General features: G+C 40.7%; 10 protein-coding genes and 1 long non-coding RNA gene across 11 annotated transcripts; 5 read left to right on the top strand and 6 right to left on the bottom strand.

Annotated features, from left to right (window-relative positions):
• Positions 1 to 19858: 19858 nt before the first annotated feature.
• On the top strand, positions 19859 to 20886 carry LOC311269053 (olfactory receptor 52K1-like; the record flags this gene model as incomplete). The annotated part of the gene is made up of 1 exon (XM_084373032.1): positions 19859 to 20886. Exon 1 carries the CDS (start codon positions 19903 to 19905, stop codon positions 20884 to 20886), a length of 984 nt encoding a protein of 327 aa, XP_084229158.1. The 5' UTR covers positions 19859 to 19902.
• Positions 20887 to 23025: 2139 nt separating this feature from the next.
• LOC311269052 (olfactory receptor 52K1-like) lies at positions 23026 to 24009 on the top strand (the record flags this gene model as incomplete). The annotated part of the gene is made up of 1 exon (XM_084373031.1): positions 23026 to 24009. The coding sequence occupies one exon, from the start codon at positions 23026 to 23028 to the stop codon at positions 24007 to 24009; it is 984 nt and encodes a 327-aa protein (XP_084229157.1).
• Positions 24010 to 26846: 2837 nt separating this feature from the next.
• On the top strand, positions 26847 to 27830 carry LOC311269051 (olfactory receptor 6C4-like; the record flags this gene model as incomplete). The annotated part of the gene is made up of 1 exon (XM_084373030.1): positions 26847 to 27830. The coding sequence occupies one exon, from the start codon at positions 26847 to 26849 to the stop codon at positions 27828 to 27830; it is 984 nt and encodes a 327-aa protein (XP_084229156.1).
• A 2261-nt stretch (positions 27831 to 30091) lies between these two features.
• On the top strand, positions 30092 to 31063 carry LOC311269050 (olfactory receptor 6C4-like; the record flags this gene model as incomplete). The annotated part of the gene is made up of 1 exon (XM_084373029.1): positions 30092 to 31063. One exon carries the CDS (start codon positions 30092 to 30094, stop codon positions 31061 to 31063), a length of 972 nt encoding a protein of 323 aa, XP_084229155.1.
• Positions 31064 to 36419: 5356 nt separating this feature from the next.
• Positions 36420 to 39395, bottom strand: LOC311270033 (olfactory receptor 2AT4-like). Its single transcript, XM_084374654.1, has 2 exons — positions 38204 to 39395; positions 36420 to 38071 (listed from the first exon to the last, which is right to left on the bottom strand). The coding sequence occupies exon 2, from the start codon at positions 38020 to 38022 to the stop codon at positions 37033 to 37035; it is 990 nt and encodes a 329-aa protein (XP_084230780.1). The 5' UTR covers positions 38023 to 38071; positions 38204 to 39395; the 3' UTR covers positions 36420 to 37032.
• A 3877-nt stretch (positions 39396 to 43272) lies between these two features.
• On the bottom strand, positions 43273 to 44307 carry LOC311269404 (olfactory receptor 1M1-like). The gene has a single exon (XM_084373539.1). The coding sequence runs from the start codon at positions 44292 to 44294 to the stop codon at positions 43299 to 43301; it is 996 nt and encodes a 331-aa protein (XP_084229665.1). The 5' UTR covers positions 44295 to 44307; the 3' UTR covers positions 43273 to 43298.
• Positions 44308 to 47539: 3232 nt separating this feature from the next.
• Positions 47540 to 49094, bottom strand: LOC311270032 (olfactory receptor 2AT4-like). Its single transcript, XM_084374653.1, has one exon. The coding sequence runs from the start codon at positions 48745 to 48747 to the stop codon at positions 47647 to 47649; it is 1101 nt and encodes a 366-aa protein (XP_084230779.1). The 5' UTR covers positions 48748 to 49094; the 3' UTR covers positions 47540 to 47646.
• A 4004-nt stretch (positions 49095 to 53098) lies between these two features.
• LOC311269097 (olfactory receptor 51E2-like) lies at positions 53099 to 54156 on the bottom strand (the record flags this gene model as incomplete). The annotated part of the gene is made up of 1 exon (XM_084373079.1): positions 53099 to 54156. One exon carries the CDS (start codon positions 54154 to 54156, stop codon positions 53194 to 53196), a length of 963 nt encoding a protein of 320 aa, XP_084229205.1. The 3' UTR covers positions 53099 to 53193.
• Positions 54157 to 56587: 2431 nt separating this feature from the next.
• On the top strand, positions 56588 to 60946 carry LOC311270034. Its single transcript, XR_014624174.1, has 3 exons — positions 56588 to 56663; positions 56853 to 57076; positions 60513 to 60946. It is a non-coding gene; the product is annotated as an uncharacterized lncRNA (long non-coding RNA).
• LOC311269221 (olfactory receptor 2AT4-like) lies at positions 58720 to 59750 on the bottom strand (the record flags this gene model as incomplete). The annotated part of the gene is made up of 1 exon (XM_084373253.1): positions 58720 to 59750. The coding sequence occupies one exon, from the start codon at positions 59748 to 59750 to the stop codon at positions 58788 to 58790; it is 963 nt and encodes a 320-aa protein (XP_084229379.1). The 3' UTR covers positions 58720 to 58787.
• A 3254-nt stretch (positions 60947 to 64200) lies between the features above and the next one.
• On the bottom strand, positions 64201 to 65277 carry LOC311269190 (olfactory receptor 51E2-like). Its single transcript, XM_084373221.1, has one exon. It carries the CDS (start codon positions 65207 to 65209, stop codon positions 64247 to 64249), a length of 963 nt encoding a protein of 320 aa, XP_084229347.1. The 5' UTR covers positions 65210 to 65277; the 3' UTR covers positions 64201 to 64246.
• Between the last annotated feature and the right edge of the window lie 5526 nt (positions 65278 to 70803).

The following is a 70803-nucleotide window of genomic DNA, read 5'->3' as shown; positions in this document are numbered from 1 at the left end:
CAGGGCAGAAGTTGTCTGAGGGCAGGTGACTCCTCCTGGTTTCAGGGCAGACGTCGTATTTTTCTGTTTTAAGGCAACGTAGTTGGACAAAAGGGAGTCAACTGTCTCCTCTGGTCTCAGGGCAGAAGTTGTTTTGTAGGATTTTCCTCATGGCTGTTTAGTCTCATCTGGTCCCAGGGCAGAGACCATTGTTTCCCACAATTTTGTCTGAGGGCAGGTGAATCCCTTCTGGTCTCAGGGCAGAAGTCGTTTTTTTTTTTTTTTTAAGGCAGCGTAGTTGGACAAAAGGGAGTCAACTGTCTTCTCTGGTCTCAGGGCAGAAGTTGTCTGAGGGCAGGTGTATCTCTCCTGGTCTCAGTGCAGATGTCGTATTTTTCTGTTTTAAGGCAACGTAGTTAGACAAAAGGGAGTCAACTGTCTCTTCTGGTCTCAGGGCAGAAGTTGTTTTGTAGGATTTTCCTCATGGCTGTTGAGTCTCATCTGGTCCCAGGGCAGAGACCATTGTTTCCCACAAATTTGTCTGAGGGCAGGTGAATCTCTCCTGGTCTCAGGGCAGAAGTTGTATTTTGCCGTTCTCAGCGCAATGTAGTTGGACAAAAGGGAGTCAACCTGTCTCCTCTGGTCTCAGGGCAGAAGTTGTTTTGTAGGATTTTCCTCATGGCTTTTTAGTCTCATCTGGTCCCAGGGCAAAGACCATTGTTGCCCACAATTTTGTCTGAGGGCAGGTGAATCTCTCCTGGTCTCGGGGCAGAATTTGTTTTTTTCTGTTCTCAGGGCAACGTAGTTGGACAAAAGGGAGTCAACTGTCTCCTCTGGTCTCAGGGCAGAAGTTGTCTGAGGGCAGGTGACTCCTCATGGTCTCAGGGCAGAAGTCGTATTTTTCTGTTTTAAGGCAACGTAGTTGGACAAAAGGGAGTCAACTGTCTCCTCTGGTCTCAGGGCAGAAGTTGTCTGTGGGCAGGTGACTCCTCCTGGTCTCAGGGCAGAAGTCGTATTTTTCTGTTTTAAGGCAACGTAGTTGGACAAAAGGGAGTCAACTGTCTCCTCTGGTCCCAGGGCAGAAGTTGTTTTGTAGGATTTTCCTCATGGCTGTTTAGTCTCATCTGGTCCCATGGCAGAGACCATTGTTTCCCACAATTTTTTCTGACGGCAGGTGAATCCCTCCTGGTCTCAGGGCAGAAGTCGTATTTTTCTGTTTTAAGGCAACATAGTTGGACAAAAGGGAGTCAACTGTCTCCTCTGGTCCCAGGGCCGAAGTTGTTTTGTAGGATTTTCCTCATGGCTGTTTAGTCTCATCTGGTCCCAGGGCAGAGACCATTGTTTCCCACAATTTTTTCTGACGGCAGGTGAATCCCTCCTGGTCTCAGGGCAGAAGTCGTATTTTTCTGTTTTAAGGCAACGCAGTTGGACAAAAGGGAGTCAACTGTCTCCTCTGGTCTCAGGGCAGAAGTTGTCTGAGGGCAGGTGACTCCTCCTGGTCTCAGGGCAGAAGTCGTATTTTTCTGTTTTAAGGCAACGTAGTTGGACAAAAGGGAGTCAACTGTCTCCTCTGGTCTCAGGGCAGAATTTGTCTGAGGGCAGGTGACTCCTCCTGGTCTCAGGGCAGAAGTCGTATTTTTCTGTTTTAAGGCAACGTAGTTGGACAAAAGGGAGTCAACTGTCTCTTCTGGTCTCAGGGCAGAAGTTGTTTTGTAGGATTTTCCTCATGGCTGTTTAGTCTCATCTGGTCCCAGGGCAGAGACCATTGCTTACCACAATTTTGTCTGAGGGCAGGTGAATCCCTTCTGGTCTCAGGGCAGAAGTCGTATTTTTTTTTTTTTTTAGGGCAGCGTAGTTGGACAAAAGGGAGTCAACTGTCTCCTCTGGTCTCAGGGCAGAAGTTGTCTGAGGGCAGGTGAATCTCTCCTGGTCTCAGTGCAGAAGTCGTATTTTTCTGTTTTAAGGCAACGTAGTTGGACAAAAGGGAGTCAACTGTCTCTTCTGGTCTCAGGGCAGAAGTTGTTTTGTAGGATTTTCCTCATGGCTGTTAAGTCTCATCTGGTCCCAGGGCAGAGACCATTGTTTCCCACAATTTTGTCTGAGGGCAGGTGAATCTCTCCTGGTCTCAGGGCAGAAGTTGTATTTTGCCGTTCTCAGCGCAATGTAGTTGGACAAAAGGGAGTCAACCTGTCTCCTCTGGTCTCAGGGCAGAAGTTGTTTTGTAGGATTTTCCTCATGGCTTTTTAGTCTCATCTGGTCCCAGGGCAAAGACCATTGATGCCCACAATTTTGTCTGAGGGCAGGTGAATCTCTCCTGGTCTCGGGGCAGAAGTTGTGTTTTTCTGTTCTCAGGGCAACATAGTTGGACAAAAGGGAGTCAACTGTCTCCTCTGGTCTCAGGGCAGAAGTTGTCTGAGGGCAGGTGACTCCTCCTGGTATCAGGGCAGACGTCGTATTTTTCTGTTTTAAGGCAACGTAGTTGGACAAAAGGGAGTCAACTGTCTCCTCTGGTCTCAGGGCAGAAGTTGTTTTGTAGGATTTTCCTCATAGCTGTTTAGTCTCATCTGGTCCCAGGGCAGAGACCATTGTTTCCCACAATTTTGTCTGAGGGCAGGTGAATCTCTCCTGGTCTCAGGGCAGAAGTTGTATTTTGCCGTTCTCAGCGCAATGTAGTTGGACAAAAGGGAGTCAACCTGTCTCCTCTGGTCTCAGGGCAGAAGTTGTTTTGTAGGATTTTCCTCATGGCTTTTTAGTCTCATCTGGTCCCAGGGCAAAGACCATTGATGCCCACAATTTTGTCTGAGGGCAGGTGAATCCCTTCTGGTCTCAGGGCAGAAGTCGTATTTTTTTTTTTTAAGGCAGCGTAGTTGGACAAAAGGGAGTCAACTGTCTTCTCTGGTCTCAGGGCAGAAGTTGTCTGAGGGCAGGTGAATCTCTCCTGGTCTCAGTGCAGAAGTCGTATTTTTCTGTTTTAAGGCAACGTAGTTGGACAAAAGGGAGTCAACTGTCTCTTCTGGTCTCAGGGCAGAAGTTGTTTTGTAGGATTTTCCTCATGGCTGTTAAGTCTCATCTGGTCCCAGGGCAGAGACCATTGTTTCCCACAATTTTGTCTGAGGGCAGGTGAATCCCTCCTGGTCTCAGGGCAGAAGTCGTATTTATTTTTTTTAAGGCAGCGTAGTTGGACAAAAGGGAGTCAACTGTCTCCTCTGGTCTCAGGGCAGAAGTTGTCTGAGGGCAGGTGACTCCTCCTGGTCTCAGGGCAGAAGTCTGTTTTTCTGTTTTAAGGCAACGTAGTTGGACAAAAGGGAGTCAACTGTCTCCTCTGGTCTCAGGGCAGAAGTTGTCTGAGGGCAGGTCACTCCTCCTGGTCTCAGGGCAGAAGTCGTATTTTTCTGTTTTAAGGCAACGTAGTTGGACAAAAGGGAGTCAACTGTCTCCTCTGGTCTCAGGGCAGAAGTTGTCTGAGGGCAGGTGACTCCTCCTGGTTTCAGGGCAGACGTCGTATTTTTCTGTTTTAAGGCAACGTAGTTGGACAAAAGGGAGTCAACTGTCTCCTCTGGTCTCAGGGCAGAAGTTGTTTTGTAGGATTTTCCTCATGGCTGTTTAGTCTCATCTGGTCCCAGGGCAGAGACCATTGTTTCCCACAATTTTGTCTGAGGGCAGGTGAATCCCTTCTGGTCTCAGGGCAGAAGTCGTTTTTTTTTTTTTTTTAAGGCAGCGTAGTTGGACAAAAGGGAGTCAACTGTCTTCTCTGGTCTCAGGGCAGAAGTTGTCTGAGGGCAGGTGTATCTCTCCTGGTCTCAGTGCAGATGTCGTATTTTTCTGTTTTAAGGCAACGTAGTTAGACAAAAGGGAGTCAACTGTCTCTTCTGGTCTCAGGGCAGAAGTTGTTTTGTAGGATTTTCCTCATGGCTGTTGAGTCTCATCTGGTCCCAGGGCAGAGACCATTGTTTCCCACAATTTTGTCTGAGGGCAGGTTAATCTCTCCTGGTCTCAGGGCAGAAGTTGTATTTTGCCGTTCTCAGCGCAATGTAGTTGGACAAAAGGGAGTCAACCTGTCTCCTCTGGTCTCAGGGCAGAAGTTGTTTTGTAGGATTTTCCTCATGGCTTTTTAGTCTCATCTGGTCCCAGGGCAAAGACCATTGTTGCCCACAATTTTGTCTGAGGGCAGGTGAATCTCTCCTGGTCTCGGGGCAGAATTTGTTTTTTTCTGTTCTCAGGGCAACGTAGTTGGACAAAAGGGAGTCAACTGTCTCCTCTGGTCTCAGGGCAGAAGTTGTCTGAGGGCAGGTGACTCCTCATGGTCTCAGGGCAGAAGTCGTATTTTTCTGTTTTAAGGCAACGTAGTTGGACAAAAGGGAGTCAACTGTCTCCTCTGGTCTCAGGGCAGAAGTTGTCTGTGGGCAGGTGACTCCTCCTGGTCTCAGGGCAGAAGTCGTATTTTTCTGTTTTAAGGCAACGTAGTTGGACAAAAGGGAGTCAACTGTCTCCTCTGGTCCCAGGGCAGAAGTTGTTTTGTAGGATTTTCCTCATGGCTGTTTAGTCTCATCTGGTCCCATGGCAGAGACCATTGTTTCCCACAATTTTTTCTGACGGCAGGTGAATCCCTCCTGGTCTCAGGGCAGAAGTTGTATTTTTCTGTTTTAAGGCAACATAGTTGGACAAAAGGGAGTCAACTGTCTCCTCTGGTCCCAGGGCCGAAGTTGTTTTGTAGGATTTTCCTCATGGCTGTTTAGTCTCATCTGGTCCCAGGGCAGAGACCATTGTTTCCCACAATTTTTTCTGACGGCAGGTGAATCCCTCCTGGTCTCAGGGCAGAAGTCGTATTTTTCTGTTTTAAGGCAACGCAGTTGGACAAAAGGGAGTCAACTGTCTCCTCTGGTCTCAGGGCAGAAGTTGTCTGAGGGCAGGTGACTCCTCCTGGTCTCAGGGCAGAAGTCGTATTTTTCTGTTTTAAGGCAACGTAGTTGGACAAAAGGGAGTCAACTGTCTCCTCTGGTCTCAGGGCAGAATTTGTCTGAGGGCAGGTGACTCCTCCTGGTCTCAGGGCAGAAGTCGTATTTTTCTGTTTTAAGGCAACGTAGTTGGACAAAAGGGAGTCAACTGTCTCTCCTGGTCTCAGGGCAGAAGTTGTTTTGTAGGATTTTCCTCATGGCTGTTTAGTCTCATCTGGTCCCAGGGCAGAGACCATTGCTTACCACAATTTTGTCTGAGGGCAGGTGAATCCCTTCTGGTCTCAGGGCAGAAGTCGTATTTTTTTTTTTTTTTAGGGCAGCGTAGTTGGACAAAAGGGTGTCAACTGTCTTCTCTGGTCTCAGGACAGAAGTTGTCTGAGGGCAGGTGAATCTCTCCTGGTCTCAGTGCAGAAGTCGTATTTTTCTGTTTTAAGGCAACGTAGTTGGACAAAAGGGAGTCAACTGTCTCTTCTGGTCTCAGGGCAGAAGTTGTTTTGTAGGATTTTCCTCATGGCTGTTAAGTCTCATCTGGTCCCAGGGCAGAGACCATTGTTTCCCACAATTTTGTCTGAGGGCAGGTGAATCCCTCCTGGTCTCAGGGCAGAAGTCGTATTTATTTTTTTTAAGGCAGCGTAGTTGGACAAAAGGGAGTCAACTGTCTCCTCTGGTCTCAGGGCAGAAGTTGTTTTGTAGGATTTTCCTCATGGCTGTTTAGTCTCATCTGGTCCCAGGGCAGAGACCATTGTTTCCCACAATTTTGTCTGAGGGCAGGTGAATCCCTCCTGGTCTCAGGGCAGAAGTCGTATTTTTCTGTTTTAAGGCAACATAGTTGGACAAAAGGGAGTCAACTGTCTCCTCTGGTCTCAGGGCAGAAGTTGTCTCAGTGCAGGTGACTCCTCCTGGTCTCAGGGCAGAAGTTGTATTTTTCTGTTTTAAGGCAACGTAGTTGGACAAAAGGGAGTCAACTGTCTCCTCTGGTCCCAGGGCAGAAGTTGTTTTGTAGGATTTTCCTCATGGCTGTTTAGTCTCATCTGGTCCCAGGGCAGAGACCATTGTTTCCCACAATTTTTTCTGACGGCAGGTGAATCCCTCCTGGTCTCAGGGCAGAAGTCGTATTTTTCTGTTTTAAGGCAACACAGTTGGACAAAAGGGAGTCAACTGTCTCCTCTGGTCTCAGGGCAGAAGTTGTCTGAGGGCAGGTGACTCCTCCTGGTCTCAGGGCAGAAGTCGTATTTTTCTGTTTTAAGGCAACGTAGTTGGACAAAAGGGAGTCAACTGTCTCCTCTGGTCTCAGGGCAGAATTTGTCTGAGGGCAGGTGACTCCTCCTGGTCTCAGGGCAGAAGTCGTATTTTTCTGTTTTAAGGCAACGTAGTTGGACAAAAGGGAGTCAACTGTCTCTTCTGGTCTCAGGGCAGAAGTTGTTTTGTAGGATTTTCCTCATGGCTGTTTAGTCTCATCTTGTTCCAGGGCAGAGAATATTGCTTCCCACAATTTTGTCTGAGGGCAGGTGAATCCCTTCTGGTCTCAGGGCAGAAGTCGTATTTTTTTTTTTTTAAGGCAGCGTAGTTGGACAAAAGGGAGTCAACTGTCTTCTCTGGTCTCAGGGCAGAAGTTGTCTGAGGGCAGGTGAATCTCTCCTGGTCTCAGTGCAGAAGTCGTATTTTTCTGTTTTAAGGCAACGTAGTTGGACAAAAGGGAGTCAACTGTCTCTTCTGGTCTCAGGGCAGAAGTTGTTTTGTAGGATTTTCCTCATGGCTGTTAAGTCTCATCTGGTCCCAGGGCAGAGACCATTGTTTCCCACAATTTTGTCTGAGGGCAGGTGAATCCCTCCTGGTCTCAGGGCAGAAGTCGTATTTTTTTTTTTTAAGGCAGCGTAGTTGGACAAAAGGGAGTCAACTGTCTCCTCTGGTCTCAGGGCAGAAGTTGTCTGAGGGCAGGTGACTCCTCCTGGTCTCAGGGCAGAAGTCGTATTTTTCTGTTTTAAGGCAACGTAGTTGGACAAAAGGGAGTCAAGTGTCTCCTCTGGTCTCAGGGCAGAAGTTGTCTGTGGGCAGGTGACTCCTCCTGGTCTCAGGGCAGAAGTCGTATTTTTCTGTTTTAAGGCAACGTAGTTGGACAAAAGGGAGTCAACTGTCTCCTCTGGTCCCAGGGCAGAAGTTGTTTTGTAGGATTTTCCTCATGGCTGTTTAGTCTCATCTGGTCCCAGGGCAGAGACCATTGTTTCCCACAATTTTTTCTGACGGCAGGTGAATCCCTCCTGGTCTCAGGGCAGAAGTCGTATTTTTCTGTTTTAAGGCAACGTAGTTGGACAATAGGGAGTCAACTGTCTATTCTGGTCTCAGGGCAGAAGTTGTTTTGTAGGATTTTCCTCATGGCTGTTTAGTCTCATCTGGTCCCAGGGCAGAGACCATTGCTTACCACAATTTTGTCTGAGGGCAGGTGAATCCCTTCTGGTCTCAGGGCAGAAGTCGTATTTTTTTTTTTTTAAGGCAGCGTAGTTGGACAAAAGGGAGTCAACTGTCTTCTCTGGTCTCAGGGCAGAAGTTGTCTGAGGGCAGGTGAATCTCTCCTGGTCTCAGTGCAGAAGTCGTATTTTTCTGTTTTAAGGCAACGTAGTTGGACAAAAGGGGGTCAACTGTCTCTTCTGGTCTCAGGGCAGAAGTTGTTTTGTAGGATTTTCCTCATGGCTGTTAAGTCTCATCTGGTCCCAGGGCAGAGACCATTGTTTCCCACAATTTTGTCTGAGGGCAGGTGAATCCCTCCTGGTCTCAGGGCAGAAGTCGTATTTATTTTTTTTAAGGCAGCGTAGTTGGACAAAAGGGAGTCAACTGTCTCCTCTGGTCTCAGGGCAGAAGTCGTATTTTTCTGTTTTAAGGCAACGTAGTTGGACAAAAGGGAGTCAACTGTCTCCTCTGGTCTCAGGGCAGAAGTTGTCTGAGGGCAGGTGACTCCTCCTGGTCTCAGGGCAGAAGTCGTATTTTTCTGTTTTAAGGCAACGTAGTTGGACAAAAGGGAGTCAACTGTCTCCTCTGGTCTCAGGGCAGAAGTTGTCTGAGGGCAGGTGACTCCTCCTGGTTTCAGGGCAGACGTCGTATTTTTCTGTTTTAAGGCAACGTAGTTGGACAAAAGGGAGTCAACTGTCTCCTCTGGTCTCAGGGCAGAAGTTGTATTGTAGGATTTTCCTCATGGCTGTTTAGTCTCATCTGGTCCCAGGGCAGAGACCATTGTTTCCCACAATTTTGTCTGAGGGCAGGTGAATCCCTTCTGGTCTCAGGGCAGAAGTCGTATTTTTTTTTTTTTAAGGCAGCGTAGTTGGACAAAAGGGAGTCAACTGTCTTCTCTGGTCTCAGGGCAGAAGTTGTCTGAGGGCAGGTGTATCTCTCCTGGTCTCAGTGCAGAAGTCGTATTTTTCTGTTTTAAGGCAACGTAGTTGGACAAAAGGGAGTCAACTGTCTCTTCTGGTCTCAGGGCAGAAGTTGTTTTGTAGGATTTTCCTCATTGCTGTTGAGTCTCATCTGGTCCCAGGGCAGAGACCATTGTTGCCCACAATTTTGTCTGAGGGCAGGTGAATCTCTCCTGGTCTCGGGGCAGAAGTTGTATTTTTCTGTTCTCAGGGCAACGTAGTTGGACAAAAGGGAGTCAACTGTCTCCTCTGGTCTCAGGGCAGAAGTTGTCTGAGGGCAGGTGACTCCTCATGGTCTCAGGGCAGAAGTCGTATTTTTCTGTTTTAAGGCAACGTAGTTGGACAAAAGGGAGTCAAGTGTCTCCTCTGGTCTCAGGGCAGAAGTTGTGTGTGGGCAGGTGACTCCTCCTGGTCTCAGGGCAGAAGTCGTATTTTTCTGTTTTAAGGCAACGTAGTTGGACAAAAGGGAGTCAACTGTCTCCTCTGGTCCCAGGGCAGAAGTTGTTTTGTAGGATTTTCCTCATGGCTGTTTAGTCTCATCTGGTCCCAGGGCAGAGACCATTGTTTCCCACAATTTTTTCTGACGGCAGGTGAATCCCTCCTGGTCTCAGGGCAGAAGTCGTATTTTTCTGTTTTAAGGCAACACAGTTGGACAAAAGGGAGTCAACTGTCTCCTCTGGTCTCAGGGCAGAAGTTGTCTGAGGGCAGGTGACTCCTCCTGGTCTCAGGGCAGAAGTCGTGTTTTTCTGTTTTAAGGCAACGTAGTTGGACAAAAGGGAGTCAACTGTCTCTTCTGGTCTCAGGGCAGAAGTTGTTTTGTAGGATTTTCCTCATGGCTGTTAAGTCTCATCTGGTCCCAGGGCAGAGACCATTGTTTCCCACAATTTTGTCTGAGGGCAGGTGAATCCCTCCTGGTCTCAGGGCAGAAGTCGTATTTATTTTTTTTAAGGCAGCGTAGTTGGACAAAAGGGAGTCAACTGTCTCCTCTGGTCTCAGGGCAGAAGTTGTCTGAGGGCAGGTGACTCCTCCTGGTCTCAGGGCAGAAGTCGTATTTTTCTGTTTTAAGGCAACGTAGTTGGACAAAAGGGAGTCAACTGTCTCCTCTGGTCTCAGGGCAGAAGTTGTCTGAGGGCAGGTGACTCCTCCTGGTCTCAGGGCAGAAGTCGTATTTTTCTGTTTTAAGGCAACGTAGTTGGACAAAAGGGAGTCAACTGTCTCCTCTGGTCTCAGGGCAGAAGTTGTCTGAGGGCAGGTGACTCCTCCTGGTTTCAGGGCAGACGTCGTATTTTTCTGTTTTAAGGCAACGTAGTTGGACAAAAGGGAGTCAACTGTCTCCTCTGGTCTCAGGGCAGAAGTTGTATTGTAGGATTTTCCTCATGGCTGTTTAGTCTCATCTGGTCCCAGGGCAGAGACCATTGTTTCCCACAATTTTGTCTGAGGGCAGGTGAATCCCTTCTGGTCTCAGGGCAGAAGTCGTATTTTTTTTTTTTTAAGGCAGCGTAGTTGGACAAAAGGGAGTCAACTGTCTTCTCTGGTCTCAGGGCAGAAGTTGTCTGAGGGCAGGTGTATCTCTCCTGGTCTCAGTGCAGAAGTCGTATTTTTCTGTTTTAAGGCAACGTAGTTGGACAAAAGGGAGTCAACTGTCTCTTCTGGTCTCAGGGCAGAAGTTGTTTTGTAGGATTTTCCTCATTGCTGTTGAGTCTCATCTGGTCCCAGGGCAGAGACCATTGTTGCCCACAATTTTGTCTGAGGGCAGGTGAATCTCTCCTGGTCTCGGGGCAGAAGTTGTATTTTTCTGTTCTCAGGGCAACGTAATTGGACAAAAGGGAGTCAACTGTCTCTTCTGGTCTCAGGGCAGAAGTTGTTTTGTAGGATTTTCCTCATGGCTGTTAAGTCTCATCTGGTCCCAGGGCAGAGACCATTGTTTCCCACAATTTTGTCTGAGGGCAGGTGAATCCCTCCTGGTCTCAGGGCAGAAGTCGTATTTATTTTTTTTAAGGCAGCGTAGTTGGACAAAAGGGAGTCAACTGTCTCCTCTGGTCTCAGGGCAGAAGTTGTCTGAGGGCAGGTGACTCCTCCTGGTCTCAGGGCAGAAGTCGTATTTTTCTGTTTTAAGGCAACGTAGTTGGACAAAAGGGAGTCAACTGTCTCCTCTGGTCTCAGGGCAGAAGTTGTCTGAGGGCAGGTGACTCCTCCTGGTTTCAGGGCAGACGTCGTATTTTTCTGTTTTAAGGCAACGTAGTTGGACAAAAGGGAGTCAACTGTCTCCTCTGGTCTCAGGGCAGAAGTTGTATTGTAGGATTTTCCTCATGGCTGTTTAGTCTCATCTGGTCCCAGGGCAGAGACCATTGTTTCCCACAATTTTGTCTGAGGGCAGGTGAATCCCTTCTGGTCTCAGGGCAGAAGTCGTATTTTTTTTTTTTTAAGGCAGCGTAGTTGGACAAAAGGGAGTCAACTGTCTTCTCTGGTCTCAGGGCAGAAGTTGTCTGAGGGCAGGTGTATCTCTCCTGGTCTCAGTGCAGAAGTCGTATTTTTCTGTTTTAAGGCAACGTAGTTGGACAAAAGGGAGTCAACTGTCTCTTCTGGTCTCAGGGCAGAAGTTGTTTTGTAGGATTTTCCTCATGGCTGTTGAGTCTCATCTGGTCCCAGGGCAGAGACCATTGTTGCCCACAATTTTTTCTGACGGCAGGTGAATCCCTCCTGGTCTCAGGGCAGAAGTCGTATTTTTCTGTTTTAAGGCAACACAGTTGGACAAAAGGGAGTCAACTGTCTCCTCTGGTCTCAGGGCAGAAGTTGTCTGAGGGCAGGTGACTCCTCCTGGTCTCAGGGCAGAAGTCGTATTTTTCTGTTTTAAGGCAACGTAGTTGGACAAAAGGGAGTCAACTGTCTCTTCTGGTCTCAGGGCAGAAGTCGTATTTATTTTTTTTAAGGCAGCGTAGTTGGACAAAAGGGAGTCAACTGTCTCCTCTGGTCTCAGGGCAGAATTTGTCTGAGGGCAGGTGACTCCTTCTGGTCTCAGGGCAGAAGTCGTATTTTTCTGTTTTAAGGCAACGTAGTTGGACAAAAGGGAGTCAACTGTCTCTTCTGGTCTCAGGGCAGAAGTTGTTTTGTAGGATTTTCCTCATGGCTGTTTAGTCTCATCTGGTCCCAGGGCAGAGACCATTGCTTACCACAATTTTGTCTGAGGGCAGGTGAATCTCAACTGGTCTCAGGGCAGAAGTTGTATTTTGCCGTTCTCAGCGCAATGTAGTTGGACAAAAGGGAGTCAACCTGTCTCCTCTGGTCTCAGGGCAGAAGTTGTTTTGTAGGATTTTCCTCATGGCTTTTTAGTCTCATCTGGTCCCAGGGCAAAGACCATTGTTGCCCACAATTTTGTCTGAGGGCAGGTGAATCCCTCCTGGTCACGGGGCAGAAGTTGTATTTTTCTGTTCTCAGGGCAACATAGTTGGACAAAAGGGAGTCAACTGTCTCCTCTGGTCTCAGGGCAGAAGTTGTCTGAGGGCAGGTGACTCCTCCTGGTCTCAGGGCAGAAGTTGTATTTTTCTGTTTTAAGGCAACGTAGTTGGACAAAAGGGAGTCAACTGTCTCCTCTGGTCTCAGGGTAGAAGTTGTCTGAGGGCAGGTGATTCCTCATGGTCTCAGGGCAGAAGTCGTATTTTTCTGTTTTAAGGCAACGTAGTTGGACAAAAGGGAGTCAACTGTCTCCTCTGGTCTCAGGGCAGAAGTTGTCTGTGGGCAGGTGACTCCTCCTGGTCTCAGGGCAGAAGTCGTATTTTTCTGTTTTAAGGCAACGTAGTTGGACAAAAGGGAGTCAACTGTCTCCTCTGGTCCCAGGGCAGAAGTTGTTTTGTAGGATTTTCCTCATGGCTGTTTAGTCTCATCTGGTCCCATGGCAGAGACCATTGTTTCCCACAATTTTTTCTGACGGCAGGTGAATCCCTCCTGGTCTCAGGGCAGAAGTCGTATTTTTCTGTTTTAAGGCAACATAGTTGGACAAAAGGGAGTCAACTGTCTCCTCTGGTCTCAGGGCAGAAGTTGTCTCAGGGCAGGTGACTCCTCCTGGTCTCAGGGCAGAAGTTGTATTTTTCTGTTTTAAGGCAACGTAGTTGGACAAAAGGGAGTCAACTGTCTCCTCTGGTCCCAGGGCAGAAGTTGTTTTGTAGGATTTTCCTCATGGCTGTTTAGTCTCATCTGGTCCCAGGGCAGAGACCATTGTTTCCTACAATTTTTTCTGACGGCAGGTGAATCCCTCCTGGTCTCAGGGCAGAAGTCGTATTTTTCTGTTTTAAGGCAACACAGTTGGACAAAAGGGAGTCAACTGTCTCCTCTGGTCTCAGGGCAGAAGTTGTCTGAGGGCAGGTGACTCCTCCTGGTCTCAGGGCAGAAGTCGTATTTTTCTGCTTTAAGGCAACGTAGTTGGACAAAAGGGAGTCAACTGTCTCCTCTGGTCTCAGGGCAGAATTTGTCTGAGGGCAGGTGACTCCTGCTGGTCTCAGGGCAGAAGTCGTATTTTTCTGTTTTAAGGCAACGTAGTTGGACAAAAGGGAGTCAACTGTGTCCTCTGGTCTCAGGGCAGAAGTTGTTTTGTAGGATTTTCCTCATGGCTGTTTAGTCTCATCTGGCCCCAGGGCAGAGACCATTGTTTCACACAATTTTGTCTGACGGCAGGTGAATCCCTCCTGGTCTCAGGGCAGAAGTCGTATTTTTCTGTTTTAAGGCAACACAGTTGGACAAAAGGGAGTCAACTGTCTCCTCTGGTCTCAGGGCAGAAGTTGTCTGAGGGCAGGTGACTCCTCCTGGTCTCAGGGCAGAAGTCGTATTTTTCTGTTTTAAGGCAACGTAGTTGGACAAAAGGGAGTCAACTGTCTCCTCTGGTCTCAGGGCAGAATTTGTCTGAGGGCAGGTGACTCCTCCTGGTCTCAGGGCAGAAGTCGTATTTTTCTGTTTTAAGGCAACGTAGTTGGACAAAAGGGAGTCAACTGTGTCCTCTGGTCTCAGGGCAGAAGTTGTTTTGTAGGATTTTCCTCATGGCTGTTTAGTCTCATCTGGCCCCAGGGCAGAGACCATTGTTTCACACAATTTTGTCTGACGGCAGGTGAATCCCTCCTGGTCTCAGGGCAGAAGTCGTATTTTTATGTTTTAAGGCAACGTAGTTGGACAAAAGGGAGTCAACTGTCTCCTCTGGTCTCAGGGCAGAAGTTGTCTGAGGGCAGGTGACTCCTCCTGGTCTCAGGGCAGAAGTCGTATTTTTCTGTTCTCAGGGCAATGTAGTTGGACAGAAGGGAGTCAACTGTCTCCTCTGGTCTCAGGGCAGAAGTTGTTTTGTAGGATTTTCCTCATGGTTGTAAGTCTCATCTGGTCCCAGGGCAGAGACCATTGTTTCCCACAATTTTGTCCGAGGGTAGGTGAATCAAATCAAATCAAATCAAATCAAATTTTATTTGTATAGCCCAAATTCACAAATCACAGTTTGCCTCAGAGGGCTTTACAATCTGTACAGAGACGACACCCTCTGTCCTTCGACCCTCGATTCGAGTGAGGAAAAACTTGCCCCAAAAAAAGGCCCTTTTAACAGGGAAAAAATGCGGAAGAAACCTCAGGGAGAGCCACAGAGGAGGGATCCCTCTCCCAGGACGGACAGACGTGCAATAGATGTCGCATGTACAGAGCAGATCAACGAGATCACAATGTATTCAATTATAAGCGATGGTTGACAGGAGTGAAAGTACACAAAGATGTATTACAGCGATAATGATGAAATGCACATGGAAATGTGATTACTAGTGATAACAGTAGTAATGATCAATGGCAAGGATGGTATGTAGCAATGCAGTACGATAATAGTAGTGGAACGTATGTAACAGAGATGTGACTAATATTAGCGACAGTAGTGGTGGGTGTCAGGCAGGGTCATGGCAGTAGGTGCATCCACGATCAGGCAGGGCCATAGCAGTAGGCGCATCCACGATCAGGCAGGGCCATAGCAGTGGGCGCATCCACGATCAGGCAGGGCCATAGCAGTGGGCGCATCCACGATCCACGACCCGGGCGCGGCCAGGATCCAAGGGAGCCTGTAGGACTAGAAAGCACAAGGACTCCGGGGAAGAAGCAAGTCAGTGACATGCAGAGATGGGGCATGTATACAGGCATAATGTATACAGATGGAGAGGAGAGGAGAGGAGAGGGGAGGAGAGAGAAGCTCAGTGTGTCATTGTCCCCCGGACTAGGCCTATAGCAGCATAACTAAGAGCTGGTCTAAGACAGGCCTGGGCCTGTCCTGGACCAGCCCTAACTATAAGCTCTATCGAAGAGGAAGGTCTTAAGTCTACTCTTAAAGGTAGAGAGGGTGTCCGCCTCCCGGACCAAAACAGGAAGATGGTTCCACAGAAGAGGAGCTTGATAACTGAAGGCTCTGGCTCCCATTCTACTTTTGGAGACTTTAGGAACTACAAGTAATCCTGCGTTCTGGGAGCGTAATGCTCTAGTTGGGTGATAGGGTAATATGAGCTCCTGGAGATATGATGGTGCCTGACCATTAACAGCTTTGTAAGTGAGGAGAAGGATTTTAAACTCTATTCTTGATTTTACAGGGAGCCAGTGCAGAGAGGCCAGTACAGGAGTAATATGATCTCTTTTCTTAGTTCCTGTCAGTACACGTGCTGCAGCATTCTGGACCAGCTGGAGACTCTTTAGAGACTTGTTAGGGCAGCCTGATAATAGAGAATTACAATAGTCCAGTCTGGAAGTAACAAATGCATGGACTAGATTTTCTGCGTCTTTTTGAGACAGGATGGGCCTGATTTTTGCAATGTTACGTAGATGAAAAAATGCAGACCTTGAAATTTGTTTTATGTGGGAGTTGAAGGACATATCTTGATCAAAGATAACTCCCAGATTCCTGACGGTGGTGCTGGAGGCCAAGTTAATGCCATCCAAACTCGCTATATCATTAGATAATGCATCTCTAAGGTGTTTAGGACCAAGTACTATAACTTCGGTTTTATCTGAGTTTAACAGCAGAAAATTGCAGGTCATCCAGGTCTTAATGTCCTTGAGACATGCATGGAGTTTAGTAAGCTGATTAGTTTCATTTGGCTTTATTGATAGGTATAACTGTGTATCATCTGCATAACAATGAAAGTTTATGGAGTGTTTCCGAATTATATTTCCTAGAGGGAGCATATATAAGGTGAATAGTATGGGTCCAAGCACGGAGCCTTGAGGAACACCATGACTAACCTTGGTATACAGGGATGACTCATCATTAACATGTACAAACTGAAATCGATCCGATAAATAGGACTTAAACCAGTTTAATGCGGGTCCTTTAATGCCAATTAAGTGTTCCAGTCTCTGTAGCAGAATATGATGATCAATGGTATCAAATGCAGCACTAAGATCTAGTAAGACCAGGACAGAGACAAGTCCTTTGTCAGAAGCGATTAGGAGGTCATTTGTAACTTTCACCAGTGCCGTCTCTGTGCTATGATGTGCTCTAAAACCTGATTGAAAATCCTCATATAAACTATTTTTATGAAGAAAGTCACATAGCTGGTTGGCGACTGCTTTCTCAAGGATCTTGGAGAGGAAAGGGAGGTTGGATATAGGTCTATAGTTGGCTAAAGTTTCTGGATCAAGATTAGGCTTTTTAAGGAGCGGTCTAATTACAGCTAGTTTAAAGGATTGTGGTACGTATCCTGTTAATAGAGACAGGTTGATCATTTCTAGTAAAGATGTGCTAATTAAAGGTAAAGTTTCTTTCAGCAACCTAGTTGGGATGGGGTCTAGGAGACAAGTTGTTGGTCTAGATGAAGAAACCATCGAAGTTAGTTGGTGGAGGTCGATGGGAGAGAAGCAGTCTAAATATAAGTCAGAATTTACAACTGTTTCTGAGGTTCCTGTGTTTAAAGATACAATAGTGCCAGTTGAGGGCAAGCGATGATGGATTTTGTCTCTAATAGTTAAAATTTTATCATTGAAGAAGCTCATGAAGTCATTACTACTGAGCGTTGTAGGAATACATGGTTCAGTAGAGCTGTGACTTTCTGTCAGCCTGGCTACAGAGCTGAAAAGAAACCTGGTGTTGTTTTTGTTTTCCTCTATTAATGACGAGTAATAGCTTGCTCTGGCATTGCGGAGGGCCTTCCTATATGTTTTAAGGCTATCTTTCCAGGCTAAGCGGGATTCTTCCAAGTTGGTGGAACGCCATTTCCTTTCAAATTTCCGTGATGTTTGCTTCAATTTGCGGGTATCCGAGTTATACCAGGGTGCTAACCTCCTGTGCTTTATAGGTTTCCTTTTCAGGGGGGCAATAGAGTCCAGTGTTGTTCGCAATGAGCCTGCAGTGCTATCAACAAGATGATCGATTTGTGAGGAACTGAGGTTAGTGGAGGAGTCCTCTATTATATTGAGACATGGCATTGAGTTTAGTGCCAGCGGTATAATTTCCTTAAATTTAGCTACAGCACTATCAGATAGACATCTAGTGAAGGAGTTTTTGCCTAATGGTGTGTAGTCCAGTAATAGAACTTCAAAAGTTATTAAGTGATGGTCTGATAAAAGAGGATTCTGTGGAGAAACTGTTAGATTTTCAATCTCGATACCATAAGCTAGAACAAGGTCAAGGGTGTGGTCAAAACAGTGAGTTGGTTTATGTACACACTGAGAGAAGCCAATAGATTCTAATAATGAGATAAATGCAGTACTAAGGCTATCATTAACGACATCCACATGAATATTAAAATCACCTACAATAATTACTTTATCTGATTTGAGGACTAGACTTGATAAAAACTCAGAGAATTCAGATAAAAATTCTGAGTAAGGACCAGGTGCTCGATACACTACAACAAATAGAACTGGCTGTAAAGTTTTCCACGTTGGATGTGAAAGACTCAGAACAAGGCTTTCAAATGAGTTATAATTTAATTTAGGTTTAGGAATGATTGACAGACTTAAGTCATAAATAGCTGCAACACCACCTCCTCGGCCGGAGCCTCGAGGAATGTGAGTATTAATGTGACTGGATGGAGTGGATTCATTCAGGCTGACATATTCTTCAGGATGCAGCCAAGTTTCAGTAAGACAGAATAAATCAATATTACAGTCTGAAATTAAGTCATTTACTAGTACAGCTTTCGATGACAGGGATCTGATATTTAGGAGTCCACATTTAATTCTCTTGTCTTGTTTTGAGATTGCAGAGTTGCTGTTAATTTTTATTAGATTTTCATGCACAACTCCTCTTCTGTGGACTTTTGATTTGATTAATTTAATTAATTTAGGTGGTCGGGGGGCAGACACAGTCTCAATGAAGTTTTGGGTGTGCAACTGATCTAATGGAAGCTCAGAGAAGCGTGTAAGACTGCAGCTCTGCCTCCTGGTCTCAACTCTGGGTTGTCAGGCTGGTTGTTGGCTAATGAAATGGGTTAAATTTCTAGAGATGAGAGCCGCTCCGTCCAAAGTGGGATGGATGCCGTCTCTCCTAATGAGACCAGGTTTTCCCCAGAAAGTCCGCCAATTATCAACAAAGCCCACATCGTTTGCTGGACACCACCTCGACAGCCAGCGGTTGAATGATGACATGCGGCTGAACATGTCATCACTGGTTAGGTTTGGCAGGGGCCCAGAGAAAACTACGGAGTCCGACATTGTTTTGGCATAGTTACACACCGACTCAATATTAATCTTAGTGACTTCCGACTGGCGTCGCCGGCAGTCATTACCGCCGACATGTATTATGATCTTACTATATTTACGTTTAGCTTTAGCCAGCAGTTTCAAATTTGATTCGATGTCGCCCGCTCTGGCCCCTGGGATGCATTTCACTATGGTCGCTGGTGCCGCTAACTTCACGTTTCGTACTATGGAGCTGCCAATAACCAGAGTTTGTTTCTCAGCGGGTGTGTCGCTCCCTCCTGGTCTCACGGCAGAAGTCGTATTTTTCTGTTTTAAGGCAACGTAGTTGGACAAAAGGGAGTCAACTGTCTCCTCTGGTCTCAGGGCAGAAGTTGTCTGAGGGCAGGTGAATCTCTCTTGGTCTCGGGGCAGAAGTCGTATTTTTCTGTTCTCAGGGCAATGTAGTTGGACAAAAGGGAGTCAACTGTCTCCTCTGGTCTCAGGGCAGAAGTTGTCTGAGGGCAGGTGAATCCCTCCTGGTCTCAGGGAAGAAGTCGTATTTTTCTGTTTAAAGGCAACATAGTTGGACAAAAGGGAGTCAACTGTCTCTTCTGGGCTCAGGGCAGAAGTTGTTTTGTAGGATTTTCCTCATGGCTGTTTAGTCTCATCTGGTCCCAGGGCAGAGACCATTGTTTCACACAATTTTGTCTGACGGCAGGTGAATCCCTCCTGGTCTCAGGGCAGAAGTCGTATTTTTATGTTTTAAGGCAACGTAGTTGGACAAAAGGGAGTCAACTGTCTCCTCTGGTCTCAGGGCAGAAGTTGTCTGAGGGCAGGTGACTCCTCCTGGTCTCAGGGCAGAAGTCGTATTTTTCTGTTCTCAGGGCAATGTAGTTGGACAGAAGGGAGTCAACTGTCTCCTCTGGTCTCAGGGCAGAAGTTGTTTTGTAGGATTTTCCTCATGGTTGTAAGTCTCATCTGGTCCCAGGGCAGAGACCATTGTTTCCCACAATTTTGTCCGAGGGTAGGTGAATCCCTCCTGGTCTCACGGCAGAAGTCGTATTTTTCTGTTTTAAGGCAACGTAGTTGGACAAAAGGGAGTCAACTGTCTCCTCTGGTCTCAGGGCAGAAGTTGTCTGAGGGCAGGTGAATCCCTCCTGGTCTCAGGGAAGAAGTCGTATTTTTCTGTTTAAAGGCAACATAGTTGGACAAAAGGGAGTCAACTGTCTCTTCTGGGCTCAGGGCAGAAGTTGTTTTGTAGAATTTTTCTCATGCTCTCCCAGGCAAGTTCATAAAATTTGAAATGTGACCAGATGTCTGCGTTTCTTATCTCCTTCTCCTAATGTTTGCCGACAATTAAAGGCAAGAGAGCAAGGTTGCTGCATAACTTTACCAATGTGCTGTCCAGCAGACAATCAACATAGGCTGCAAACTCCTGCAATGCTCTGTTATGAATCGATGCATCATAGAATGCACGAAATTAGATACTTAAAAGAACTGAACACCAGAACAACCTTCCAGGCCCTACACTGTCAGGTGCTTGGGTCTAAAAAATGCTACATCTTCAAATTTACCGGATTGTTATCCCTTCATTGGGCTCAGTAATCATTATCCTCTCACAATGACTTTATATATTCACACATTCAAAACAGTGAGCTAACTGAAAGGTCAAAGACAGAAAGACAATAAAAATTACAAAAATATTTTTTAGACTTTTAATTTAAAGCTGTATCAAAGAATCCTGTGAGTAGATTTCATATATACAATAAATTCATTGGCTCGAAAATGTTTTTGTCTGATGCAATAGATTCAAGGGATTAGACCAAGAGGATGGCAAAACATTTAAAGCTTGTCAGAGCTTCATCATCAGACTGACAACGAGAGAGAAGAGCTTGTGTCTGTCTCCGTTACAGAAGACAGTGCTGACTTACTTGGAAAGTTTTGACATGGAGTTTTTCAACTCTGCTCTTGGAAAAAACATCACCTTTGTGCGTCCTGCATATTTCATCATAAGTGGATTCATTGGCATACCTAACATCAAGTATTATTATGTCTTTCTCTTTTTTGTATATGTTGTATCAGTGCTGGGAAACACAGCTGTAATGGCTGTAATATACCTGGATCATAATCTGAGAGCTCCAAAATATATTGTGGTTTTTAACTTGGCATTGGTGGACCTGTTTGGTAGCTCTGCCCTGGTGCCGAAACTTCTTGACATCTTTCTGTTTGACCATCGCTCCATCCCCTACAACGACTGCTTGACTTTCCTTTTTTTCTGCTACACCTGCCTTTCTATGCAGACTCTTAATCTGGTCGCACTCTGCTATGACAGACTGATAGCTATCATCTTCCCACTGCATTATCAATTGAAGGTGACCCACAGGTTCATGTTTTCTTTGATTGCATCATTCTGGGTCTTGGTCATCACGCTGGTACTCACTGCAGTCGGCTTTCTTACCAGACTTTCCTTCTGTAAGTCTGTAGTGATTAACAGCTATTTCTGTGACCATGGTCAGATATACAAGCTTGCCTGCAATGACAGAAGTCCCAGCTTTGCTCTTGGTATGTCATTACCAGTTCTTCTTCTTTGGCTTCCACTGATGTTCATCTTGTTTAGTTACTTATATATTGCCTACGCATTGTCTAAAGTGGCCACAGTTCAGGAAAGAGTGAAGGCCTTTAAGACCTGCACAGCTCATCTTTCATTAGTGGCAATCTATTTCATCCCAATATTAGTCACATTTACAATGTCTTCGAAAATTCATCCAAACGGCAGAATCATAAACCTGTCTCTGACCTCTGTCTTTCCTCCCATGTTGAACCCAATCATTTATGTTCTGCAGACACAAGAAATCAAAGAATCTGTGAAAAGGCTGTTTAAAATCAGAAAGCAACACAAAATTATGGCAAAGAAAGCAAACATAAAATGATCTTTTGTGTATATTTTCCTTTTCTTCTGTTTGGGACATTAAACATGATAAAATCAATGAAGCAACATCTATTGTAAATACTTTATGTTTAACAATTCATTAGAATGTAATCTGTATGAATGACATCATTATTAACCTTGAAATCAAGCAGGACATTTTTACAAGATTACTGAAAGACAGCACGATATAGTTATAACTAGACAGAATGACACGTAGGACCCACGTTATTGGGACTGTTGTTGTTTGATAGCTGCAAGGTTATAATACTGTAAATACGTTCATGTAATCTGCATGGGTTGTCTTGATTGTATCTGTTTGAGATCTTAAAATGTATTTTGTTTTCTTTCTTCATCTTTTGGGGCGAAATGTAAAACATAGAGAGAAGCTGATTTTTCAGAAAAATGTGTTGCAATGTTTTCCTGCTTTCTTGTGTTAGCTCATAGTAATACCTAATTTAAAAACAAGATCTCATCTTGTAGTTTATTTGTGTGCTTCTCTTTTTTGAATTAATCTTCTGTGTTTTTTAATACTACTTTGCATTAAAACCTCTCCCACCACTCAAGGACACACTGACTTTTGTTGAAGAATTTTATTGTGAAGCAGAAAGTGTAGATTCTGAGAAGCCAGACTTCTTTTTTTGTGATCTTTTTTTGTGAATTCTTGTGAAAAGTGAACAAAAATGTTTTGACATAATTGTCCAGAGATGCTTGTCATCATCAAGGATGGCAGTTTAATTGAGGGTATCTTGATCAATCATGAAGCTAAGTTTAAGTATGTAATTGCAGAATGCATTGATTCATGTTATCTTCGTTGTCCGGAATCCAGTAATGAAGAGAACAGATTTTTATTAAACTATTTTTTGTCGCAGTTTGTAAAGGTTGATGTGTTATATGAAAGCATAACCTGATGTTATGATATATAAGATGTGCAAGAGGCAGTATATCAATAACACAATTAATTGAAGCACATAACCCCATGAGACCCAGCAGAGAGGCTCTGAGATAGAGAGCCTACAGTCACTGTGAAAGTCCATCCTTAACTTAAATCAATAGATGTCGGTTCAAGTTACAGCCTGTTCACGCTCAGGTTAGCTCAGAAGTTTCAAATTCTGTATTAAAATCAAGGAAAACAAAAATGGAAAGGTTCACAGCATTGTCTGATAAAAGTAGGTTATTAATGTGATTGGACCTGAAAACCTGACTGGGCTGATCTTACGGATTTTTTCCAGAACCAGAGCCAGGGCCAGACGCTTACTGTAGGTAAAATAGACACAGGGGATCGACATTGACTTTATTTGACACAAACTCAGAAGAGCAGCTTGATCATGTTTTATGCAGAAAATATGTTCTGGTTTGTCCTTTCAGCTGCTCTATCTCAACTCTGGAGAGTCAACTTTACTTGTTTCTAAATGGTGGTGATTTACTGAGTTTTCTGATGACACCGGTTGCCTTGTTGAAAAAACTATATGAAGCTGCCATTGCCAGGTTAGCTCGGTTAGCCTTGCAGCTAGCAGTCGTATATATGTTGACTCAGCCCTTGGGCACCAGGTGCCAAATATGGCCAAATATATTGGAGGCTGTCTTGCTTCGTCCTGGTCAATATCCCTCACTTGCCTCTTTTTACTGAAGCAAGAAGTGCTCCACCAGCCATTTCATGGGAACTTTAAGTTCAGGTTTATTTGTCATTGTAGGGATTAGAAAATACAGCTGAATGATTAGCCAGAGATATTTAATTATTGTCTCTTCTTGAAATAACGCTATAGAAAACATTGCATCCAATCAGAAAACCAATTGAATGGTCACTGAGTGAAATAAAATTCCAAATATCAAAAAATGTGTCATAAGTATTCTATAGTTATATATTATATCAGTGTATTACATGACTGTAGTCTGTAAGATGGCTTAAAGTGGGTTTGTCTGATGAGCAGTCACTTAGACACAGGGGAAAAGACATTGACCATATATTAGGGAAATACAGAGGTAGACTATTTCTCTTAGTAGCCACTCCCGCCTCAGTTAAACCGCGTTAGACCTCTGTCACCAGAAGGAGAGAGAACCTCCAACACTGTTCTGATGCCGATACAAGGAAGAGTACACTTCTCAACATAAAATACTACACTGTGGACAGTTTTACAAGTAAATGGAGTTCTTCAACTCTGCTCTTGGGAAAAACATCACCTTTGTGCGTCCTGCATATTTCATAATAAGTGGATTCATTGGCATACCTAACATCAAGTATTATTATGTCTTTCTCTTTTTTGTATATGTTGTATCAGTGCTGGGAAACACAGCTGTAATGGCTGTAATATACCTGGATCATAATCTGAGAGCTCCAAAATATATTGTGGTTTTTAACTTAGCATTGGTGGACCTGTTTGGTAGCTCTGCCCTGGTGCCGAAACTTCTTGACATCTTTCTGTTTGACCATCGCTCCATCCCCTACAACGACTGCTTGACTTTCCTTTTTTTCTGCTACACCTGCCTTTCTATGCAGACTCTTAATCTGGTCGCACTCTGCTATGACAGACTGATAGCTATCATCTTCCCATTGCATTATCAATTGAAGGTGACCCACAGGTTCATGTTTTCTTTGATTGCATCATTCTGGGTCTTGGTCATCACGCTGGTACTCACTGCAGTTGGCTTTCTTACCAGACTTTCCTTCTGTAAATCTGTAGTGATTAACAGCTATTTCTGTGACCATGGTCAGATATACAGGCTTGCCTGCAATGACAGAAGTCCCAGCTATGCTATTAGTATGTCATTACCAGTTCTTCTTCTTTGGCTTCCACTGATGTTCATCTTATTTAGTTACTTATATATTGCCTATGCATTGTCTAAAGTGGCCACAGTTCAGGAAAGAGTGAAGGCCTTTAAAACCTGCACAGCTCATCTTTCATTAGTGGCAATCTATTTCATCCCAATATTAGTCACATTTACAATGTCTTCGAAAATTCATCCAAACGGCAGAATCATAAACCTGTCTCTGACCTCTGTCTTTCCTCCCATGTTGAACCCAATCATTTATGTTCTGCAGACACAAGAAATCAAAGAATCTGTGAAAAGGCTGTTTAAAATCAGAAAGCAACACAAAATTATGGCAAAGAAAGCAAACATAAAATGATCTTTTCTATAATTTCCTCTTCTTCTGTTTGGGACATGAAAAATGATAAAATCAACGAAGCAACATCTTTTGTAAATACTTGTTTAACATGAAATTCATTAGAATGTAATCTGTATGAATGACATCATTATTAACCTTGAAATCAAGCAGGACATATTTAAAAGATTACTGAAATCAAATAACTATTTCAAAGACAGCACTGACAGTTATAACTAGACAGAATGACATGTAGGACCCACGTTATTGAGACCGTTGTTGTTTGATAGCTGCAAGGTTATAATACTGTAAATACATTCATGTAATCTGCATGTGTTGTCTTGATTGTATCTGTTTGAGATTTTAAAATGTATTTTGTTTTCTTTCACCTTTTGGGGCAAAATGTAAAACATAGAGAGAAGCTGATTTTTCAGAAAAATGTGTTGCAATCAAATGTTGCAATGTTTTCCTGCTTTCTTGTGGTACCTCATAGTAATACCTAATTTAAAAACAAGATCTCATCTTGTAGCTTTCTTGTTTGCTTCTCTTTTTTGAATTAATCTTCTGTGTTTTTTAATACTACTTTGCATTAAAACCTCTCCCGCCACTCAGGGACACACTGACTTTTGTTGAAGAATTTTATTGTAAAGGAAAGCGTAGATTCTGAGAAGCCAGACTTCTTTTTTTGTGATCTTTTTTTGTGAATTCTTGTGAAAAGTGAACAAAAATGTTTTGACATAATTGTCCAGAGGTGCTTGTCATCATCAAGGATGGCAGTTTAATTGAGGGTATCTTGATCAATCATGAAGCTAAGTTTAAGTATGTAATTGCAGCATGCATTGATTTGTGTTATCTTCGTTGTCCGAAATGCAGTAGGGCAAGGCAAGTTTATTTGTGTGGCACAATTCAGACACAAGGCAACTCAGAGTGCTTTACAGGGGCATAAACATTTCATTAAAATAAATTAAAAATTGCATTTAAAATACATTAAAACAAAACATTAAAACAAGTTAAGAAATAGGAAAGTAGGATTAAATAGAATGGGTTTAAAAGAGACAAGAATAGAAAATAAAAGTCACAATGCAGTTCAAAGCCTTAAAATTGCTTCAGTGAAAATCAGTGGCAAACAGAAAGGTCTTCAGCCTTGATTTAAAAGAGGTGAGAGTTTGTTCCAGATATGTGGCGCATAATAACTGAATGCTGCTTCTCCATGTTTAGTTTTAACTCTAGGGACTGAAAGCAGACTTGTAACCTGACGACCTCAGAGGTCTGGATGGTTCGTAACGTGGCAGCAGATCAGAAATGTATTTTGGCCCGAAACCATTCATTGCTTTATAAACCAACAGAAGGATTTTGAAATCTATTCTTTGACTGATAGGAAGCCAGTGTAAAGATCTGAGAACTGGAGTGATGTGATCTACTTTTTTGGTTCTTGTTAGGACTCGAGCAGCAGCCTTCTGAATCAGCTGCAGCTGCCTGATGGATTTTTTAGAGAGTCGTGTAAAGATACCTTTACAGTAGTCGAGTCTGCTGAAGATAAGTAATAGCTAAGTAATGAAGAGAACAGATTTTTATTAAGCAATTTTTTGTCGCAGTTTGTAAAGGTTGATGTGTTATATGTATGAAAGCAGAACCTGATGTTATGATATATAAGATGTGCAGGAGGCAGTATATCATTAACACGATTAATTGAAGCACATAACCCCATGAGACCCAGCAGAGAGGCTCTGAGATAGAGAGCCTACAGTCACTGTGAAAGTCCATCCTTAACTTAAATCAGTAGATGTCGGTTCAAGTTACAGCCTGTTCAAGCTCAGGTTAGCTCAGAAGTTTCAAATTCTGTATTTAAATCAAGGAAAACAAAAATGGAAAGGTTCACAGCATTGTCTGATAAAAGTAGGTTATTAATGTGATTGGACCTGAAAACCTGACTGGGCTGATCTTATGGATTTTTTCCAGGACCAGAGCCAGGGCCAGACGTTTAGGTAAAATAGACACGGTATCTACATTGACCTTATTTGACACAAACTCAGAAGAGCAGCTTGATCATGTTTTATGCAGAAAATATGTTCTGGTTTTGTCCTTTCAGCTGCTCTATCTCAACTCTGGAGAGACAACTTTACTTGTTTCTAAATGGTGGTGATTTATTGAGTTTTCTGATGACACCGGTTGCCTTGTTGCAAAAACTAAATGAAGCTGCCATTGCCAAGTTAGCTCGGTTAGCCCTGCACCTAGCAGTCGTATATGTTGACTCAGCCCTTGGGCACCATTGCCAAATATGGCCTATTATATTGGAGGCTGTCTTGCTTCGTCCTGGTCAATATCCCTCACTTGCCTCTTTTTACTGAAGCAAGAAGTGCTCCACCAGCCATTTCATGGGAACTTTAAGTTCAGGTTTATTTGTCATTATAGGGATTAGAAAATACAGCTGAATGATTAGCCAGAGATATTTAATTATTGTCTCTTCTTGAAATAACTCTATAGAAAAAACTGCATCCAATCAGAAAACCAATTGAATGGTCACTGAGTGAAATAAAATTCCAAAAATCAAAAAATGTGTCATAAGTACTCTATAGTTATATATTATATCAGTGTATTACATGACTGTAGTCTGTAAAATGGCTTAAAGTGGGTTTGTCTGATGAGCAGTCACTTAGACACAGGGGAAAAGACATTGACCATATATTAGGGAAATACAGAGGTAGACTATTTCTGTTTGCAGCTACTCCCGCCTCAGTTAAACCGCGTTAGACCTCTGTCACCAGAAAGAGAGGGACCCTCCAACACTGTTCTGATGCCGATACAAGGACGAGGACACTTCTCAACATAAAATACTACACTGTGGACAGTTTTACAAGTAAATGGAGTTCTTCAACTCTGCTCTTGGGAAAAACATCACCTTTGTGCGTCCTGCATATTTCATAATAAGTGGTTTATCCGGTATCCCAAATATACATCATTACTATGTCTTTCTCTTCTTTGTTTATATTGTTTCAGTGCTGGGAAACGCTATTGTAATGGCTGTAATAATCTTAGATCATAATCTGAGGAGTCCAAAATATATTGCAGTTTTTAATCTAGCATTTGTGGACCTGTTTGGTAACTCTGCTCTGGTGCCGAAGCTCCTCGACATCTTTTTGTTTAACCATCGCTACATCTCCTACAACAACTGTCTGACTTTCCTTTTTTTCTGCTACACCTGCCTTTCTATGCAGTCATTTAACCTGGTTGCACTCTCCTATGACAGACTGATAGCCATCACTTTCCCACTGCATTATCGAGTGATGGTGACGCACAGGTTCATGTTCTGTATGATTGCATCTTTCTGGGTGTTTATTATACTTGCTGTACTTATTGCAGTTTGCCTCCTGACAAGACTTTCCTTCTGTGATTCTGTGGTTATTAACAGCTATTTCTGTGACCATGGTCAGATATACCGGCTGGCTTGTAATGACCATTTCCCCAATTATGCCATTAGCTGTTTGTACCCAGTTCTTATATTTTGGCTTCCACTTGTTTTCATCTTGTTAAGTTACCTATATGTTTGCTGTTCTTTGGCTAAAGTGGCCACAGTTCAAGAAGGACTGAAGGCCTTTAAAACATGCATAGGTCATCTGTTATTAGTGGCAATCTATTTCATCCCACTGTTAATTACATTTACATTAATGGAAAAAATTCATCCAAACGCCAGAATCATAAACCTGTCTCTGACCTCTGTCTTTCCTCCAATGTTGAACCCAATCATTTATGTTCTGCAGACCCAAGAAATCAAAGAATCTGTGAAAAGGTTATTAAAGATCGGAAGAAAAAACAAAATAACTGTGAAAAAAATAATCATAATGTGACATTTTTTTTGTTGTTTTATTTACAGTAAGTTGGCAATAGTAAAGCTTTTCTTATTATTATTACTATTCTTTCTAACATCACCCAAATTGACTATGAATTAACTAAATATAATTTATATTTTAATACATTTGAAAATCAGGCATATATTTTTTTGTAACAACTCTTGAAATCAATCTTTTTTTTTTTTAAAGCTAACACCCACTAATGTAAGACTGTTGTGTCTGGCTACATGATTGAAGCTCCATCCAAGAAGAACTGATTTCAAAGAAAGCAACTGTTAGATTTTATAGTTTTGATAGGAATGTCTAAAGACATATGATGCATCTATTAAGATTTGTGTAGTTGTAGAAAATCCTTAAAGCTAGACCTTTTTGATCTACAAAGTTTTCAGCATTGTCAAAAGTAATTGTGGCAGAAAGTGAAAAATGACCGTGAATATAATTTTTTACCAAGTGTTTCTTTATTTGTTTATTAAAAATCAGATTTGTTCTTTGTGCTGTTTATTTTTTATTTCTAAAAGGGTTTAAAATCAAAAGCAGCGTTCACTGAAACTGTTGAGATAACCTGTAAGTCTGCATTCTGTCTCTATGCATGTGACCCAGTTGGAGTATCACTTCTACTGTGGAAGTTAATTTTGTATTAATTTCTATCTTTGTTGAAAAGTCAATACCATTTAAAGAAGTTGAATTTTAAAATCAATGATATCTTGTTTATCCTAACAAATGTTGTGTTGTTTCTCAGAATGCTTAAATGCTCTTTTTACATCTAGAAAAATAGATTTGCAATTGCTTTTGTTTAATTGTTTTAACCCTAACCCTTAATTATTTTACTGGACTGCTGGAGATTGTGTCAGGAAAATGGCCTGACAGATTGGGGACAATATTTAGTGAAAGGCTGCAGGATGAACTCAAACCTCGGCTCAGCTTTTGTACATGGGTAGCACACACCAAATGAGCTATCAGGGTGCTATTTGCTATTGTGATGTAGATTTTATTCATTTTTAATTTATAATATTTATTTTGAAAAAATAATAATAATAATAATAAACACTTAATAATTTTTTAATGTAACATCTTTCACATCTCATCTTTGAATTTGGAATTTTTAAAAAAAAATGACAGTATAAATATTTTAAAAAATTATACTAATTAAAATAAAATAAATTATGGTAGAAATCAGTGTGATATCATTATTATTATCTGATTATTAAAACTGTTGTAATGCCTACAGCTGACATTACTTTCTTGTTCTTATAAGAACATGAAAGTAATGGCAGCTCTAGATCATAGCGCCTCATAAATTTCACATTTTTGATATATAATGTTATTTTTTATTAATGATAGTAAAGTCAAGTCAATTTAATTTATTTAGCCAAGAATCACAAATCACAAGGGCTTTACAATCTGTAACACATTCGCACCTTCAATGCAGATAATGGAAAATTTTGCGAACAACTAAAATCATGAGAGAATCCCTAAGGAGAAAAAAACAAACAATAGTAGTTCAATGCAAGCAGATATTGTAATAATGGTTGAAAAGTCATGAAGCTCTACTGTTAGAATCAATAATGTGTTAATATACATCTGAAAAACTATTGGTCAAAGGTCCATTTTGTAAAAAAGTTGATTTTTGAGTCTCATTCCCAACTCATCAATTACGACATTCTTACAAAATGGACGTAAATTAATTTAAGATGATGCTCAAGACTTTAACTATCATCCAAATACATGATGGTAAAACTGTCTGTTTAATCACCCATTTGAAACCACTTAATGTACAGTTCCTTGTGCTGGTGCCTCAGTTGAACTGTGATTTCTCTTCACAACAGTCAAACTCAAAATATACAAAAACAAATGAACTCAAAATAGAAAGTGTCACCCAAAGAAGTGCAATATGTTACGTGTTTCTCATATCTTTTTAATTCTGTTTTGCTTATTTTGAATAACATATAGAGCGCCTCAAATGGACCATCATCATCAGTATCAGCATCATCAGTCTGAAACACCCCCATGTAGGGCCTCTGGCTCAGGTAGAGAAACTGTTACACAGGGGAACAGACAGTGTGCTATAGCTGACAGAGACACAGAAGATCACTTCTAACTTGCAATTAAAGCCCTTGCACCGGAAAGAAGGAGAGGGAGAGGAGCTTACCTCAGTCTACATAAGACAACGCAGGACTCTGACTGAGTCACAGGAGGGGACAGGACTCTACATGAAGCACTGCCCTCCAAACAGTAAAACATTGACATTTTGGCTTTAAATGGAGTTTTTCAACTCAGCTCTAGGAAGAAACATCACCTTTGTGCGTCCTGAATATTTTATAATAAGTGGTTTTATTGGCATACCTTATATTAAGTATTACTACATCTTTCTGCTTTTTGTTTATATTGTTTCAGTGATGGGAAATATGACTGTGATGACTGTAATTATCTTGGATCACAACCTGAGAGCTCCAAAATATATAGCAGTTTTTAGTCTAGCTTTTGTGGACCTGTTTAGTAGTTCTTCCCTGGTGCCAAAGGTTATTGACATCTTTCTGTTTAACCATCGCTACATTCCTTACAACGACTGCTTGACTTTTTTTTTTTTCTGCTTCATCTGCATTTCGATGCAGTCTTTCAATCTGGCTGCACTCGCCTATGACAGACTGATAGCTATCATCTTCCCTCTGCATTATCAAGTGAAGGTGACCAACAGGTTCATGCTGTCTTTGATTGCATCTTTCTGGGTCTTGGTCATCACGCTGATACTCATTGCAGTGGGCTTTCTTACGAGACTCTCCTTCTGTAAGTCTGTGGTTATTAAGAGCTATTACTGTGACCATGGCCCAATATACCGTCTTGGCTGCAACGATGTTACTCCCAGTTATTTAATTGCTAGTTCCCTATCAAATTTAGTTCTTTGGATCCCACTAGTATTTATCTTGGCAAGTTACTGCGGCATTGGCTATGCTTTGACAAAAATTTCCACAGCTAAGGAAAGAGTGAGGGCCTTCAAAACCTGCACAGGCCACCTTTCATTAGTGGCAATCTATTACCTGCCCATCATATTTGTATATCGTTTTTGGGCATCAATACATCCAAATGCTAGGATCATAAATCTGTCTTTGGCCACTGTCATCCCTCCCATGTTGAACCCATTCATTTATGTTCTGCAGACACAAGAAATCAAACAATCTTTGAAAAAGTTGTTGAAAATCAGAGGACAATCCAAAATTGCAACAAAAAATTAAAACGTATTTAGACTTCAGTTTTTGTACTGCATGATCACAGCTATGTTGAAAGAGATTTCAACACCATACAAACAGAGGTAGTCTGAATGAACTTAATTTTTTGTTTGTTTGTGATTATGTTCTGCAGACACAAGAAATCAAACAATCTTTGAAAAAGTTGTTGAAAATCGGAGGACAATCCAAAATTGCAACAAAAAATTAAAACGTATTTAGATTTCAGTTTTTGTATTGCATGATCACAGCTATGTTGAAAGAGATTTCAACACATTATTGTTTGTTTGTGATTGTGTGCAGAATAATTATATCTTGATTTTTTTCTTTTTAAGATAGTTTCCCTCGGAATTGAACTATCCATGCTGTGAGCACACAATTAACATGTGTTTCCTACGATGTATAAGCCCAGTGAGAAGACTTGAGTCTCTGCTTGTGCAAAGAATTACTGCATTCAACAGAACGACTGCATAGACAGACAGTGAATTAAAAATTGAGGTTGACATATTGTACATAAGTGCATCTCAATATGAAACAAAATTATTGTTTTCCTTCCCAACAATTGCAAAAGTTATATCAGAAACCCAGCATCCCTAATTTATGTTTATCTTTTTTTAGAAAATCATGTGAATAAGTATTACTCATTGCTTCTTTTCTTAAGTTGAGTGTTATGTAGTTATTTAAGGGCTAATGTATGTTCATTAAAGCAATTCATTGTGTGACATGCATGTGCTGTTGTCTCACACAGGGTACTGCAGCCTACAACAAAATTCTCACCTGCCCCTCAGGGCCTCCGTATATCATGACATTATGTCATTGAAATTAAAAACCATGTACAAATGTAGTTATGAACTTCTAAAATAAGTGACTAAAGTATTTAATGTGACATAAGATTGTTTGTCAAATGTTATCATGTTGGAGCATACTCTAACATCTGGAAATATATCTTGTATTTATTTTCACATCTTACAATAACACCTAATCTGTTTTGTTGTTTGTGGTTTGATTGGTCATGCATATCACTCTGATGGTACTACCATCGAATCTCAACAGTTTTCTGTTTTCAAGTTATCAGATGTACTTTTGTCTTCTGATAACTGAACAAACTAATGTTTTTTGGTGTTTATTAAATTTAAGTAAAAAAAGATTCAAACAACTATACTAACTAAATTTTTGTGTTTTAAATTTTGCAATAAATACACTCCATTGTTTGACATTTATGATGTGTTTTCAGAATACATTTTTTATGTATGTATTAAAATATTATTTTTCATAGTGAATGACGTTTAGACTTCAGAACAGATCAACATATGTGAACAAGATAAAGTCAGTCAGGTGTAAAGCTGGTGAAATAAAGAATAATTATCTTTTAAAATTTCTATTTGGCCACATTTAATTTTGTAAAGACATATTTGTTGTAGCTCTGAGTGGCACCTCCTGAATTTCTTCTTTAGAAGAACTGTAACTGTAGTGAACTGTAATAAGTTACAGAAAAAATAAGCAGGGCTCAAGTGAGAAGTCAGCCCTACAGTAATGGTCTCTTTATACACAAGTTTACAGAAATTGGGGAAGTTCCAGAGAGGGGCTTATACCTGCAAGCTTCAGGCTCATGAGCTGCTTTGAGTTCTTATTTATAAACAAGGTGTCGTGTCAGTCCCTGATATATGAGACCAATTGTCATCTTAGACTTTGGATATTGATATATGTTGATGTGGCACAAGTGTTGTCTTTTCCTGGTTTTAAAGGCTGCACTACAGTAAAGTGATGATGTTTTCTGAATTGAGACAGTTCTATTTGTTCTAATACTTACCTTTAACCACTTAGTCATTATATCCACATTACTGTTGATTATTTAACAAAAATCTCATTGTTTTGATATTTCAGAAAGCACCAAAACTCATATATTGTAACAATATATCAAGGTATTTTTTCATAAATATTGTGATATTTGATTCTATCGCCCGATCCAAACATTTATGAAGTGCTTAAGAGGAGTTTTCAAAACATCCAAATATATTTATAAATATTGTGTATCACAATATAGCTACCTTAAAATATTGTGACGTCCAGGCCTTGTGTCTGGTCTTGGCTGATATTTGTCTGTGCAACTGTTTTGAAGGAGGCAGTCACACTACACTAATCATAAATCCACTTCCATTAAAATCCATGCAAAGGTCAGAAGCAAAAGTTACTACATCCATATTCAAGATGTTTTACAGATGTACATTGTCTTGACAAGAGGAGGCTATAGGCTCGAGATGAAACATGAAGGAGTCTTGCACCATCTAGTGGTTATTGCATGCACTTTACTGGAGCACTGGATTAGAGTTGAAACTCATAAACCAAAACAGAGACAGGATGGTTCTACTTTGTCACTATTTTAGCATAAGCATCTACATATCTGATCTTTAGGTCTTATTCCCTGCATGTGTATTTAATTTTATAATTAATTAGCTAGACATATGTAATGTTTTGCATTTAAAGGGCTGTATAATGACATGCCCTGCTTTATCAGTATCCGGTGTCCAGAACAAGATGATTTTTGTTCTGAGACTGATGAAAATAAGACCAGGACTTATGCTTTTGTACTAGCTGTGATCTGTGTCATAGTAATTACAAACCATTTTTCATCTCACCTGGGTTACAAATGCTTAGCTGCCTCTGCCTTTTTAGTTAACAGGGTTTTAAGGTATAGGATGGTTTCACATGTAATTTAAGGGGATGATTTATTGAAAAAGGTTGTAGGAGAAAACGACTCATAATATTTCCAAATAGCTAACCTTAAGAGAAAGTTATTCAGAATGTGATTAATGTTTCTCCCCTTATGCTTCTCTGATCACCCTACTGTTATATCTACACTATCAGTTATTAATACATAGAGGATATGCAGTATTTGGGCAGAGAATGAAACACATGTCAAATAAGGATATTGATCATGCAGCAAATAAAAGAGACAGATGGACTGACCCATCTAATCTGGCAAAACAGAACTTGCTGCTTAGTGGCTAATGTATTTTCTTAGTTTTTCATGGAGTGCTGTTACAGATTATTAAAGATGGAGTGTAATTCATGGCACAGCTTGCACTGTACACATAATCCCACTAGAGGGCATGCACTCATCTTATAACCACAGTGTAGTTTTTGTCCTGTCTGATGTATGTTTCATTCAGCACATCTCTTTTTACAAGATCTGACAGAGGTATCTGCTGTAGTTCACTATTCTCAAGAACATAATGTAAATATACTTGGTGTACAAATGTTAAATATATCAATTCACTTAGTGCAGCATTAATCAGAGTTCAGTGCATGTGAATTAAATTGCCCAACCCGATGAGAATGACCTCTGATCTCTTGTGAAACAATGACCTAATCAGGACCATCAGCAGTTTAATCACACATCTGCTTGGTTGCATGAAACTCAGAGGAGTGAATATGATTTATCATTACTGTGTGATCATGATGCTTATTTAGATGTAAATATATATTTGATTTTCCAACACAGGCTCTGTATAAATAAGTCAGACGTTACCAAACATTTTGTGAACTTTTTAGGCACAAATGAAACTATATTAATGACGTTATGTGCCAATTTTATTTTTCCTGACCAGTGCCAGGGCTCTGGTTTTGATCTCTTTAGTTTTCAGAGAATATACGATAGGACTGATGCAGGGTGGGAGGCAAGAGGCCAGTGACAGGCTCAGCACGCACACGCTGGTCCGGGTCGATGGATCCCACATAAAGCCTGACTAAGAATATGACGAATATGGGAATGTAAAATACAGCAACAAGGATGAAGTGCTCAATGCAAGTGGTGAGAGCCTTTATTCCACTGCTGACCGATTTCATGCTGAACACTAAAAATAAAAGATGAAGTAGACATTGATGAAGGGAAATGTCTCAAATCCGATGACATAGAAGCCTGGAGGATGAATGATAAAAGGGTTGTTTAAAACAGTCCTGAGAAAAGACATCACTGAACTCCACAGCCTGTGTGTTGGAGGCTTATAAATGAAATAAACAATTTTCATTTCATTCTGATGAAACACACTCAAACCAAACAGTATCTACAGTTTATATTCTCAGCAAGTCACACATGAATCAAATATTAATGTGCCACAAGTCAGTCAGTGGAGCTTACAAGGATTTTCTGTGAGGAATCCTTTGGCTCCGACTTGTATGCAGCATGCAGGTGGCTGCATTTGTGAATTGTGGACAGTGACAATTATACTCTGAGAGGTTGGCGGCCCTGTGCTCTGTGTAGTCTGTGTGTTGGAGGACAGCCTCTGCTCTCCAGTCTGACGAAGAGAAAAACATATAATTTGTAAAATTTGTATGCCAGTCTGATGAGCACATTCACTTTTTAATATGCTGTAGACCAGTGCTGTGGCTTACCTGATGTTCTCTTAGAGATTGTTTAGCAGCTCTGTTAGATGCTGCATCTAAAAGCAGCAAACAGACGACTGCAGGTCTGACCTGTGACACACTGAAATACTATCCTCATTGATCTCTTGAGAGAAAGCTTCCAGCTGATACTGAGAAATAATTTCTTTCAATGCCCCAATAATGACAGCATCCATGATGAGCAGGGTTGCAGCTGACTCTAATCTCAAAACAAACATAAAAATGACTGTTTTGATGATGATTTAGTGAATTCAGTCACCCTGCCTCCCTGATTGCCATGGCCTCAGTGACCTCTTAAACAGACATGCATTTATAAACAAACATGCATTTACTGTTTGAGACTAATTACCTCTTTTGCACCTATTAAAAAGTTTAACAATGAAATCTTTGCCAGTAAACAAGTACTGGTGGGGCATTAATTAAGTAGGTACAGCAACTAAGTACACATTTTTTTAAGTATTGTACTTTTCTTTGCATGTTACTTCCTACTTCTACTCCACTACAACTTAGAGGGAAATATTGTACTTTTTACTTAACTAAATATAAGTAAGTAGACATCGTCGTTACATTTCAAATTAAGATTCGTACACACAATACAAATGACGAAATATGATGTTTTGTTGTTATCAAACCACACAACAGTTTGTACAAGTTAAGCCTAAGTGTAGCTTTTTATTACTTTAATGATTTTAATTAATTTTTTTAATCATTTTCAGGTTTGTAGGATTGGTTGGACAAAACAAGCATTGTGAAGGTGTCACCTTGAACATTTTCTCACTATATTCAGAAGTTTTACAAGCCAAGCAGATGAATCCATTATGAAAATAGTCTTTATCTTCAGTCCTAAAACTGTTCAAAATGTGCTCCACCTCAACCAACTACAACAGAAAAACCCTCATTTTTAATAAATTCATGACTTAATAACTTAATAATATAATAACATAGCAGTCACAAGGAACAGGTGTCTGCATTATATGCTTTTACTTTGAATACTATGAGTACATTTTCCAGATTATAATTACATACTTTTACTCAAATAACATTTTTGATGCAGGACTTTTACTCAGAGTATGGTATCAGTACTTTAGTGGAGTAAGGGACATGAATACTTCCTCCACTGATGCAGAAAAAGTGTGTGAAGTGTCACTGATGAAGTACAGTAAAAGCTGAGTATACAGTTATGTCACTTAGAATGATCAGGATTTTCAAAATAAATTCAGTGTCTGTAAAAACAAAGATGTGTAGGATAATAGAAGACATTTTTTTCAACATGCATGGAGTACAACTACTACAACTACAACTACTAGATGTTACATAAAAGTGGTAAAATGATAGTCCAATTATTATTTTATGAAGTTTAAGACCTTGAGTGATCATTTGACTCACTACGGCCCAATAAGCGGGGAAGCATCAGTGTATTACACATATCATGTTTATGTTAAATTGTCTGCAGCACTGTACCCTGTTCATAACTTTCATGACACTGACAACCTCATATTAAATCCAACTGACCCATATTATTATGACAGTACACATTTCAGGGTCTTTACTCACTGTACTGACATATTTTTCCTAAATTATTTCTGTGTTTTATTTTGCCTTTTTTGTTGCATGCCAATTCTGTTTTTCTTCACCAGTGCCAGGGCTCTGACTTTGATCTCTTTAGTTTTCAAAGAATACACAATAGGGTTGATGCAGGGTGGGAGGCAAGAGGCCAGCGACAGGCTCAGCACACGCTGGTCCGGGTCAATGAGACGCAGATAAAACCCAGCAGTAAAAATGGTAATGAGAGGAATGTAAAACACAGCAACAAGGATGAGATGCTCAATGCAAGTGGTCAAAGCTTTCACCCGATTGTCTAAAGATTTCATCCTGAACACAGTCACCAAGATGATGACGTAAGACAGGAGAATAAAAATACAGGGTCCCACCAGGATCAGAAGACTGAGAGAAGAAGCTGCAGACCACTGCATTGTGAAATCATTACAAGCCAGTCTGAACACAGGCGCATAGTCACAGAAATAGCTGAACACCCTGACAGAATTACAAAAAGACAGTCGAGTCATTATACCTGTCGCAAATGCTGTTACTCCGAGAGCAAAACACCAAGTCAGGCAGACAATACAGGACATACTCAGCACTGTGTTGATTGAGTTGTGATGCAGAGGGAAACATATTGCGATCAACCTGTCATAGGCAAGCACAGCGAGTGCATATGACTCCAATGATACAAACATATAGTATACATGCATTTGTACCAAACACAGGTTGAATGGAACAAAGTTATCTTTAACCAGGAATATCTTTATCATGCCTGGAATGGTACATGTGTTCAGGATTACATCAATCATTGCGAGGTTGGCCACAGCCAGAAATTTTGGAGTGTGTAAACAACGATTAAAGACAATTACACAGATCACCAAACTATTAAAGAGCACTGTCACCACATAAACAAAAGCTAGAAAGATGAAGTATACATTGATGTAGGGAAATGTCTCAAATCCGATGATATAGAAGCCTGGAGGATGAATGAGAGAGTCGTTTAAAACAGTCCTGAGAAAAGGCATCACTGAACTCCACAGCCTGTGTGTTGGAGGACAGCCTCTGCTCTCCAGTCTAAAGAACAGGGAAATTGAATCATACGTATAATCACATCACATTTATAATCTTTATGCCAGTTTGAAGAGCGCATTCAAATTTAGCAGTATACAGAATATATTCCCAGTAAGCTAGAAGACTGTGGCTCACCTGATGTTCACTTAGAGATTGTTTAGCAGCAGCTCTGTTAGATGTATCCAAAAGCAGCAAACAGACGACTGCAGGTCTGACGTGTGTACACACTGAAATACTGTCCTCATTGATCTCTTGAGATAACGAAAAATCTGTATGCATTACCCATTAATGACATCATCCATCCATAATTAGCAGGGTTGTACTGTAACTTTTTTGTGCTCAAAACAAACATCTAATTATTGTTTTGATAATGACACAGTGAATTTCACGACTCAGAACACGCCTTTAAAAAACATGGATTCAGTTAAAGCTTTAATTTCTTGTAGAAGCAAGAGGGAACAATACCAGGTGCTCTAGTTTGTGAAGTAGTAAACTCTAGGTGAATGCAAGGTGATCTTGAAATAAAACTTATCAACTTAGAAAAAGAAGACACATGGGCTTACTTCAGGCACACTCACACTCCTCTTTCCAGTTGTGCTCTGAGACACCCAGTGTGTGTCTGGAGTAAGCCCATGTGTTTCCTTCAATTTCTTGTATTGTAGACCATAGACGCCTCACAGTGGTTTAATAAAAGAAACATCAGAGAATTTAAATTCACTGATACTGGAATGGAATCAGTGATTCTATAATTCAACAACTAGTATCCATGCTAAATCCTAAAATCAACTGAGATTCATTTGAGATCTGTTAGCTGCTTTTGTTTGGAGATAATGTGTTGATGAAATATTTCTCAATGACACCATTAAGCCCCTAAAATATGAGTAGTATAAATGTATATTAAGAAATCTGTTTACTAGATATATTTCCCTTTATACTAATGAAATATGCATTATTGCCTGACAAATTTAAAACAAAATGAATACTGGATCCATACTGGATTTTAAGCAGATCAACAAAGTAAAAAGATAAGGGTTTTTTTTCCATCAACAAAGCACAAATAATTATTTTTGTTCCTTCCTTAAAGTTGTTTGTTTGTTTTTTTAAGATCAGTAGTGACCAAGATCAAGATATGTACTGAGCAGGACAGTTTACAATAAACAAAATTAATCTTGCAGCGCTCTCTGGTGAACAAACTGTATAATAAAGACACTTCTTAAATGAATGTCCAAAACAGGATGTTGTAGCTGCTTATACTTGTTTATTTCCCCTGAATAATTAGATTATGTACAGTCTTTACATCTCTAGTATGAGTGTGGGGTGTTGTTATTCAGCTGGGAGCAGACTGAGTGGAGGCCGTCTGCTGCTTCCTCAGCTGTTCTTTCCGAGCATTTTGGAAGTTCATCATGCAGTCTTTGAAAGTCTGGACCTGGCTCTGGCACACTCTCCAGTCCTGGTGTTCAGCCATGCACTCCTGCACTGCATAGTGTAGCTCAGCACAGCCAGTGCGGGATATCATCCGTTCAACAGGGTCATCCTCGTCATCGTCTTTACGGCTGCGGTCATGGGGTGAAGGGGACGCCATCCTGTTTCAATGCACGGTGCTGACTCAGCGGGTCTGCAGAGGATGACACATGATGTTATTAATAAACAAGTGATAATACAGTTTAAGAGACAACCACAGAACATCTCGGAGTTCCTTCAGCATGCCTTTGCTGTTCCGGCCTGGTAGTAGTTAAACTTGTCTCAAAATCTCCATCTGCAGTAATTTAACTAGTTTAAAATAGTATTTTTGAGAATTTTGAGAGAGCTTATTTAGACACTGGATAAGTTACTGCTCCATTTCATCAGTAATTATATGTTACTTTATAGTTTTCATCATATTTTCTCATCTTGATCATCATCATAGTCGTGTGTGTTGTAAAACTGTCCTTACTTGTAAGGCCCTTTGTAATACAGTAGCATATACTTATGAAAAAGCATTTATTTTTCAACAATTATGTCATTTGTGCACTATAACCATCTTAATGCATTGGCAGTGATTGAATGCAAGTATATTTACTCAAGGATTGAACAGGACTATATCTGTAAGTACAATTTTAGGTAGGTCTGCACAATATGGTAAGAAAAAAAAAATCATATTGAGATTATTTTGACAGATATTATGATTGCCATATGATTCACGATTAGTGGGGATGATTTTTGCACAACAATTCTCACTTTCACTGGAAAAAACTTCCATGTGGAGAACAAGATTTGTAGACGTGGACATCTCTGCAGGACTACAGTATTTTATTATAACTAGAGCCAGACTGATAATTGTTTCTTTGGGCCGATGACAATACCAATATTTGGAAGTAAAAGAATCCTAATATCGATATATTGGCCAATAGACTTTTTTTTTGTTGTTGCAATGATTAATCCCTCAAATGTGGTTATCAAACACTTACAGATATGCAAGTTCACTTAAGTACAGCTCAACGATGAACTTTATTGTCGAAAATGACACTAGTGCACTTAAAAAGTAAACTTACTGTGAATAGAATTATCAAAAATTATCCCAAGCATCTTTTTATGCATTATAATCTAGGGGACAAATATACCGATACTGATATATCTGTGATAGACCAATAATATCAGACAACCAATAGATCAATTATAATTTTTCTGTTTCATTACATTTTGTGGTTTGGATTCATTTCAATGCATTGCTTGTACTTTACATTTAGGCTATTCAACTCTACCCTTTCACTCCATTACTTTTCAGAGGGAAAGAAATGTCCTTACTCCATTACATATGACTGCTATACAGCTATTCACAAACATATTCAAAACATATAATGTGAACAGTTAAAGTAAGCTCCAACTCAACCAGTTCAACAGACAAATAAGACACACCTGTTTATATTACACTTCTATGTTATATGAATATTTATTATGAAAATTAAGCAGTTTTTTTTTTTTTTTTTAAGCTCCCATGTCATGTGACCCAGTGACTCCAAACCAATGCCAAAATGTATCACAACACAGGTCACATAAGACACACCTCTTTGGATTACATTTTACGGCTTCTTCTGTTCCTCCTATCCTCCTCCTGCTGCCAACACGGGCCGGAACTGAGTTAGAGGCGCCGCTGGGTGTCTCCGCAGTAAGTGTCTGTCGTATATCCAACCTAAAACTAACTAACCTCGGTACAAGACACACCCCTCAACGTGACCAAATGCTAAGTTAGCTAACATTGTGGAGAACGTTGCTAATAGCTAGCTTACAGCTACAGCAGCTTAGCATCACCTTCTTCTTACCTGTTTGTTCTCTCGGGGTGAATCTGTTCGTCGAGACACTGACATTAAGTGTCTACAACCTGCACAACTCTGGACTTTTCATAACCAGCCACACGGTCGGCTGTCAAGCAGTAACACGGAGGACGTATGTGAGCAGAGGACCAAAGTGTAACCGTAAAATAGTTCCGACGTGCATCGGTTCCGTTGCTTAGCTACAACGCAACGGACAATGAAGCGTCCTGTAGATAAACAACATGAAATTCAAGGTACTTGTAATGTACTAGTTATTTAACTTTATACTTGTACTCCACTACAGAGGCAAATATTGTACTTTTTACGTCACTACAATTTTCTGACAATTTTTTTCCTCCTTCCTTTCTTGTGAAAACCACCTATTTTCATATTTGTTTTTTCTGAATTACAATTTTTATGACAAACTGAAAGATTAAGTGTTCCTTTACAGGTTGAGAAAATAAGCCATTTAAAACCCTCTCGGATTAGCTTGAAAATGTCTCATCACAAACCTGAAAACAGGGCTGACCTCTAAAACTTTGTAGGGATACATACAGTAGTTCTCTCAGGACAGTACAGTAAACCTATATGGTTTTCTACAAGGCTCACCTGTAAAATGTGCCTTAAGTTGATTGCCTGTTACAAAATGGTGTTCTGTATTCAAGTATGCCACGTTTTTCCTCACTCGAATCGAGGGTCTAAGGACAGAGGATGTCGTTCACTGTACAGATTGTAAAGCAAACTGCAGTTTCACATATACAGGATATCTGAAGCAAAAAAGGAGGAAGACAGTTTAGCAGTTGGAGCCTTGTTTGTTTTTATTTTAAACATTTCAGCCATTTTTTGTCAAACATGAAATTCACATGAAATCATATTGAAGTGCCTCTTGTCCCGTGCTTCAAATCAGTGTTAGCTTTATATTTAACCAAGATTATGTCTTCAATTTTTGTGCTTTGAGGTTAATCATAAACTGGTATAATAACTTCATTGTGCTATTAATAAAAAAAAGAATAAAAAAAGTAGAAGTTTTTACAACAATTACTTTAGGAGAGAGGGGGACACCATATGATATCAGAAAGCAAACAGGTGGAGGATAAATCATTAAAATTTGAGACAGATATAGAACAGATTCAGCTCCTCTGAAAGTGATGCATCGATGTGATTCATATAGCTGCCCTGCTAGTCATGTTGTCACGATACTGAAATATCTAACTACGATACAATATCTTGAAAAGTATAAGTATTCGGTACCATGGGGAAAAATGGACACAACACTGAGGGCTTAAAATTTAAGATTTTTAATAAAAGATAAATATAACAAGACTAAAACATGAAAATGAGATACACGTTTTCTTGTCTAGTAGCACAAAACAACAGAAAGACTGTAGTTAACATTAAATAAAACACTTTTTTTGGACACTCTTCGGTTTAAGCCATTAAAAATAATGTGTGTATTGATAGTGCAGAAAATGTGCATTTAAATCGTTGTAATTATTCAGTATTTATACGTGTGAATATATCAATATTTTTTGAAAAAAAAATCTGCTACAGTAGCGATTCAGTTTCTGTAGTAGTTTCTGTAGTTTCAGTAGTTGACGAAACATTTTATCGTAAAAATGAAATCCAAAAATGTAATTACATTTAAATAAATTAAATTAAGTGTCAAATTTTGTTTTTTTAAAGTTGCATAACATACATTTTGAAAACACCCCTGCTGACACAATCAAACAAACTGCCCCAATATGGGGAATAATCTGGATTTAAATGAAAAGATGGGAAACAGCAAAAATATAAAGGTCATAGGTGGGAGGAACATTAGTTAAAGCTTTTGTGAATCACACAACCTTCAACACAACACATGTACAATCAAAGTGAAAGACTGGATCAAAAAGAGCCCAGGCCACTATACAAATGTTCAGAGCCTTCATTTTTGTGACATTTCATTTACCTCTCCGAGGTTTGCTCTTACGTAGGTCTGTGCTAATTTTATTTTTCTTCACTAGTGCCAGGGCTCTGACTTTGATCTCTTTAGTTTTCAAAGAATACACAATAGGGTTGATGCAGGGTGGGAGGCAAGAGGCCAGTGACAGGCTCAGCACACGCTGGTCCGGGTCGATGAGACGCAGATAAAACCCAGCAATAAAAATGGTAATGAGAGGAATGTAAAACACAGCAACAAGGATGAGATGCTCAACACAAGTGGCCAAAGCTTTCACCCGATTGTCTAAAGATTTCATCCTGAACACAGTCACCAAGATGCTGATGTAAGACAGGAGAATAAAAATAAAGGGACCCACCAGCAGCAAGAAAGTAAGCAAAGTAGCCGCAGACCACTGCATTGTGAAATCATTACAAGCCAGTCTGAACACAGGCGCATAGTCACAGAAATAGCTGAACACCCTGACAGAATTACAAAAAGACAGTCGAGTCATTATACCTGTCGCAAATGCAATGACTCCAAGAGAAAAAGACCAAGACATGCCGACAACACAAGTCATGCTCCGCAATGTGTTGATGGAGTTGTGACGCAGAGGGAAACATATTGCGATCAACCTGTCATAGGCAAGTATAGCGAGTGCATATGACTCCAAAGTCCCAAACATATAGTAGACAAACATTTGTACCAAACACAGGTTGAATGGAACAAAGTTATCCTTAACCAGGAATATCTTTATCATGCCTGGAATAGTACATGTGTTCAGGATTACATCAATCACTGCGAGGTTGGCCACAGCAAGAAATTTTGGAGTGTGTAAACAACGATTAAAGACAATTACACAGATCACTAAACTATTAAAGAGCACTGTCACCACGTAAACAAAAGCTAGAAAGATGAAGTATACATTGATGAAGGGAAATGTCTCAAATCCGATGATATAGAAGCCTGGAGGATGAATGATGAGAGAGTCGTTTAAAACAGTCCTGAGAAAAGACATCACTGAACTCCACAGCCTGTGTGTTGGAGGACAGCCTCAGCTCTCCAGTCTAAAAAACAGGGAAACCACATAATATTCAACATTAGACAATAGACTTTAAAGAGGGTCATAAATAAAATACACAATTTACATTTAATTCTCATGAAACACAGTCAAACCAACCAGTATCAATACAATATATTCTCAGCAGGTCACAGATGAATCACGCATTAATGTGCCACAAGTCAGTCAGTGAATCTTACCAGATTTTCTGTGAAGACTCGTTTGGCTCCGACTTGTGATTTTGACTCCTTAAAGCAGCATGCACATGGCTGCATGTGCGACTTGTTGACAGTGCTATTATACTCTGGGAGGATGGCCCTGTGCAATACCGTATCAATGAAATTAATTTGATCCTTGGAGAGCTGTCGGTTATTTACTGAGACTGATTCTCTACGTTCAAAACAAACATCTCATTTTGATTTGACAGATTTTTTAGATATATGATAGCTTAGAAAAAAAATTAATGAATAAAATAAAATAGGTAATTGATTAATACATTTTGGTTTGACAGCTCAAAGAAGACTGACAGGAGCTCTACTTTTTCTATACCTCTAACCTTTGATGAAGACACGTTTGAATTTCTACACTTTGCTCAACACTACAGGGTCGAGCTTTGTTGATGATGATTTAAAACTTTTTGCAACATGGTAAATAATTTCAGTTATTGTCTCTTTATTAAGAATGTTGGATCTACAGTACACAATTTAAACAGAAATTTTAAAATGACAATATTATGCTATTGTGATTTAATGATGCTAATAAATGTCAGTAAACAATAATATTGAATTATCACTTAGCCCTGGTCGTACCCTTAGTTTCTCAGTCACAGAGTGGAAGAGGCCACCTTCTTCATTTCTTTTTTAACTTTAGGCACTCCTCAACTTCAACTTGAACATTATTTTTTTTTTTGAAAAGCGCCTTTTGTGCAAAGTTGCAATACAAGTTGCTTAACAATATGATGAAACATACAATACAAATACAATATATGAGATCTGCTCAGAAACCTGAGGTCCAGTCAACTTTGTTTATCGCAAGTGCTGCATAAATTTATATACAACTAATTTGCAACAGCTTATACGTTTTGAGGGAAGTGTGATGCAGACCGAGTTGCATTTTCTGTTAACATAATAAAGAAATTATGTTATATAAGAAATTTTGCTACTGCTATCCGCTCAGAGTGAGTACAGCATTAGTAAAACGTTATTATGTTTAGGTACTGGCAACACTTATTAATATTATATTATTAATAATATAATATTAAACTGATATCTTAACCTTAACCAAGGTGTGTTGTCTACACTTACATTTGTTACTGAGTGATTACATTAATTTATAGTAATTAAAACATTTGAGTAATATACAAACTAGGAGAAGCGGGTGCTCCTACCCACAATGACCTTCATGACCTCTAGTGAACAGACAGCAGAGAGAGTTTCATGTTGCAATGAACGGATCAATCACTGGTTGATTTGAACAGTAAGGTTTGTTTTCACAAAATGAAAATAGGCAGGAAGAGAATTGACATGATTAAATTTAGTAAAAAAATATTTTAGGAAACTTTAATGAGACGCTCTGTGCAAGATATTTTGTGAGCTGTGTTTGTTGAAAGTGAATAAACATTTACAAACACATACGATTGAACTGGGTCCAGCCCCCGCGACCCTGCAAAGGTAAGCAGTTGCAGATGATGATGATGATTATGATGATGAAACGCGTATAATGACTCTTTAACTACAAAATGTTCCCCAAGGATGCATTTGTCATTAAAGAGGCCATGTTTAACCAAAACAAAATGATTCCAATGAGCCCAATTTATGAAGCCATCACCTGGGAATGTTGGTTAATGACCACAACTTTAACAAACAAACCATTTACTGTTTTAACTTCACACTAATTAATCTCAGTTGCACCTATTAGGAATGAAAACAATTATGAATGGAGGGAAATGAGTGTGAATATACATTCAGTTGTTTAATTCAGATTACACCTGATTTCAAATGGCTGCAAGACAAATGGCAAAAGTCTTTCCCTTGATACTCCACCATGTTTCTTCTGACAATCTTTTGTTTAATCAAATAACATGTTTGTGCCTTGTTTTATAAATTATTTTAGGACTTACACTCTCTAACTTCCATTCAGGCTTTAAACTCAATTTAAAATGGTTCCTGTACTTTCATTGTTAGCTTTTTAGGCAAATCTTCTCTTGTGACTAAAGCTAGGTTTAAAGGTATTATTTCAGTCTATATCTTTCATTTTTAATTATTTAACTACCTCTAACATAGCTATCAATGACACGGGCACTTTTAGCTGACTGAACCGCATGCATACAATGTTCATAGTAACCTTTAACCTAGATTCTTTCAACTGGTCATTTCACAGTAATAAACATAACAAATCAAGTCTAATTATGCATTTTAATTATCCCTGTATGTTTGTTTTTAAAATACTGCACTGAACTGAAGCACAAAGTGTTCTTTAAGTAGTTAATATTCATCTACCTCGACTTAATGAAATGTTAAAATGGATCAAATTTGAAATACTATACTAATAAGTTATATAACATAATGACCAAGGACATATATAAGCTGAAATACAGTTAATTTCTCAGATGGAGGGCCTCTTTGTTGTGTGTGGAACCCTGAGAAGGAGCTAAGCTTAACTTAGAAGATGCATTTATGTCGTACAAGAATTGGCACACTGACTTCAAAGCTCTGCAAGTGTTTCAGTAAGCACAATAATGAGACTAACTGTTTTATCAGACAATTTGTATAAAGGGGATATGAATGTGAAATACAGTGATAACATGTCAAGGAGTGTTCGGAGTAACAGGAAAGGACAAGAGCAGTCAAATGTACAAATATCACACAACTACATCAAATACAAGCAAATATGTACAAATGATGCTATTGAATATGATTTATTGTTCTAGATTAAACTACCCGGCAGTATATAAAGTAGTTAAAATTAACTCCACCATAAACATATACAACAGTAATATACAACATACACATTAATAAAGCTCATAAGTAAAACACTGATGATGACCATGTGAATACGTACAAATAAGTCAGTAAAATATTATTACAAAAGAATCAGGACATGTTTTTATTCACTTGCTAAACTTGGTTTTAAGTTTTAAAATAATAATAGAACAATAATAGATCTGTGAGGAAAACACACTACTTAATGATAAGACACACATTCGGAAACAGGCAGAGCATCAGTAAAATAGGCCCCTTTTGTCTCATCACATACAGTCCTGACTCTATCAAGAGAGTGTGAAAACCTTCCACAGATAGAAAGAAAGTTGTCAAGGGTTTGTTTTCATTCTGTGGAGCAGTGCCAGGGCTCTTGTTTTAATCTCTTTGGTTTTCAAAGAATACACAATAGGATTGATGCAGGGTGGGAGGCAAGAGGCCAGTGACAGGCTCAGCACACGCTGGTCTGGGTTGATGGATCCCACAAAAAGCCCGACTAAGAATATGCTGAATAAGGGAATGTAAAATATAGCAACAAGGACGAGGTGCTCAATGCAAGTGGTGAGAGCTTTCATTCTACTGCTGACTGATTTCATCCTGAACACAGTCACCAGGATGCTAAAATAGGACAGAAGAATAAAAGTAAAGGGCCCCATCAGATTCACCATACTAGAAGTTGAAGCCAAAGACCACTGCAATGTGTAATCATTACAGGCCAGTCTGAACACAGGAGCATAGTCACAGAAATAGCTGAACACCCTGACAGAATTACAAAAAGACAGTCGAGTCATTATACCTATTGCATATGCTGTTACTCCGAGAGCTAAAAACCAAGTCAGGCAGACAATACAGGACATACTCCGCAGTGTGTTAATTGAGTTCTGACGCAGAGGGAAACATATTGCGATCAACCTGTCATAGGCAAGTACAGCGAGTGCATATGACTCCAAAGGTACAGCGGAATAGTACACAAACATTTGAAGCAAACACAGGTTGAATGAAATAAAGTTGTCCTTAAAGAGAAATGTCTTAATCATGCTGGGAATAGTGCTCGTGTTTAAGATGACATCAATCACTGCGAGGTTGATAACAGCCAGAAATTTCGAAGTGTGTAAGCAGTGGTCACTGGCAATTATATAGATCAATAAAATATTGAACACTAGTGTAATCCCATAGACAAAAACGAGGAAGATAATGTAGATGGTGATGTAGGGAAATGTCTCAAATCCGATGATATAGAAGCCTGGAGGATGAATGATGAGAGAGTCGTTTGAAACAGTCCTGAGAGAAGACATCACTGAACTCTGCAGCCTGTGTGTCCGAGGACAGCCTCTGCTTAGAAGCTCACCAGTCTGAAAAAGAGGAAAACAATTCATCTTATTACTTATAAGTCCAATCACATACTTCAAATGAAGACATATGCATTTGTGCATTTGGCATTAAGCGTTTGAAACCATCCTGAGCGGTGACTATAGTGCATTATTATCATTAAGTCAAACATGGAACAGAATACTTGTGACTCACCTGCTACACTGATGATAGTTTTACACAGAGCGACTCCATATGATCGGACTCAGACCACTGAGTGTCTGCATGTTTGACCAGCGTACAGTAGAAATACCTCCTTCATTCATCTCCAGAGATAACATTCAGTCCTCTAATTATGAAATATATGGATGAACAATACAGTAATGAGTAATGAGTCTTCCAAATTAACTTTCAAACAAAACAAACATGTAATTATTGTTTTGTGACCCTAAGTAACACTGAAACCCAGTCAGCAAAGTTTGTGACAGAATTGTACCATATTTACGTACACAGTTTGATGACACAACTACATTTCTAATCAAATATCCCCATTTTGAAACTGATTGCAATTGAATATAAGCCAGTTTTATTCCTGTCTGTATGAATATGAGTGATTAGGGCAAACCTTTATTTCCATCAGAGAACATTAATAACTAGTTCATTATTTAAAGACCAAGTGTCACGATCCCATATTCTGTGGTAGATTTTTGTGTTTTTGTGTTATGTCATTTGTTTCTGTTATGCTTGCAGAGGTGCAGTGACATGCCGGGCGGAGTTTCCCGTCACTGGAGCTGCTGACACACGCACCTGCAGCAGGTTGGCATTCAGCACCTGCTGATAAGCCCAGCTCTCCACGCTACCTGCTGCCAGATGATTATGTCAACCAGATGTGGTATATGGCTCAGCCCGAATAGCCTTCTAGTGATCTACTACTGTTTTTGTGTGTTGTGTGAGTCACGCCTGTGCAGCCTTACACCCCCACCAGCAGTGTAAATGAATAACCTTGCACCTCTCATCCTGCCTTGTGTCCGCGTTTGGGTCCTACAAAATACTACCGAATGTAACAGAATCATCTGGCCACGAGATGGACCCAGCGGATCTGGCATATATTGCCCAGGCTCTGAACCATAGGCGGCGCTTTTAAGAGGCTAGGGGAAGCTTAGCTTCCCCAAAATTGTCACAGAAAAAAAAATCCCTAAATAAAATCATATTTATTTTATGTTTCAAATTTTTTTTTTTAAGATGAGGTTAGAGAGGCATAAAAACACACACTTTCAAGGTATTATTTATTATTATTTTTTAATTAATATATGAAAGATGGTATTTGATAGGTGCAGGCTACCTGTGTCATTCCGTACGAACATAGCGTAGAAGCTAACGGTTTCGCCTTGCTAGCTATTCACGGACAGCATGACAGCACTACAGAAGCCGCGCCAGACAAGATCAACGAGACTCACAATAGACACACACCGGTATTTACATCCAGCTGTGAGCAACCGAGCAACACACAAACAAAGAGGGATCTTCCTGCACTAGTGATTTGAAACTTTGAAACTCACAGCTGGATGTAAATACCGGTGTGTATCTATCACAAGTTCTTTTGATCTTGTCTGGCGAGGCTTCCGTAGTGCAGACAGCTGTGAGGGAGACTCGCATGCATGTGGGAGCATGCCTCCAGGTAAACATAGTATAGTAACTGTTTAGGCTAGAAAAATGCACTAAATGACGTCATTTTGAGTAAACTCTGGATGTCGCCACTTCAGGACACTTGGATTGCAGTGGACGAGCAGTATGGAAGAATATTACAAAGTTTTTGTGTAGTTTTATGGACCTTTTAGTCTCAGGCACATTGACACCCCTTATATGGATTTTTGCTGCCGGAGGGTACCCCCACGGGTCTCCAGCTGCACTTTGAGGAATAAAAAAATTACACCGGACTTCTCATCAGCATGAGGGTGAGTCGATAATGACTAAAGTTCGTTCTAGAGTGAACTATTCCTTTAATGCCAAAATAAAAAATGACCGACTGGACCCCTCAAACGAGACCCCTCCGGATCTTACTGAGGGTCCCATGCTGGAGGACGTTGAGAACTGCAGCAGCACTTCAGCTGACCAGGCTCCCACCACCTCGGGCCTTCCAAGCTCCGACACCGGCCACCTCCCCCGCGACACCGGCCTCGGTTGCCTTGACTGGATTTTACCCAAACTTCACAAAAGTGCTTAAATTGGCACTGTCTCTTCCAGTTGGGACGACGAAGTGTGAGCGTTCATTCTCAGCGATGCGCCGGGTCCGCAGCTGGATGAGGACAACTATGGCCCAGCAGAGACTGTCCTCTCTTTCGCTTCTCTACATCGAGAGTGACATTACTAAGAGGATTAAACCTGAGGAAATTGTTGACAAATACGTCACAAAGGCCCTGCGGTGACTGTTGCTTCATTGAGGTAAGAAAATTAATTGATTAGGCTAATAATTAATAATTACTTCTGGGCTACAAAAGCAAAATGAGTAGAGAATTAATGAAATGATTCTGCCGCTACATCTCAGTTTGATGAACAACTGCAATAATATAGGCCTATCTATCTGCCTGACTGAGGTTAAAGATTTTTTATTTTATTTTTTTTGTCCCATAGCTTCCCCATGTGTCCTGCCCTAGCACCGCCTATGCTCTGAACACACAAGGTGTCCTCGTTCGGAGACATGATCAGATGCTTCAGCAGGTCATGGAAGCACTCCAAACTCTCACATCCAACGTCACTCAGATGGGTCAACAAGTAAACCTGCTTACCACTCAGTGAATAAAAAGTTACAAACACATATGATTGAACTGGGTCCAGCCCCCGCGACCCTACAAAAGGTAAGCAGTTGCAGATGATGATGATTATGATGATGAAACACATGTAATGACTCTTTAACTACAAAATGTTCCCCAAGGATGCATTTATCATTGAAGAGGCCATGTTTAACCAAAACAAAATGATTCCAATGAGCCCAATTTGTGAAGCCATCACCTGGGAATTTTGGTTAATGACCACAACTTTAACAAACTAACTATTTACTGTTTTAACTTCACACTAATCAATCTCAGTTGCACCTATTAGGAATGAAAACAATTATGAATGGAGGGAAATGAGTGTGAATATACATTCAGTTGTTTAATTCAGATTACACCTGCTTTCAAAGGGCTGCAAGACAAATGGCAGAAGTCTTTCCCTTGATACTCCACCATGTTTCTTGTGACAATCTTTTGTTTAATCAAATGACACGTTTGTGCCTTGTTTTATAAATTATTTTAGGACTTACACTCTCTAACTTCCATTCAGGCTTTAAACTCAATTTAAAATGGTTCCTGTACTTTCATTGTTAGCTTTTTAGGCAAATCCCCTCTTGTGACTAAAGCTAGGTTTAAAGGTATTATTTTAGTCAATATCTTTCATTTTTAATTATTTAACTACCTCTAACATAGCTATCAAGGACACGGGCACTTTTAGCTGACTGAACCGCATGCATACAATGTTCATAGTAACCTTTAACCTTCTGGTTTGGGATTTTTTCATTTTGTCTTTTTTAGCCTGATAGATTCTTTCAACTGGTCATTTCACAGTAATAAACATAACAAATCAAGTCTAATCATGCATTTTAATTATCCCTGTATGTTTGTTTTTAAAATACTGCACTGAACTGAAGCACAAAGTGTTCTTTAAGTAGTTAATATTCATCTACCTCGAGTTAATAAAAGAGTATCGAAGTTTTATGTTTATACATTTTTAAAATATGAAAATAGATCAAATTTGAAATACTATACTAAAAAGTTATATAACATAATGACCGAGGACATATATAAACTCAAATACAGTTAATTTCTCAGATGGAGGGCCTCTTTGTTGTGTAATGAACCCTGAGAAGGAGCTAAGCTTAACTTAGACGATGCATTTATGTCGTACAAGAATTGGCACACTGACTTCAAAGCTCTGCAAGTGTTTCAGTAAGCACAATAATGAGACAGACTGTTTTATCAGACAATTTGTATAAAGGGGATATGAATGTGAGATACAGTGATAACATGTCAAGGAGTGTTCGGAGTAACAGAAAAGGACAAGAGCAGTCAAATGTACAAATATCACACAACTACATCAAATACAAGCAAATATGTACAAATGATGCTATTGAATATGATTTATTGTTCTAGATTAAACTACCTGGCAGTATATAAAGTAGTTAAAATTAACTCCACCATAAACATATGCAACAGCAATATACAACATACACATTAATAAAGCTCATAAGTAAAACACTGATGATGACCATGTGAATATGTACAAATAAGTCAGTAAAATATTATTACAAAAGAATCAGGACATGTTTTTATTCTCTTGCTAAATTTGGTTTTAAGTTTTAAAATAATAATAGAACAATAATAATAGATCTGTGAGGAAAACACACTACTTAATAATAAGACACACATGTGGAAACAGGCAGAGCATCAGTAAAATAGGCCCCTTTTGTCTCATCACATACAGTCCTGACTCTATCAAGAGAGTGTGAAAACCTTCCACAGATAGAAAGAAAGTTGTCAAGGGTTTGTTTTCATTCTGTGGAGCAGTGCCAGGGCTCTTGTTTTAATCTCTTTGGTTTTCAAAGAATATACGATAGGATTGATGCAGGGTGGGAGGCAAGAGGCCAGTGACAGGCTCAGCACACGCTGGTCTGGGTCGATGGATCCCACAAAAAGCCCGACTAAGAATATGCTGAATAAGGGAATGTAAAATACAGCAACGAGGACGAGGTGCTCAATGCAAGTGGTGAGAGCTTTCATTCTACTGCTGACTGATTTCATCCTGAACACAGTCACCAGGATGCTAAAATAGGACAGAAGAATAAAAGTAAAGGGCCCCATCAGATTCACCATACTAGAAGTTGAAGCCACAGACCACTGCAATGTGTAATCATTACAGGCCAGTCTGAACACAGGAGCATAGTCACAGAAAAAGCTGAACACCCTGACAGAATTACAAAAAGACAGTCGAGTCATTATACCTATTGCATATGCCGTTACTCCGAGAACGAAAAAGCAATTCAGACAGACAATACAGGACATACTCCGCAGTGTGTTGATTGAGTTGTGACGCAGAGGGAAACATATTGCGATCAACCTGTCATAGGCAAGTACAGCGAGTGCATATGACTCCAAAGCTGCAGCAGAATAGTAGACAAACATTTGAAGCAAACACAGGTTGAATGGAACAAAGTTGTCCTTAAAGAGAAATGTCTTAATCATGCTGGGAATAGTGCTCGTGTTTAAGATGACATCAATCACTGCGAGGTTGACAACAGCCAGAAATTTCGAAGTGTGTAAGCAGTGGTCGCTGGCAATTATATAGATCAATAAAATATTGAACACTAGTGTAATCCCATAGACAAAAACGAGGAAGATAATGTAGATTGTGATGTAGGGAAATGTCACAAATCCGATGATATAGAAGCCTGGAGGATGAATGATGAGAGAGTCGTTTGAAACAGTCCTGAGAGAAGACATCACTGAACTCTGCAGCCTGTGTGTCCGAGGACAGCCTCTGCTTAGAAGTTCACCAGTCTGAAACAGAGGAAAACAATTCATCTTATTACTTATCAGTCCAATCACATACTTCAAATGAAGACATATACATTTGTGCATTTGGCATTAAGCGTTTGAGACCATCCTGAGCGGTGACTATAGTGCATTATTATCATTAAGTCAAACATGGAACAGAATACTTGTGACTCACCTGTTACACTGATGATAGTTTTACACAGAGCGACTCCATATGATCGGACTCAGACCACTGAGTGTCTGCATGTTTGACCAGCGTACAGTAGAAATACCTCCTTCATTCATCTCCAGAGATAACATTCAGTCCTCTAATTATGAAATATATGGATGAACAATACAGTAATGAGTAATGAGTCTTCCAAATTAACTTTCAAACAAAACACACATGTAATTATTGTTTTGTGACCCTAAGTAACACTGAAACCCAGTCAGCAAAGTTTGTGACAGAAATGTACCATATTTACGTACACAGTTTGATGACACAACTACATTTCTAGTCAAATATCCCCATTTTGAAACTGATTGCAATTGAATATAAGCCAGTTTTATTCCTGTCTGTATGAATATGAGTGATTAGGGCAAACCTTTATTTCCATCAGAGAACATTAATAACTAGTTCATTATTTAAAGACCAAGTGTCACGATCCCATATTCTGTGGTAGATTTTTGTGTTTTTGTGTTATGTCATTTGTTTCTGTAATGCTTGCAGAGGTGCAGTGACATGCCGGGCGGAGTTTCCCGTCACTGGAGCTGCTGACACACGCACCTGCAGCAGGTTGGCATTCAGCGCCTGCTGATAAGCCCAGCTCTCCACGCTACCTGCTGCCAGATGATTATGTCAACCAGATGTGGTATATGGCTCAGCCCGAATAGCCTTCTAGTGATCTACTACTGTTTTTGTGTGTTGTGTGAGTCACGCCTGTGCAGCCTTACACCCCCACCAGCAGTCTCCTGGTTCTGTAAATGAATAACCTTGCACCTCTCATCCTGCCTTGTGTCCGCGTTTGGGTCCTACAAAATACTACCGAATGTAACAGAATCATCTGGCCACGAGATGGACCCAGCGGATCTGGCATATATTGCCCAGGCTCTGAACCATAGGCGGCGCTTTTAAGAGGCTAGGGGAAGCTTAGCTTCCCCAAAATTGTCACAGAAAAAAAAATCACTAAATAAAATCATATTTATTTTATGTTTCAAATTTTTTTTTTAAGATGAGGTTAGAGAGGCATAAAAACACACACTTTCAAGGTATTATTTATTATTATTTTTTAATTAATATATGAAAGATGGTATTTGATAGGTGCAGGCTACCTGTGTCATTCCGTACGAACATAGCGTAGAAGCTAACGGTTTCGCCTTGCTAGCTATTCACGGACAGCATGACAGCACTACAGAAGCCGCGCCAGACAAGATCAACGAGACTCACAATAGACACACCGGTATTTACATCCAGCTGTGAGCAACCGAGCAACACACAAACAAAGAGGGATCTTCCTGCACTAGTGATTTGAAACTTTGAAACTCACAGCTGGATGTAAATACCGGTGTGTATCTATCACAAGTTCTTTTGATCTTGTCTGGCGAGGCTTCCGTAGTGCAGACAGCTGTGAGGGAGACTCGCATGCATGTGGGAGCATGCCTCTAGGTAAACATAGTATAGTAACTGTTTAGGCTAGAAAAATGCACTAAATGACGTCATTTTGAGTAAACTCTGGATGTCGCCACTTCAGGACACTTGGATTGCAGTGGACGAGCAGTATGGAAGAATATTACAAAGTTTTTGTGTAGTTTTATGGACCTTTTAGTCTCAGGCACATTGACACCCCTTATATGGATTTTTGCTGCCGGAGGGTACCCCCACGGGTCTCCAGCTGCACTTTGAGGAAAAAAAAAATTACACCGGACTTCTCATCAGCATGAGGGTGAGTCGATAATGACTAAAGTTCGTTCTAGAGTGAACTATTCCTTTAATGCCAAAATAAAAAATGACCGACTGGACCCCTCAAACGAGACCCCTCCGGATCTTACTGAGGGTCCCATGCTGGAGGACGTTGAGAACTGCAGCAGCACTTCAGCTGACCAGGCTCCCACCACCTCGGGCCTTCCAAGCTCCGACACCGGCCACCTCCCCCGCGACACCGGCCTCGGTCCAGACACCGGCCACCTCCCTCCCGACATTGGCCTCGGTTGCCTTGACTGGATTTTACCCAAACTTCACAAAAGTGCTTGAATTGGCACTGTCTCTTCCAGTTGGGACGACGACGTGTGAGCGTTCATTCTCAGCGATGCGCCGGGTCCGCAGCTGGATGAGGACAACTATGGCCCAGCAGAGACTGTCCTGTCTTTGGCTTCTCTACATCGAGAGTGACATTACTAAGAGAAGAGGATTAAACCTGAGGAAATTGTTGACAAATACGTCACAAAGGCCCTGCGGTGACTGTTGCTTCATTGAGGTAAGAAAATTAATTGATTAGGCTAATAATTAATAATTACTTCTGGGCTACAAAAGCAAAATGAGTAGAGAATTAATGAAATGATTCTGCCGCTACATCTCAGTTTGATGAACAACTGCAATAATATAGGCCTATCTATCTGCCTGACTGAGGTTAAAGATTTTTTATTTTATTTTTTTTGTCCCATAGCTTCCCCATGTGTCCTGCCCTAGCACCGCCTATGCTCTGAACGCACAAGGTGTCCTCGTTCGGAGACATGATCAGATGCTTCAGCAGGTCATGGAAGCACTCCAAACTCTCACATCCAACGTCACTCAGATGGGTCAACAAGTAAACCTGCTTACCACTCAGTGAATAAAAAGTTACAAACACATATGATTGAACTGGGTCCAGCCCCCGCGACTCTACAAAAGGTAAGCAGTTGCAGATGATGATGATTATGATGATGAAACACATGTAATGACTCTTTAACTACAAAATGTTCCCCAAGGATGCATTTATCATTGAAGAGGCCATGTTTAACCAAAACAAAATGATTCCAATGAGCCCAATTTGTGAAGCCATCACCTGGGAATGTTGGTTAATGACCACAACTTTAACAAACAAAACATTTACTGTTTTAACTTCACACTAATTAATCTCAGTTGCACCTATTAGGAATGAAAACAATTATGAATGGAGGGAAATGAGTGTGAATATACATTCAGTTGTTTAATTCAGATTACACCTGCTTTCAAAGGGCTGCAAGACAAATGGCAGAAGTCTTTCCCTTGATACTCCACCATGTTTCTTCTGACAATCTTTTGTTTAATCAAATGACACGTTTGTGCCTTGTTTTATAAATTATTTTAGGACTTACACTCTCTAACTTCCATTCAGGCTTTAAACTCAATTTAAAATGGTTCCTGTACTTTCATTGTTAGCTTTTTAGGCAAATCCCCTCTTGTGACTAAAGCTAGGTTTAAAGGTATTATTTCAGTCTATATCTTTCATTTTTAATTATTTAACTACCTCTAACATAGCTATCAATGACACTGGCACTTTTAGCTAACTGAACCGCATGCATACAATGTTCATAGTAACCTTTAACCTTCTGGTTTGGGATTTTTTCATTTTGTCTTTTTTAGCCTGATAGATTCTTTCAACTGGTCATTTCACAGTAATAAACATAACAAATCAAGTCTAATTATGCATTTTAATTATCCCTGTATGTTTGTTTTTAAAATACTGCACTGAACTGAAGCACAAAGTGTTCTTTAAGTAGTTAATATTCATCTACCTCGAGTTAATAAAAGAGTATCGAAGTTTTATGTTTATACATTTTTAAAATGTGAAAATAGATCAAATTTGAAATACTAAAAAGTTATATAACATAATGATCACGAACATATATAAGCTGAAATACAGTTAATTTCTCAGATGGAGGGCCTCTTTGTTGTGTAATGAACCCTGAGAAGGAGCTTAGCTTAACTTAGAAGATGCATTTATGTCGTACAAGAATCGGCACACTGACTTCAAAGCTCTGCAAGTGTTTCAGTAAGCACAGTAATGAGACAGACTGTTTTATCAGATAATTTGTATAAAGGGGATATGAATGTGAAATACAGTGATAACATGTCAAGGAGTGTTCGGAGTAACAGAAAAGGACAAGAGCAGTCAAATGTACAAATATCACACAACTACATCAAATACAAGCAAATATGTACAAATGATGCTATTGAATATGATTTATTGTTCTAGATTAAACTACCTGGCAGTATATAAAGTAGTTAAAATTAACTCCACCATAAACATATACAACAGTAATATACAACATACACATTAATAAAGCTCATAAGTAAAACACTGATGATGACCATGTGAATATGTACAAATAAGTCAGTAAAATATTATTACAAAAGAATCAGGACATGTTTTTATTCTCTTGCTAAATTTGGTTTTAAGTTTTAAAATAATAATAGAACAACAATAATAGATCTGTGAGGAAAACACACTACTTAATAATAAGACACACATGTGGAAACAGGCAGAGCATCAGTAAAATAGGCCCCTTTTGTCTCATCACATACAGTCCTGACTCTATCAAGAGAGTGTGAAAACCTTCCACAGATAGAAAGAAAGTTGTCAAGGGTTTGTTTTCATTCTGTGGAGCAGTGCCAGGGCTCTTGTTTTAATCTCTTTGGTTTTCAAAGAATACACAATAGGATTGATGCAGGGTGGGAGGCAAGAGGCCAGTGACAGGCTCAGCACACGCTGGTCTGGATCAATGGAGCCCACAAAAAGCCCGACGAAGAATATGCTGAATATGGGAATGTAAAATATAGCAACAAGGACGAGGTGCTCAATGCAAGTGGTGAGAGCTTTCATTCTACTGCTGACTGATTTCATCCTGAACACAGTCACCAGGATGCTAAAATAGGACAGAAGAATAAAAGTAAAGGGCCCCATCAGATTCACCATACTAGAAGTTGAAGCCAAAGACCACTGCAATGTGTAATCATTACAGGCCAGTCTGAACACAGGAGCATAGTCACAGAAATAGCTGAACACCCTGACAGAATTACAAAAAGACAGTCGAGTCATTATACCTATTGCATATGCTGTTGTTCCGAGAGCTAAAAGCCAAGTCAGGCAGACAATACAGGACATACTCCGCAGTGTGTTAATTGAGTTCTGACTCAAAGGGAAACATATTGCGATCAACCTGTCATAGGCAAGTACAGCGAGTGCATATGACTCCAAAGGTGCAGCAGAATAGTACACAAACATTTGAAGCAAACACAGGTTGAATGGAACAAAGTTGTCCTTAAAGAGAAATGTCTTTATCATGCTGGGAATAGTGCTCGTGTTTAAGATGACATCAATCATTGCGAGGTTGATAACAGCCAGAAATTTCGAAGTGTGTAAGCAGTGGTCACTGGCAATTATATAGATCAATAAAATATTGAACACTAGTGTAACTCCATAGACAAAAACGAGGAAGATAATGTAGATGGTGATGAAGGGAAATGTCTCAAATCCGATAATATAGAAGCCTGGAGGATGAATGAAGAGAGAGTCATTTGAAACAGTCCTGAGAGAAGACATCACTGAACTCTGCAGCCTGTGTGTCCGAGGACAGCCTCTGCTTAGAAGCTCACCAGTCTGAAACAGAGGAAAACAATTCATCTTATTACTTATCAGTCCAATCACATACTTCAAATGAAGACATATACATTTGTGCATTTGGCATTAAGCGTTTGAAACCATCCTGAGCGGTGACTATAGTGCATTATTATCATTAAGTCAAACATGGAACAGAATACTTGTGACTCACCTGCTACACTGATGATAGTTTTACACAGAGCGACTCCATATGATCGGACTCAGACCACTGAGTGTCTGCATGTTTGACCAGCGTACAGTAGAAATACCTCCTTCATCATCTCCAGAGATAACATTCAGTCCTCTAATTATGAATGATATGGATGAACAACACAGTAATGAGTAATGAGTCTTCCAAATTAACTTTCAAACAAAACAAACATGTAATTATTGTTTTGTGACCCTAAGTAACACTGAAACCCAGTCAGCAAAGTTTGTGACAGAAATGTACCATATTTACGTACACAGTTTGATGACACAACTACATTTCTAGTCAAATATCCCCATTTTGAAACTGATTGCAATTGAATATAAGCCAGTTTTATTCCTGTCTGTATGAATATGAGTGATTAGGGCAAACCTTTATTTCCATCAGAGAACATTAATAACTAGTTCATTATTTAAAGACCAAGTGTCACGATCCCATATTCTGTGGTAGATTTTTGTGTTTTTGTGTTATGTCATTTGTTTCTGTAATGCTTGCAGAGGTGCAGTGACATGCTGGGCGGAGTTTCCTGTCACTGGAGCTGCTGACACACGCACCTGCAGCAGGTTGGCAATCAGCGCCTGCTGATAAGCCCAGCTCTCCACGCTACCTGCTGCCAGATGATTATGTCAACCAGATGTGGTATATGGCTCAGCCCGAATAGCCTTCTAGTGATCTACTACTGTTTTTGTGTGTTGTGTGAGTCACGCCTGTGCAGCCTTACACCCCCACCAGCAGTGTAAATGAATAACCTTGCACCTCTCATCCTGCCTTGTGTCCGCGTTTGGGTCCTACAAAATACTACCGAATGTAACAGAATCATCTGGCCACGAGATGGACCCAGCGGATCTGGCATATATTGCCCAGGCTCTGAACCATAGGCGGCGCTATTAAGAGGCTAGGGGAAGCTTAGCTTCCCCAAAATTGTCACAGAAAAAAAAATCCCTAAATAAAATCATGATATTTATTTTATGTTTCAAATTTTTTTTTTAAGATGAGGTTAGAGAGGCATAAAAACACACACTTTCAAGGTATTATTTATTATTATTTTTTAATTAATATATGAAAGATGGTATTTGATAGGTGCAGGCTACCTGTGTCATTCCGTACGAACATAGCGTAGAAGCTAACGGTTTCGCCTTGCTAGCTATTCACGGACAGCATGACAGCACTACAGAAGCCGCGCCAGACAAGATCTACGAGACTCACAATAGACACACCGGTATTTACATCCAGCTGTGAGCAACCGAGCAACACACAAACAAAGAGGGATCTTCCTGCACTAGTGATTTGAAACTTTGAAACTCACAGCTGGATGTAAATACCGGTGTGTATCTATCACAAGTTCTTTTGATCTTGTCTGGCGAGGCTTCCGTAGTGCAGACAGCTGTGAGGGAGACTCGCATGCATGTGGGAGCATGCCTCCAGGTAAACATAGTATAGTAACTGTTTAGGCTAGAAAAATGCACTAAATGACGTAATTTTGAGTAAACTCTGGATGTCACCAGTTCAGGACACTTGGATTGCAGTGGACGAGCAGTATGGAAGAATATTACAAAGTTTTTGTGTAGTTTTATGGACCTTTTAGTCTCAGGCACATTGACACCCCTTATATGGATTTCTGCTGCCGGAGGGTACCCCCACGGGTCTCCAGCTGCACTTTGAGGAATAAAAAAATTACACCGGACTTCTCATCAGCATGAGGGTGAGTCGATAATGACTAAAGTTCGTTCTAGAGTGAACTATTCCTTTAATGCCAAAATAAAAAATGACCGACTGGACCCCTCAAACGAGACCCCTCCGGATCTTACTGAGGGTCCCATGCTGGAGGACGTTGAGAACTGCAGCAGCACTTCAGCTGACCAGGCTCCCACCACCTCGGGCCTTCCAAGCTCCGACACCGGCCACCTCCCCCGCGACACCGGCCTCGGTTGCCTTGACTGGATTTTACCCAAACTTCACAAAAGTGCTTGAATTGGCACTGTCTCTTCCAGTTGGGACGACGAAGTGTGAGCGTTCATTCTCAGCGATGCGCCGGGTCCGCAGCTGGATGAGGACAACTATGGCCCAGCAGAGACTGTCCTCTCTTTCGCTTCTCTACATCGAGAGTGACATTACTAAGAGAAGAGGATTAAACCTGAGGAAATTGTTGACAAATACGTCACAAAGGCCCTGCGGTGACTGTTGCTTCATTGAGGTAAGAAAATTAATTGATTAGGCTAATAATTAATAATTACTTCTGGGCTACAAAAGCAAAATGAGTAGAGAATTAATGAAATTATTCTGCCGCTACATCTCAGTTTGATGAACAACAGCAATAATATAGGCCTACAGTATGTATCTGCCTGACTGAGGTTAAAGATTTTATTTATTTTTTTTGTCCCATAGCTTCCCCATGTGTCCTGCCCTAGCACCGCCTATGCTCTGAACACACAAGGTGTCCTCGTTCGGAGACATGATCAGATGCTTCAGCAGGTCATGGAAGCACTCCAAACTCTCACATCCAACGTCACTCAGATGGGTCAACAAGTAAACCTGCTTACCACTCAGTGAATAAAAAGTTACAAACACATATGATTGAACTGGGTCCAGCCCCCGCGACTCTACAAAAGGTAAGCAGTTGCAGATGATGATGATGATGATGATGATGAAACACATATAATGACTCTTTAACTACAAAATGTTCCCCAAGGATGCATTTATCATTGAAGAGGCCATGTTTAACCAAAACAAAATGATTCCAATGAGCCCAATTTGTGAAGCCATCACCTGGGAATTTTGGTTAATGACCACAACTTTAACAAACTAACTATTTACTGTTTTAACTTCACACTAATTAATCTCAGTTGCACCTATTAGGAATGAAAACAATTATGAATGGAGGGAAATGAGTGTGAATATGCATTCAGTTGTTTAATTCAGATTACACCTGCTTTCAAAGGGCTGCAAGACAAATGGCAAAAGTCTTTCCCTTGATACTCCACCATGTTTCTTCTGACAATCTTTTGTTTAATCAAATGACATGTTTGTGCCTTGTTTTATAAATTATTTTAGGACTTACACTCTCTAACTTCCATTCAGGCTTGAAACTCAATTTAAAATGGTTCCTGTACTTTCATTGTTAGCTTTTTAGTATTATTTCAGTCTATATCTTTCATTTTTAATTATTTAACTACCTCTAACATAGCTATCAATGACACTGGCACTTTTAGCTAACTGAACCGCATGCATACAATGTTCATAGTAACCTTTAACCTTCTGGTTTGGGATTTTTTCATTTTGTCTTTTTTAGCCTGATAGATTCTTTCAACTGGTCATTTCACAGTAATAAACATAACAAATCAAGTCTAATTATGCATCTTAATTATCCCTGCATGTTTGTTTTTAAAATACTGCACTGAACTGAAGCACAAAGTGTTCTTTAAGTAGTTAATATTCATCTACCTCGACTTAATGAAAGAGTATCGAAGTTTTATGTTTATACATTTTTAAAATGTGAAAATAGATCAAATTTTAAATACTACAAAGTTATATAACGTAATGACCACGCACATATCTAAGCTCAAGTACAGTTAATTTCTCAGATGGAGGGCCTCTTTGTTGTGTAATGAACCCTGAGAAGGAGCTTAGCTCAATTTAGGAGTGTTTCAGTAAGCACAATAATGAGACTAACTGTTTTATCAGACAATTTGTATAAAGGGGATATGAATGTGAGATACAGTGATAACATGTCAAGGAGTGTTCGGTGTAACAGAAAAGGACAAGAGCAGTCAAATGTACAAATATCACACAACTACATCAAATACAAGCAAATATGTACAAGTGATGCTATTGAATATGGTTTATTGTTCTAGATTAAACTACCCGGCAGTATATAAAGTAGTTAAAATTAACTCCACTGTAAACATATACAACAGTAATATACAACATACACATTAGATAAAGCTCATTAGTAAAACACTGGTGATGACCATGTGAATACGTACAAATAAGTCAGTAAAATATTATTACGAAAGAATCAGGACATGTTTTTATTCACTTGCTAAATTTGGTTAGTTTTAAAATAATAATAGAACAATAATAATAGATCTGTGAGGAAAACACACTACTTAATAATAAGACGAACGTGGAAACAGGCAGAGCATCTGTAAAATAGGCCCCTGTTGTCTCATCACATACAGTCCTGACTCTATCAAGAGAGTGTGAAAACCTTCCACAGATTGAAAGAAAGTTGTCAAGGGCTTGTTTTCATTCTGTGGAGCAGTGCCAGGGCTCTTGTTTTAATCTCTTTGGTTTTCAAAGAATACACAATAGGATTGATGCAGGGTGGGAGGCAAGAGGCCAGTGACAGGCTCAGCACACGCTGGTCTGGGTTGATGGATCCCACAAAAAGCCCAACTAAGAATATGCTGAATATGGGAATGTAAAATACAGCAACAAGGACGAGGTGCTCAATGCAAGTGGTGAGAGCTTTCATTCTACTGCTGACTGATTTCATCCTGAACACAGTCACCAGGATGCTAAAATAGGACAGAAGAATAAAAGTAAAGGGCCCCATCAGATTCACCATACTATAAGTTGAAGCCACAGACCACTGCAATGTGTAATCATTACAGGCCAGTCTGAACACAGGAGCATAGTCACAGAAATAGCTGAACACCCTGACAGAATTACAAAAAGACAGTCGAGTCATTATACCTATTGCATATGCTGTTACTCCGAGAACGAAAAACCAATTCAGACAGACAATACAGGACATACTCCGCAGTGTGTTAATTGAGTTGTGACGCAGAGGGAAACATATTGCAATCAACCTGTCATAGGCAAGTACAGCGAGTGCATATGACTCCAAAGCTGCAGCAGAATAGTACACAAACATTTGAAGCAAACACAGGTTGAATGGAACAAAGTTGTCCTTAAAGAGAAATGTCTTAATCATGCTGGGAATAGTGCTCGTGTTTAAGATGACATCAATCACTGCGAGGTTGACAACAGCCAGAAATTTCGAAGTGTGTAAGCAGTGGTCACTGGCAATTATATAGATCAATAAAATATTGAACACTAGTGTAATCCCATAGACAAAAACGAGGAAGATAATGTAGATGGTGATGTAGGGAAATGTCACAAATCCGATGATATAGAAGCCTGGAGGATGAATGAAGAGAGAGTCGTTTGAAACAGTCCTGAGAGAAGACATCACTGAACTCTGCAGCCTGTGTGTCCGAGGACAGCCTCTGCTTAGAAGCTCACCAGTCTGAAACAGAGGAAAACAATTCATCTTATTACTTATCAGTCCAATCACATACTTCAAATGAAGACATATACATTTGTGCATTTGGCATTAAGCGTTTGAAACCATCCTGATCGGTGACTATAGTGCATTATTATCATTAAGTCAAACATAGAACAGAATACTTGTGACTCACCTGTTACACTGATGATAGTTTTACACAGAGCGATTCCATATGATCGGACTCAGACCACTGAGTGTCTGCATGTTTGACCAGCGTACAGTAGAAATACCTCCTTCATTCATCTCCAGAGATAACATTCAGTCCTCTAATTATGAATGATATGGATGAACAACAAAGTAATGAGTAATGAGTCTTCCAAATTAACTTTCAAACAAAACAAACATGTAATTATTTTGTTTTGTGACCCTAAGTAACACTGAAACCCAGTCAGCAAAGTTTGTGACAGAATTGTACCATATTTACGTACACAGTTTGATGACACAACTACATTTCTAGCCAAATATCCCCATTTTGAAACTGATTGCAATTGAATATAAGCCAGTTTTATTCCTGTCTGTATGAATATGAGTGATTAGGGCAAACCTTTATTTCCATCAGAGAACATTAATAACTAGTTCATTTTTTAAAGATCAAGTGTCACGATCCCATATTCTGTGGTAGATTTTTGTGTTTTTTTTCTGTTATGCTTGCAGAGGCGCAGTGACAGTTTGCCGTCACTGGAGCTGCTGACACACGCACCTGCAGCAGGTTGGCATTCAGCACCTGCTGATAAGCCCAGCTCTCCACACTACCTACTGCCAGATGATTAAGTCAACCAGATGTGGTATATGGCTCAGCCCGAATAGCCTTCTAGTGATCTACTACTGTTTTTGTGTGTTGTGTGACTCACGCCTGTGCAGCCTAACACCCCCACCAGCAGTCTCCTGGTTCTGTAAATAAATAACCTTGCACCTCTCATACTGCCTCGTGTCCACTTTTGGGTCCTATAAAATACTACCGAGTGTAACAGAATCACCTGGCCACGAGATGCTCAGGTTCTGAGAACAAGGTGCCCTTGTTCAGAGACATGATCAGATGCTTCAGCAGGTCATGGAAGCACACCAATCTCTCACATCCAACGTCACTCAGATGGGTCAACAAGTAAACCTGTTTACCACTCAGCAAACTGCGCCTCCCTCAACCTCTCCTGCCACTGTGAGTAACCCATCTACTTCGAACTCTGCCCAACCCACTTCTCCCCCGTCCAAGGAACCTTTTGTTCCCCCACCTGAGCATTATTTTGGCGACATAGGTTTCTGTGGCAGATTCCTGTTGCAGTGTTCCCATGTGTTTGACCTTCAACCTACCAGTTATGTCACTGATAAATCACGCATAACGTACACTATGAACCTGTTAAGAGGCAAGGCAGCACAGTGGGTAAAAGCATTGTGGGAGGGGGGTTCAGTGATACTTGAGTCACATGCTTCTTTCGTGAGGGAGATGAGAATTTTTGACCACCCGGTACAGGGTTCAGAGGCAGGAAGCAAGCTGTTTACTTTTCGTCAGGGTTCTCAGTCTGCAGCATCCTACTCCATCGATTTCCGTATTCTCGCAGCTGAGACTGGTTGGAACAAGCCCGTGCTCGTCAGTTTCTTTAAGAGGGGATTATCGGATAGTTTACAGGACGAGTTAGCTGCTAGAGAAGAGCCAGCGTCCCTTGAACAACTCAGACCATTAGCTATCCGTTTAGATAATCGCCTTAGGGAGAGAATGGGGGAAAAGACATCCACCATCCGCAGGCTAGCCCCACCACCAGCCAGGTCCCTAACTCTCTGCCTACACCTCAAAATATCTCAATTCCCACCTGGGTTCCTAGAGCTCCCCCTGCTGGCCCGGAGGAACCCATGCAGATGGGGAGATCTCGTCTACCCCCCGAGGAAAGGCAACGCCGGCGAAATAACCAGCTGTGTATATACTGTGGTCTGCCCGGACAGTTCCTCGACTCCTGCCCGGCTTTGCCAAAAGGTCCGGCTCACCAACTGAGGGCAAATTGGTGAGCCAGACATCCTCCTGTTCTAGCTCTCTTGTCCGTATAAATCTCCCAGCATTCCTCCAATGGTCACATGATTCATTACCCTTAAATGTTTTTGTGGATCCTGGCGATGATGACAATTTCATCGACACCTCCCTGGTTGAACAATCACTCATCCCTACCAAAGCCCTCGACAGATGGACGGCGGCTGGCTGTCACCACCAATCGCACCTTGCCAATCACTCTAACCATCTCCGGGAATCATCGGGAGCTTATCCAGCTCTACATCATCCTTTCACCCTGCTCTCTGGTCGTGCTGGGACTCCCCTGGTTACAGTTACACAACCCTCACATTGATTGGACTGCAGCTACCATATCCAGTTGGAGCACCTTCTACTAAACACACTGTCTCCAGTCTGCCGCCACTGCATTAAAGGTGTCAGCTCCTCCCCTTCAGACCTCCGGATTTGTCCCTTGTGCCGCCTGTATATCATGACTTAGCCCCTGTTTTCAATAAAGAACGAGCACTGTCCCTACCACCTCACCGCCCATATGATTTTTGTATTGATTTACTCCCTGGCGCACCTCTCCCCTCCAGCCACCTGTCATGCCCTGAGAGGGAGGCGATGGAGGAATACATCAACAGCTCCATGGCCTCTGGCTTTATCCGTTCACTACTCATCTCCTCTCAGGGGAGGCTTCTTCTTCGTGGGTAAGAAGGATGGCACCCTACGCCCCTGCATCGATTACCGTGGACTAAACAACATTACGGTAAAAAACAAATACCCTCTACCCCTAACTGACCCATCCTTCGAGCCTCAATGTCACGCCCGTATCTTCACTAAACTGGATCTGCTGAACGCTTACCACCTAGTCCGCATCTGGGAGGGAGACGAGTGGAAGACAGGATTCAACACCCCCCTTGGCTACTTTGAGTACCAGGTACTTGGCGTTTGGCCTCTCTAATGCTACAGCCATATTCCAGGCCCTCATCAATGACGTACTTAGAGATATGCTTAACCACTTTGTGTTAGTTTATTTAGATGACATATTAATATTCCCCAAGACCCTGGACGAATGCATTAAACAGGTTAAGTTGGTGCTCCAGAGACTGTTAGAGAACAAACTCTATGTCAAGCCCGACAAGTGTGAGTTTCATTCAACTGAGGTCAGCTTCCTGGGTTACGGCATTGCACAAGGGAAACTCCAGCTAGACTCAGCCAAGATCAAAGCAGTGGAGGAGTGGCCTACACCATCAACCAGAAAGCAGCTGCAACGGTTCCTGGGATTTGCAAATATCTACAGGACGTTCATTTGGGACTACAGCCGTGTTGCTGTCCCCCTCACTCAACTAACTTCCACCAACTCACCTTTTATCTGGACTCCCGCAGCTGACGCTGCTTTCAAGAAGCTGAAGGGATTATTTACACATGCCCCCATCCTTCAGCATCCCGACCCGGCGCGTCAGTTTGTGGTGTAAGTAGGCGCTTCTGATTCAGGCATGGGGGCCATCCTCTCCCAGCGCAGTGCTGTAACTCACAGACTTCATCCCTGTGCCTTTTTCTATCGACATCTCTCCCCAGCGGAGAGGAACTATGATGTGGGGAATCGTGAGCTGCTGGCAGTGGTTTTGGCTCTACAGGAGTGGAGACACTGGCTGGAGGGATCCCTGGAGCCCTTTCTCATTTGGACTGACCATAAAAATCTTGCCTACCTGTGCTCAGCCAGAAGGCTTAACTCCCGACAGGCCTTCTGGTCCCTCTTCCTGAGCCGATTCGATTACACCCTCTCCTATCCTATTCCAAAAATGGTTCATTATGTTCCCTTGATCAAGCTCCCATCCACCTCTGAAACAGCTGACCTGGTCACCCTCCACATTTTCCAGCTCCATGGTCTTCCCGCTGACATCGTCTCGGACCGAGGTCCCCAGTGTACATCCCGGGTCCGGCAGGCCTTTTGCAAGGCGTTCAGCACCACATCCAGTCTCACGTCAGGTTATCATTCCCAGTCTAACGGGCAGACAGAGAGAGCGAATCAGGACCTCGAGACCGCCCTTCGCTGCGTCACAGCCTGCAATCCCACCTCCTGGTCCTCCTTTCTGCCTTGGGTCGAGTATGCGCACAATTCGCTGTCCAGCTCAGCCACAGTAATGACCCCGTTTATGGCAGATTACGGATATCAACCGCCTCCCCTCTCTGCTCAGGAGAGCGAAATCGCTGTCCCCTCCGTCCAGGCTCACATCACCCGTTGTACGGAGGTTCGGAGGGCTGCTCAGGATGCAATTACACTTACCACCCGGCGAAGTCAACGGTTGGCAGACCGTCACCGCATCCCTGCTCCCCAATACCAACCAGGACAAAAAGTGTAGCTTTCCTCCTGTGATCTCCCTCTTCAGGTGGAGTCGCGCAAACTTCTCCATGCTTTGTGGGTCCAAATGAAGTGGAAAAAATAATTAATTCCTCCGCCGTCCTTTTTAAGCTGCCTGCATCCCTACCTGTTCACCCTACGTTTCATGTCTCGCAGTTTAAGCCTTTGGCCTCCGGTGACCTGCCCTGCTAGTCGTGTTGTCACAATACTGAAATTTCTAACTTCGATACTTAAGTATTCTGTACCATGGGGAAAATTGACACACACATATGTGTGTATATATCAATATTTTTGTCAATGCAGCTTAAAAAATGGAAATGAAATCCAAAATTGTAATTACATTTAAATAAAAAAAAGTAAGTGTCACTTTTCTTTTTTGCATAAAAAACAAAATGTTGTTGCATAAAATACATTTTGAACACAGCCCTGCTGGCACAATCAAACAAACTGCCCCAATATGGGAAATAATCTGGATTTAAAGGAAAGGATGGGAAACAGCAAAAGTATAAAGGATCATAGGTGAGAGGAAGATTATTTGATAAATGATTTCAGTTATTGTCTCTTTATCAAGAATGTTGAATCTGCAGTGCACAATGTGATTATATGTCACAATAGGGGCTTTCTCCTAAGAAAAAAAATGGAAGTTTTATAAAATTTTGCTCAAATTCATGAATTTACACAATTTAAACAGAATTTGTAAGATGACAATATTATGCTATTGTGATTTAATGATGCTTATAAATGTCAGTAAACAATAATATTTATTTATCACTTAGCCCTGGTCGTACCCTTAGTTTCTCAGTCACAGAGTGGAAGAGGCCACCTTCTTCATTTACTTTTCAAATTTCTTTTTTACTATTTTAACTTTAGGCACTCCTCAACTTCAACTTGAACATTATTATTTTTAAAAAGCGCCTTTTGTGCAAAGTTGCAATACAAGTTGCTTAACAATACAATGAAACATACAATACAAATACAATATATAAGATCTGCTCAGAAACCTGATGTCCAGTCAACTTTGTTTATCGCAAGTGCTGCATAATAAAGAAATTATGTTATATAAGAAATTTTGCTACTGAACATATCAGTAAAGTCTATCCGCTCGGATTGAGTACAGTATTAATAAAACGTTTTTATGTTTAGGTACTGGCAACACTT

Source organism: Pagrus pagrus, assembly GCF_965226575.1.
Source record: "Pagrus pagrus genome assembly, chromosome: 14".
NCBI lineage: Eukaryota > Metazoa > Chordata > Actinopteri > Spariformes > Sparidae > Pagrus > Pagrus pagrus.
The sequence above is the reverse complement of the archived record's forward strand: the minus strand, read 5'-3'. Positions and strand labels throughout refer to the sequence as shown.

Coding starts and splice junctions, on each gene's coding strand:
- LOC311270033 (XM_084374654.1), bottom strand. CDS start 38,022: ATGCCTTTTCTCAGGACTGTTTTAAACGACTCTCTCATTCATCCTCCA.
- LOC311269404 (XM_084373539.1), bottom strand. CDS start 44,294: ATGTCTTTTCTCAGGACTGTTTTAAACGACTCTCTCATCATTCATCCT.
- LOC311270032 (XM_084374653.1), bottom strand. CDS start 48,747: ATGCACAAATGCATATGTCTTCATTTGAAGTATGTGATTGGACTTATA.
- LOC311269190 (XM_084373221.1), bottom strand. CDS start 65,209: ATGTCTTCTCTCAGGACTGTTTCAAACGACTCTCTCTTCATTCATCCT.